This window comes from Stegostoma tigrinum, chromosome 9, assembly GCF_030684315.1.
Source record: "Stegostoma tigrinum isolate sSteTig4 chromosome 9, sSteTig4.hap1, whole genome shotgun sequence".
Classification (NCBI taxonomy): Eukaryota; Metazoa; Chordata; class Chondrichthyes; order Orectolobiformes; family Stegostomatidae; genus Stegostoma; species Stegostoma tigrinum.
The window spans coordinates 68,398,805-68,459,752 of record NC_081362.1 but is presented as its reverse complement, the minus strand read 5'-3'; the positions used below and the strand labels follow the sequence as shown (position 1 = coordinate 68,459,752).

The 60,948-nt window shown below is 43.0% G+C and overlaps 1 protein-coding gene across 1 annotated transcript; it reads right to left on the bottom strand.

The window, feature by feature from the left end:
- Positions 1–1,897: 1,897 nt before the first annotated feature.
- gch2 (GTP cyclohydrolase 2) lies at positions 1,898–52,631 on the bottom strand. The gene is made up of 6 exons (XM_059648608.1): positions 52,296–52,631; positions 31,112–31,221; positions 23,422–23,477; positions 18,096–18,127; positions 12,342–12,426; positions 1,898–9,753 (listed from the first exon to the last, which is right to left on the bottom strand). The coding sequence occupies exons 1-6, from the start codon at positions 52,597–52,599 to the stop codon at positions 9,627–9,629; spliced, it is 714 nt and encodes a 237-aa protein (XP_059504591.1). The 5' UTR covers positions 52,600–52,631; the 3' UTR covers positions 1,898–9,626.
- Between the last annotated feature and the right edge of the window lie 8,317 nt (positions 52,632–60,948).

The window sequence follows — 60,948 nt, the reverse complement described above, 5'->3', positions numbered from 1 at the left end:
GCTTACATAGGATACTATCTGTCCCTCTAATTATAGAATCCCCTATAACAACTACCTGTCTTTTTGCTCCCCCCTCTTGAATGACCTTCTGCGCCACGGTGCTGTGGTCAGCTGGCTCATCCTGTCCACAGTCCTTTTCCTCAACCGTACAGGGAGCAAGAATCTCATACCTGTTGCTCAAGGTCAAGGGCTGAGGCTCCTGCACTCCTGAACTCGGAATCCCCCTACCTGCCTCACTTACAGTCACACCTTGTCCCTGAACACTTTCTGAATTTGAGGTATTTAATCTACTGGGTGGACTGCCTCCTGAAACAAAGTGTTCAGGTAACTCTCCCACTCCCAGATGTGCCGCAGAGTTTGAAGCTCAGATTCTAGATCATTTACTCTGATCCGGAGTTCTTCCAGCAACCAACACTTGCTGTAGATGTGGTCGCTGCCGTTCACAATGGGATCAGCCAGTTCCCACATCATACAGCTACAGTACATCACCTGTTCAGCCATTACTACTTACTTACTACTAACTTTTACAACTTATGTATTAAATGCTTTCTAGTACTTCTCTGGTACTCTTTTTCAATTAAGCAATTAAACTTTTAAAAAATTACACAATACACAAGGATATAAATTGAAAAGCCTTACCTTAACAACACACGAGAGTCCTTCTCGGTTAGAACTCCCGCTCTTTCTGCTGCTGGAACAGGAATGGAGGGCTCCGACAGTCAAGGTAGGTATTTGCTAATCTTTAAAGCAGAGACTCACCCACCTGTAGGCCTCTGATCGACGCTCCCGCTCTTCCTGCTGTGAGTCTGTGGACTTTTAATAAGGTTAGAGGAGGAGGGAGGGAGGCCCTACTGTGTAGGACCTGGGGCTTCGAGGTAAGTGTTTAAATAACGGTCGCTTACCTTCCCAACTGCCTCTCGGCTCTGACTTCACTTCTGCCCGGCTCCTGCCGCTCTCCGCTGAAGAAAAATTAGATCATCCATGGTCCAAAATTAGATAGGTAACAATCTCTACATGGATTATTAGATGACATAGAGAGTTGTAATTCGTAGAGCTTTGTAACAATTAAATAGAAAGGAATTTGTTGTAATACAAAAAGTAGTCTGCAGTTAGTACAGAACTTGCATAACTTGGATTATTGTAAATGCATGGCATATTTCTTGAATATATTCTCATACTAAAATATAAGCTCTTTTATTATATGTTTTGATAGTTCTACAAAAGTTAACTTATTGGCAAAGGAGAATTGATAGTTTTTTTTTCTGTCTTATTCCATTCTCCTAATGATTTTCCTGCCCAGTTGTTTTGCTGGCATTATTCATTTAAGAAAGAGCTAAGTGGTAACTTCTTCACACAGAGGGTGGTGAATGAATGGAATGAGCTGCCAGAAGAGGTGGTAAAGGCTGGTACAATGACGGTGTTTGAAAGGCACTCGGATGTGTATATGAACAGGAAGGGTTTGGAGAGACATGGGCTTAATATTGGCAAATGGGACTAGATCAAATGGGGATGTCTGGTCAATGCAGATGAGTTGGACTGAAGAGTCTGTTCCCATGCTATATGATTCTATGTAGAGACAATGCTGCCATAAGAATTTTGTAGTTCCCCTGTCAATTATAATTTCCAACTGCAGAAAATACACTGTGCAAGGTTATTGTATGAACATTTACTGTGTTTACTTTCTTAAAAAACTCACTTTTTTACAGCAATGTTTAAATGGGTTAATGCTTCTGTCATATTAGAGAAGGAATTTAATCAAATATGCTGTGTCTTTATGATGGTATGTCATGGCGTAATTGCAAGGATTTTTCCATTATGAAATAAGAGGTACAATTTATAAATGAATAATAAAGCCAAATATAACTAAGAAGAATTATAATGCCATCCTAATTGTATTAATCATGAAAAACACTTCTATTAATAGGTGCAACATAAATTTTGGTACATTTTTAAATTTGCATACATACATTAATATTGTATGTAGTTAAATAGTGAGAAATGTTTTCACAAATGTTTATACATCAAATCATCCCCAATTTCTAATTCTTTCATTTTGCACACATTCAAAATACACAATCAAAAGGCACAACACATTTATATAAATATTCAAATCCAGTGCCATTAAAATAAAACCCTTTTTCATTTTACAGTGTCTTGACTATAATGTATATGAAGAAGAACTGCAGTGTATACAAACATGGATAATGAAACAACTGTCGCAGAAAGGCTAGAGACCTTTAGTTCAGCAACATATAAAACGTTTGTCACTTAAACAACAGGCAGAACATTCAGTTGATAGTGCTTGACAGAATCTCTAAATCTTTATTTTATTTCATAAGACATTTTATATAGTACTTGTCATTAAGGTCATGTTGTAGATTATAGTGTTATTTTGAAATAAGAATTAATTGCAAAGCACCATTTTGGTAATATCTTTTAAAATGTTTTGCATTTTCAATAGGTGTCTTAACTCAGTACTGTCATTCTTGCTTTTGAATCAGGAAAATTGTGGTTTCGGATGCCACACAAGTTAATTGATCGCATAACCTAGGCTGATGCTGAGCAAGTCAGAGATGCTGTCTGTTGGGTCTCTCCCATAAAAGAAATACGTTATTCTAGCCAACATTTATCTTTCAATCAACTAACATTTAAAACAGATATCTGGCCACTTATCTCACTGCTGCTTATGGGAGTTGACTGTGTGCAAAGTGGCATTCTGTTTCAATAGACAATAGACAATACGTGCTGGAGTAGGCCATTCTGCCCTTTGAGCCAGCACCACCATTCATTATGATCATGGCTGATCATCCACCATCAGTATCCTGTTCCTGCCTTATCCCCATAACCTTTGATTCCACTATCTTTAAGAGCTCTATCCATCTCTTTCTTGAAAGTAACCAGAGACTTGGCCTCCACTGCCTTCTGGGGCAGAGCATTCCATATATCCATCACTCTCTGGGTGAAGAAGTTTTTCCTCAACTCTGTTCTAAATGGCCTACCCCTTATTTTTAAACTGTGTCCTCTGGTTTGGACTCACCCATCAGCGGAAACATGCTTCCTGCCTCCACAGTGTCCAATCCCTTAATAATCTTACACGTCTCAATCAGATCCCCTCTCATCCTTCTAAACTCCAGCGTATACAAACCCAGTCGCTCCAATCTTTCAACATATGAAAGTCCCGCCATTCCGGGCATTGACCTTGTGAACCCACGCTGCACTCCCTCAATAGCAAGAGGGAGACCAAAACTGCACACAATACTCCAGGTGCGGTCTCACCAGGGCTCTGTACAGCTGCAGAAGGACCTCTTTGCTCCTATACTTAATTCCTTGTTTAAGCTCCCCTTAGCTTTCTTCACTGCCTGCTGTACCTGCATGCTTGCTTTCATTGACTGATGTACAAGAACACCTAGATCTTGTTGTACTTCCCTTTTAGCTAACTTGACTCCATTTAGTTAGTAATCTGCCTTCCCGTTCTTGTCAAAGTGGATAACCACACATTTATCCACATTAAACTGCATCTGCCATGCATCCGTCCACTCATCTAAACTGTCCAAGTCATCCTGTATTCTCATAACATCCTCCTTACATTTCACACTACCACCCAGCTTTGAGTCATCAGCAAATTTGCTAATATAACTTTTAATGCCTTCATCTATATCATTAATGTATATTGTAAACAGCTGCAGTCCCAGCACAGAACCTTGTGGTACCCCACTGGTCACCGCCTGCCATTCTGAAAGGGACCCATTTATCACTACTCTTTGCTTCCTGTCAGCCAGCCAATTTTCAATCCAAGTCAGTATTTTGCCCCCAATACCATGTGCCTAATTTTGCTCACCAATCTCCTATGTGGAACTTTATCAAAGGCTTTCTGAAAGTCCGGGTACACTACATCCACTGGTTCTCCCTTGTCCATCTTCATAGTTACATGCTCAAAAAATTCCAGAAAATTTGTCAAGCACAATTTCCCCTTCGTAAATTCATGCTGACTCTGACCTATCCTGTTACTGCTATCCAAATGAGTCGTAATTTCATCTTTTATAATTGACTCCAGCATCTTTCCCACCACTGATGTCAGGCTAACCAGTCGATAACTCCCTGTTTTCTCTCTCCCTCGTTTCTTGAAAAGTGGGCCAACATTAGCCACCCTCCAATCCGCAGGAACTGATCGTGAATCTATAGAACATTGTAAAATGATTACCAATGCGTCCACGATTTCTAGAGCCACCTCCTTAAGTACCCTGGGATGCAGACCATCAGGCCCCAGGGACTTATCAGCCTTCAGACCTAACAATCTATCCAACACCATTTCCCACCTAATATAAATTCCCTTCAGTTCATCCACTACCCTATATCCTTCAGCCACTATTACATCTGGGAAATTGCTTGTGTCTTCCCTTATGAAGACAGATCCAAAGTACCTATTCAACTCTTCTGCCATTTCTTTGTTCCCCATAATAAATTCACCCATTTCTGTGTTCAAGGGCCCAATTTTAGTCTTAACCATTTTTTTTTTCTTTTCACGTACCTAAAAAAGCTCGTACTATCCTCCTTTATATTTTTGGCCAGTTTTCCTTCATAGCTCATTTTTTCTCTGCATATCGCCTTTTTAGTTATCTTCTGTTGCTCTTTAAAAGCTTCCCAGCCCTCTGGCTCCCCGCTCATCTTTGCTATGTTATACTTTTCTTATCTTTATACAGTCCTTAACTTCCCTCGTCAGCCACAGCTGCTCCTGCCTCCCCGAAGGATCTTTCTTCCTCTTTGGAATGAACTGATCCTGCACCTTCTGCATTATATCCAGAAATACCTGCCATTGTTGTTCTACTGCTATTCCTCCTAGGGTACTGAACCATTGAACTTTGGTCAGCTCCTCTGTCATAGCTCCATAGTTCCCTTTATTCAACTGCAATACTGACACTTCCAATTCTCCCTTCTCCCTCTCAAATTGCAGATTAAAACTTATCACATTATGGTCACTACCTCCTAATGGCTCCTTTACTTCGAGGTCCCTGATCAAATCCGTTTTGTTGCACAACACCAGATCCAGAATTGCCTCCTCCCTGATAGGCTCCAGTACAAGCTATTCTAAGAATCCATCTCAGAGGCACTCCACAAACTCCCTTTCTTGGGGTCCAGTACCATCCTGATTCTCCCAGTCTACCGCATGTTGAAATCTCCCATAACAACTGTAGTAATACCTTTGCGACAGACCAATTTCAACTCCTGATTCAACTTACGCCCTACATCCTGAGCACTGTTTGGGGGCCTGTAGATAACTCCCATTAGGGTCCTTCTACCCTTAGAATTTCTCAGCTCTATCCATACTGACCCTACATCTCCTGATTCTATGTCCCCCCCCCTTACAAGAGACTGAATATCATTGCTGAGTGACAGGGTCACCCCGCCCCCTCTGCCCATCAGTCTGTCCTTTCGATAGCACGTATAGCCTTGAATATTCATTTCCCAGACCCTGTCCACTTGAAGCCACATCTCAGTTAACCCCAAAACATCGTACTTGCCAATTTCCAACTGAGCCTCAAGCTCATCCACCTTATTTCTTATGCTTCGTGCATTCATATATAATATTTTTGATTTGTTATTCCCCTCACCCTTCCTATCAATCCGTATTTCACTTGGCCATACTGTACGATCCCTTCTTGAGTTTTCTGCTCCGCTGATTCTGTTGTTTTTCTCAACTTCCCTTATTCTCATTTTCCCTTTAACCTCATTCTTAAATTTCCAGTTTGTCCCCCCTCCCACTACTTAGTTTAAACACACCTGTGTTGCAGTGCCAAACCTGCCTGCCAGAATGCTGGTCACCCACCTATTAAGGTGCAACCCGTTCCTCTTGTACAATTTATCCTTACCCCAAAACATACCCCAGTGATCTAAGAATTTAAATCCTTGTTTCCTGTACTAGTTCCTCAGCCACACGTTCAGGTCCATTATCTCCCTCTCCCTGCCCTCTCCAGCCCAAGGAGCTGGATGCAATCCGGAGATAACCACCCTGGAAGTCCTGCTTTTCAGCCTTCTTCCGAGTTCCCTACAAACAACAGTGACTACATTTAAATACTTTTCTAGAACTGCAAATTGCTTTATGCATTCTTGAGGTCATGAAAGATGCTCTTATAAATAAGAGTTCTTTTGGTAATTTTGTTGGTGAGACCATGAATTGGTGTTCTTTATACAAATTGTTAATCGTGATAGTCCTGTTTACTCAGAGGTGTATGAGTTACCTCAGGATGATAAATGCCGTGTTAATCTAAAAAGGATAAGGTCTTTTAAATTTACTGAAAGTATCCAAACAGTAAAATAATTTCATCTGTATACTTTTCTGTTCTCTGATTTGTATTGTAATTTATAATGTTAAACCCATGGGATAAAGAAGGCAACAGTGAAAATTGTTGTTGCCAATGTCTTTTTACAAATATTTAGCATGTTTATCTGAAATGGGGAACGCTTGTTGGTCTGTGGGTGTGATTCTTGCTTAGGGGGCTTGTATGTTGTTGAGATGCGAGAGGTTCCTGGGTTCAATTCCCAGACGAGCCCTCATTTCTTGGGTGGCACGATGGCTAGCACTGCTGCCTCTCAGTGCCAGGGACCCAGTTCATTTCCACCTTCAGGCAACTGCCTGTGTGGAGTTTGCACATTCTGTCCATGTCTGTGTGGGTTTCTGTTGAGTGCTCCGGTTTCCTCCCACAGTCTAAAGTTATACAGGTTAGTTGAATTGGCTATGCTAAATTGCTCATAGTGTCCAGGGATGTGTAAGTTAGGTGGATTAGCTATGGGATATACAGGGTTACAGAGAAAGGGAAGGGGGATAGGTCTGGGTGGGATGCTCTTCGGTGTGGTGGTGTGGACTTGTTGGGCTGATTGGCCTGTTTCCACACTGTAGGGATTCTAAAAAGCCTTCTAGTTGTGATGTAATTGGAGGCATTAACCTATTCTAACTAAGCACATTAATATCTTCACTAAAGTGCAGAATTAGAAGAATTGGTAAAAACAAATATGAGGGAAAATTCACAGTAGATGGGAGCACACAACAGGTGTTAGCACAAAATATAGGTGACAGGACCTAACAGACGATAAACATAGCAGCCCATGTGACAATCTCCCCACTTTGCCTTTCCATTGACTTTATGATGAAAGCATGGTTTGGTTGTAAAATAGGCTGGTGATCAACTAGCATCCATCTTGGACTCGGAAAATTTCTCCCTCACTTTTATGTTAACAACATCAGCTGCAATTTCTATATCAAACGGATTCTTTAAAATATATTCCATTCCAGATAAATTACTATTGAAGCTGAATGTACTGTTGATTATATATTAAAAGCAGAGCATTCCCTTTTCTAGTTTTCCCTCCTTTTCTTTCTTGAAGGCACTGTGTCTTACTAAACGACATTCCTGTTAGCAACACGCAACTTCCAAAAATTCATTTGAGCAGCCAGTGTTTGTAGACTGTGGTATTTGTAGGCTAGTCAACTGTGGAGGTGTCCCAGTCAAGGCTAATTCTGATCTCAGTACCTGCAGCTGTGGTCAATGGATATTGACCAGGAGTAAAAAGCTCAGCTAACCTATCCTTTCAGTGGTCTGGAATTACAGAGGACAATTGTGGTGTCCTAATATCAATGTGCTTCCTTGCATCATAAAGATAGAAGCAAATGTTGATGATGATGCTCAATGTTCAGTAACATTTGCACCAAGCAGTTTATGCCTACGCATAAGTGCCTAACAAAATTAAGGCTGGGCTAATAATTGGCAAGTAATCTTTGTCACACAGGTGCCAGGCAATGACCATCTCCAGCAAAAGAGAATCTAAGCACCTCCCCTGACGAAAACATCATTACCATCACTGAATCTACCACCAACAACATCCTGAGGTTAAGACTGAATAGAAACATATTTGTTGTGTTAAGAGCTGGGAATTTTATGCTGAATATTTTAAATGTACACACCCAAATCCCATCCACCATTGACAAGCTAACTTCAAAGAGTGTGATTGAATATTCTTCACTTGTCTGGATGAACACAGCTCCAATAATGAAGTGTAAAAATATTGGCAGCCCAGCCATCATCTAAACATTCACTTCCCCCAAGACGAACAGTGCAAGAACACCTGTCTTCTGTCTCCAAGATGCACTGCAGCAACTCAAAAGCTCCACCAAAAGATCCTTCTAAAGCAACACCTAGAAGAATAGAGCCAACAGGTGCATATGGACATCACTAAATGTATTGTTCTTCATCAAGGCATGCACCATCTTAACTTGGAACAAGCTACCATTCCTTCACTGTTATTCTGTCAAAATCCTGGATCTTCCTTCTTAGCAGCACAATACCCCTCCCCCTTCCACACCCTCTCCCCACCTCCAGAACATATGAATTGTAGTGGTTCAGGAAGGCAGCTGACCACACTCTTCTAACTGGTATTTAGGAATGGGCAATTTGGGCTTGGTAGCAAATCTTATATCCCAGAAGAAATAAAAAATATTACTCCTTCACAGATCTCTGGCTAATTCAGCACAGATCTATTAGTTTTCAGAAGCCAATTCACAACTGTAGATTGCAGCAGGAAAAAAGGGCCTGCAAAACATGTCAATTTTTTAAAAAATCGTGAATAATTTTCACATTTCCCAGAGTAAAACACTTATGGCTGACCATAAAGTGAAGCTGCCTCTACTTGGTCAAAACAAAATATCTCAGCTAAAACTTCAGAAGTGCACTTTTTGCAATTTTTCCAATTACCACATATGCAAGCCTGTGGACAGAGGTAGCTAATCGTACAAACTGAAAGGTTCAATCTATGTTGAGAGTCATGAAGTCAGCAGTGAGAGGAGCATCCATAGTGATTGTAATGAGATCAGCCAGATGGACTTCATAGGGTATGAAAATATCTGTGGAGTTGGAATATTTCATTGTTAATCAGATCCAATCAGGGAGCTTTGGCTGACAGGTAAGAATAGGAGTGTCAGACATCCTGTTCACTCTGAGAGCTGGCTCTGAGGGAGCTGGATCAGTGTCAAGGGCACTCCAGTGTAAGTAAACGTTAACATGGTGACCAGGCTGATTTTTACCTAGGTTCCGAGATATGCAAGGCTGTTGCCTTGTCTAGTTTTGAAATTTGAACATATTAAATAGATGGCTGTATTCAGACTTATTGAGTTGATTAAACATTTCCCACTTTATGATCATGTAAACTTGCTCCCTGGCAAATTAATCAGAGCAGCCTGCCAATAAACATTGGTTTAAGCATTATTAAATACTAGTCCCTAAAAAGTCAGAAACATTTCACAATGTTAAATGACACAGTAGAATCATATATAAATAGATTTATAGTTAACATAAACCTACAATTTCACACTAAGAATAATGCATTTTATCCTACTTAAATATTGCATAACAACACCAAAACACTGTTTTCTCATAGTATCCTGGTAGTTTCTTGGTCCCTGCTTGAATTAAGTGTGCTATTTGGAATATTCAGCATTAATAATGTACACAATTCACCATGGGATTTTTTAAACCTTAAGCCAAACAGAAGTTATTGCTTCAGTATAATCCATTTCTCATGGCAGGTCAGCAGGCTTTCCTAAAGTTTTAACATGGGATAGAACTGGAATGGTCCTTCTATTCCTTTGTCAGTGTAAGAAATTCTTCCCGTGTCTTTTCGTCCTCACGGAAAACTCCAAGCATCGTGCTAGTCATGGTCTTGCTATTAATTTTCTGCACGCCTCGCATTACCATACACATGTGCCTGCAAATCAAATTTTAAGTTAGTTACTAATCAATTTTAAATATACATTTAAAGTTACATTTTTTTTAAATTGACACAATAAACGCTGGGACAGGAATTAACCATTCCTCTTATCATTGATCTAGTTTGCACGCTGCCTCCAGTAGTTATTACCCAATAGTTTTAATGTTTATCCAGGAGCTAAAACCACGTTGTATTGTTGTCTGATTTAGAGTACTATGAAATATGTGTAACTTGAAATATTATTTCAAACCTTTTTTTTGTTTCATTTTACAATTGGGTAGTGGTTTTTCCATTTTATAGATTTATTACTTAGCTGGCAACTGTGTTGAGGTACCAAACCATCAGACTCTAAGGTCCTAGAATTATTTTCTCTGTGGTGTGTTGTCTGATTTGCATTATTCTTGTTGCAGTTAAACGTTGCCCCCAATAATTTTAAACTCAGAAAAGAACCATCAGATAGGTTTTTTGCACCTTTAGATCCCAGCTGGAAAGTCAATGAGGACGGGATTGAACGTGACTGTGATGCCACCCATAGTCAAGCTGGATTAACAATGTGAATCATCAAAAAACTGCAATGTTTAGAAATATTTTATAGGCACTAAACAATGCATATCGGTGAGGTAAGATGTCAGAACTGTTATGACACACTGGGTGACATACAAGTTCAAGATGTTACGAAGTATGCAACGTTACCCAAATTACCTGACTTTCAGGCCAAGATTGATAGGATGTACAGTCAAGGTTTCTGTCCTGGAAAGAATGACCATTTATTTGAAGTAATTAAAATAAGCTGCAGGTAAAGAGTTTTAAACTATTTGTGTGTAATCTAAACTCTGATCCCCTTATAAATGTCCCTGGATTGACGTAAAGTGAGACCAAGATGGTAGAACAGGTTATGGACTAAAGGGAAACTGGGAAGTCTTTGTTCCCTGAATAAGTTATTCAGATGATCTTTATGACTCTTCTGCTGGTCGATGTGTTGCTTTAATCATCTTTCATCCATTTGTTGGTGAGAGACATTATGTGGCTGGCACACTTATAAAATGCTTCTGAAATATCAGCTAGAAGTCACAGCATATTATAACTGTTGAGGCAAAGATAAATTGATTTTCTTTGGGTTTTTAGTGAGCTTTGACAGCAGAAAACAGAAAGACTGCTCCTGAGCAGGGGAAGAACTGAACACTTCCTATTTCTGTAAAATGTTCTTAGCTCCCAACTGTTCAGTGATCTGAGAATCAATCACACAATGGTTGCAAGGCAAAACTATGTCATTGAAAACTGGTCACTTGTCTCTGGCCCATTCAACTACTTGTTGCTGCTTAGTATAGCCTCTTGGCTCCAAATCATCAGTAAGTCTGCACTTACTGCTTGTCATACAATAGTTTACATTGATTCCTGGCATAGTGTGAGATTACATACTTTTCAAAACTATAGCCACTCTTTCCACACTGTCTTTTAATACAAGTCTTTGACTCAATTTGATAATTTCTAACAGCACCAACAGTTTAAGGCAAAACCAGCATTTGACCAATCAAAGTATACTTGCCCAGTTTAAAACTTAAATAAAGCTTGGTAGTTAACTGTTAATCGTCACGGCAACAGCTCTACCAATTCAGAGTGCACTTGGCAACTAATCAGAACTGACCTCTCATATAGTATAAATGTTGGTTTTTCCTTTAAATTGGTATTCTTTTAATTGTCTGGATGTGTGCAAGAAGAAAAGCTTTGAAAGAAGATGGCATTTTTCAGCAGTACTCAAGTGACTAATGTTGATCATGATAACTTATCAGACAGCAGGTTACATTTCAACATGCACATTACAGAATTTACCCTTCACTAGGCTGACAGAAAAGTCCAAAAATTGACAAAGCGTCAAGAGAGTTGGTCTGACAATTTTTGGAGGAGGGTCTCAAACAATGAAGGAGTTTTTTTTGCATGCTTCCCAATTGCTAAGCTCACTTTTAGAAGTCACAGCATGGTTGGTGTATCAAATGGAACTGTTGCAGTGACATGTCTTTTTCTGATGTCAATCCATATGCATATTGAATTGATCGCATGATGACGAAACAGATCAGAAATGAGGAAGCTTTCACACTACCTGTAAATCAGTCTGTCATCTTAAAGAACTGCTTACAAGTGGTGAAGAGTAGTAATAGAGAAATGTTGTAGCTTAAAGTTAAATGGCTACACATTGGGCAGAATTTCTGATAGTTTCATGTACATACCACACTGAGTTTAATGTACTGTACTGACAAAAGTGCAATCTGTTATACTATTGCCATGTAAATGAGGTCTTTGACTAGGAATATTAAAACTCAAAAAGAACAGCTGAAACTAAAAAACACAAACAAATGTTCATAACGTCTTCAGTCATGTAATCATTCTGTAGAATGCACTCCCTTCATGGTAGATAAGTATATATTCTTCATCCGTCCTATTCTTAAATATACCAATGTAAAATTTATTATTTTTTATTATTATAAGATGTACTAAAGTTAATCTTGCTGATCCAAAATGATAAGGTAGTCAGTATTGAGAAGCATAACAAACAAAATTAGGCTGAAGTAAAATAAAAATATTCTTACGTTGCTTCAATGATAACAGCTACTCCAGCTGGTTTCAAAGCCTCTGTAAGTGCCACTGCAATTTGTTTGGTCAGTCGTTCTTGAACTATTGTGGATAAGCACAGGGAATGTTTCAGTGTTTATGTCCATTTAATGAATAGAGTTCTGATGAAAGATCACCAACTTGAATTGTTAACTTTGTTTCTCTCACAGATATATAGCCAGGCCGCTGAGTGTTTCCAACAGTTTCTGTTTCTGATTCAGGTTTCTGATTCTGGTTCAGTTTCTGTTTCTGATTCAGGTTTCCAGCTTTTACAGTATTTCGTTCTGTAAGCTATATATTGCTATTACAAATACATCAATATATGACTTGCAGGTAAGGATTAAGCTAAGGATTTTGATACATTTGAGAGGATGATACAAAGAAGGCATTAGTATTGTCTTTCATATCCAATCAAAAATAAAAGAAGGAAGAGGATGTTAGAAAAGTAAATTATAGCATCAAATTTATATTTTACATTATTTAAGTTTTTTTAACGGTGGTTTGACACATACGTAAGTAGGGCATGGTATAAAACAAATTGATGAGGAGTGTAGGCAATAGCTTTACACCTTCCCATAGTGAAGATTCAGAGTTTGTGAAAACTTGTGTTGATAGAGCCATGAAGTTTGTTCCATGTGGACAATGACTTAAATAGTGACTTGTGAGTTTGCAAAATTCAGGCTTTAGGTCAACACTACAAGCAAGGATTAGCTGTTTTAATTCATTTTCTATGCTCCTGAAGTTAAGATTGTCTAAGATACAGATCAGGAGGTTTCTCAGAATCCTATTTCATTCGACAGGGTGGATAATCACTAGTGCTTCTACTGGATAAGTACCCGCCTTAATTTAAGTTAATGCACATTTGTTTCATATATTACAGGATTAGGTAACACAAAAATGTGATCAATCAGATTTCCATGATTCTATAAAGTTAGATTCCCAACAGGCTTAATGTGTGAAGGATGCTTCCATTTGAAGAACAAGTGGTTGTTTTTAGAAGCTTCCTTGACCATAACAACAAATCCGGGCACTTAATGGGGAACCTCATTGGAATGTTGCCTTTTATGATGTTTTAATGTCTTCACAATGGGAGTACTAACCATGCACTCATCCTATCCCATGTTGTGTTTCTGTTGTCTCCTTTAAGGAAATATAATAACTTATTTCAGAGACAGATGAAAATTGAAGCTGGCCAATATACAGGCAGAAAATCGGATAGATAATTGTACAAAGGATGTTGCAGTTAGTCGGGTGAATTTTTTATTAATTCATTCACAGTATGTGAGCAATTGACAAGACCAGCATGTGTTCCCCTTACCTAATTATCCTTGAGAAGATGCTAGTGAACTGCTTTGTTGAAGTACTGTAGTCTTTGTGGTGGTGTAGGTACACTCACAGTTCTCTTTACGAGGGTGGTTCAGGTTTTTGACTCACTGACAGCAAGGACAGTGATACAATTCCAAGTCAGGATGGTGTGTGATTTGGAGGAAAACCCTGCATGTAGAGGTGTTTCTATATGTTGGCTGTCCTTGTCCTTCTGGGTCATAGAGGTTGTTGTTTTGGAAGGTGCTCCTGAAGAAGCCTTTGCAAGTTTCTGCAGTGCATCTTGCAGATAGTAAAGTTCTGTTGCTGCAGCAATCAAATGGCTTTACAAAGTCAACAAATAGTTTGTATGTCAGCATCCATTAAGGTGGAGAAGAAAATCCCACTGGGGCTTAGAAAGAGCAGAAAGTGGGAATGCTTTTTGGTTCAGTAAATACTCTGAAATGAAAAGTGGACTTTTGTAATCTCTTCCACGAATGTATGGCAAAAGGCTACTGGAGAAATCCTCTTAATATTTCAACTTCTGAAAGATATATTCATGATTTTGATGTTGACCAAATAAAATAGATTTTCTTGTTTGGGCTGAAACCATTATACCACTTGAAGTAAAGGAATACCTATTCCTGCAAAATACCCTACCCATAAGTTAAATCAAATGACACTGAATACTGTTACTGGACTTTGCTTTCTCTTGTTGCAAAAATGATGACCACGAAAAGCTGTTGTTTAGACACAACTATTAGTGCAGAAATTAGGTGAACTACTGTAATAGGGTCTCAAGGAAGACCTAGTTTGGATTTTAAGGGTCAGAAAAGGATAGTATGGTGGCTCAGTGGTTAGCAGTGCTGCCTCACAGCATCAGGGACCTGGGTTCATTTCCACCCTCTGGTGACTGTCTGTGTGAAGTTTGCACATTCTTGCCATGCCTGCTTGGATTTCCTCCCAGTCTGAAGATGTGTAGGTTAGGTGGACTGACCATGCTAAATGGCCTGTAGTGTGCAGGGATCTGTCAGTTAGCTGGATCAGTCATGGGAGATGCAGGGTTAAAGAGAGAGGCTAAGGGGTTAGGAATGGGTGGGATTCTCTTTCGAGGGTTTGTATGGGCTGAATGGCATGTTCTCAGACTGCTGGGATTCTATAAAATATTGCTTCAATGAGGATAGATACAGAAAGCCAGAATTCACTAGCTGCAAGAAGAATGGATTTTTTAAAGTTTTTGAGAAGATTTGTAGCTCGGATTGTGGATGAGGGTGTAGACTTGCCTGCAGAATCGGTGTGTTTGATTGTAGCCATCTTGTCACCCTGCTGGGTAACATCGTCTGTCCACCTCTGGTGAAGCATTAGTCTTCTGTCCCGCTTGTTATTTATAAGCCTCAGTTTGCTGGGGTGGTTGGTATTACTTCTGGTTTTGTTTTTCAGTGGTTTGTACATTGGGTCCAGTTCAATATGTTTGTTGATGGAGTTCCAGTTGGAATGCCAGGCTTCGAGGAAATCCCTGGTATGTCTCTGTTTGGCTCGTGAATTATGGATGTGTTGTCCCTGTCAAATTTGTGTCCTTCTTTGTCTGTGTGTATTGAGACCAGTGAGAATTGGTCATGTTTCTTGTTGGCTAGTTGGTGTTCATGTATCCTTATTGTCAGTTTTCTTCCAGTTTGGCCTATGTAATGTTTCCATAGTCCTTGCACGGTGTTTTGTATGTTACGTTGGTTTTATTGGTTGTGGGTATGGGATCCTTCATGTTCATCAGTAGCTGTCGCAGGGTGGTTGTTGGTTTGTGAGTTACCCTGACACCTAGGGGTCTGAGCAGTCTTGTGGACCACAAGATTATCCAAACTCACCCTCAACAAGGACATGGATAACACACAAACATTGATCAAGAACATCTCAGACTGACCACTTACAGACACTGAGATGACCGTCCTAGTAAGTGGACTGAATTCTAACTACAGAGACACCAAAAATAAACTGACTTTCTGCCTGTACTGAATCAACACTAAAGAACAACGGACTCATGAAGGAAATACAACAGACAATTAGACAGACTATAGTCACAACACTGAGCCGAAAAGCTAAGTGTAACATATTAAACACAGAGAAGAAAGCCCTGGAAAGACTCACAAAAGACAGAAACATTGTAATCTTACTGGCGGACAAAGGGCACATGACAGTAATCCTTAATAGAGCCCAATCCATCGAGATAGTTAATGCACAACTCGCAGATACCGATACCTACCAACAGATGATCTTAGACCCAACATTATAGTTAGAGAACCAGAGAAAATCCCCCCTGAAGAAATTATGCAGCTCAGGAGTTATCAGCAATATAGACTACCAAAAAAATGAGGCAGAGGGATCTAACACACCCCACTTCTATGGACTCCCCAAGGTACACAAGCCAGGGGACCATCTCAGACCCATTATCTCACTACCAGGCACACCAACAAAGAGGCTAGCCAAAGAACTACAACAGAAACTGAAATCCTTCATTGACAACACTACCCACTCCATCCAACATCATCAAGAACACCAGAATAAAGAAGACAAAATAATGATGTCCTTTGATGTAACAGCCTTGTTTACATCCATAAACATTGACCTAGCTAATGAGACAATTGCCACATTGCTGGATGAATCAGGAAGGCAGACACCCCATGACACCAACAGCATCAACAAGGACAGCACCCCGATACTGCTGGATCTGTGCCTCACAACCCACTTCACCTTCAACGACCGTATAGTCAAACACATCAACAGTTCGAATGGACAGTTCTCCCCACTGTCCAACCCAAACTCTGGGTCCGCTATGTAGATGACACCTTTGTAATTATCAAACGCACAAGACTAAAAGAAACCCACCAACATACAAACAATATCCTCACTGGAATGAAATTCACAAACGAAGAAGAGAACAATAACTGACTACCTTTCCTAGACATAGTGGTAGAATGTAAGAACAACAGTAAACTCCAGACTAGTGTATGCAGAAAGACTACAAATAGGGACAGATACTTAATTACTCCAGCAACCAACCCAATACTCATAAACGGAGCTGCATAAGGACATTACTCAAATGGGCCACAACACACTGCAGCAGTGCAGAATTGTGCAAAGCAAATCAGGAGCACCTATGTGGAGTTTTTAAAAGGAATGGATACCCAAAAATCACAATCCACATTACCTCTACGACAGATCACAACAAGAAGACACAGCTCGGCCGGACACATTAGTTACCCTACTGTACATCAGAGACATATCAGAGATGACTACAAGACTACTCAGACCCCTATGTAAGAAAATGGACAATAAGGATACATGAACACCAACTGGCCACCAAGAGACCGAACCAATTCTCACTGTTCTCAATACACACAGACAAAGAAGGACACAAATTCAACATGGCAAGAATAGCACGAACCGAACAGGGCCATGCCAGGGAATTCCTGCAGGCTTGGCATTCCAACCGGAACTCCATCAACAAACGCATTGAACTGGACCTGACATACAAACCACTGAAAAACTGAAAAACACCCCTGCAAACCGAGATATATCAACAATAAGCAGGATAGAATACTATCACCTCATTGGAGGTGCACTGCTGATGTTTCTAGAAGGGTGACAAAACGTTTGTAATATAACCACAAGAATGGATTCTTGAAGCTATGGGCTCAATCTATGTTGATGTAATTGCTGGATTGTGTCAGTCTGGACTCCATCTATTAAACCTTACCTAGCTTGAAGGTTTTTCAACAGGATCCTTTCACTTGCATGACATTGGCAGGAACTAAAACGAATAAGGCCGCATATACACTAGCTGCTGGTAGTCTAGTAGAGGTGGATTGGTTGAGGGCATTGCCGGGTTTCCTTCTCATCTGTCACCCCTCACCACACCAATTCAAACCTCATTAATCAAAAATAAAACAGGATTATGCTGCCTTAGGGACCACATGGAGTCATAGAGATATACACCACAGAAACAGACCCTTCGGCCCAACCTGTCCATGCTGACCAGATATCCTAAATTAATCTAGTTCCGTTTGCCATTATTTGGTCTATATCCCTCTAAAACCATCATATACATCTATAATGGTCTTCATCACTAAAATGCACCCAAATTCTACTGCTCAGTTTGTTAATGCACCTGGTCTTAACAGAAGCATCGTTTAAATGCCAATAGATAGGAAAATTGAGTGGACACAGCAAGGGATCTCCGTATGTAACCAGTACCAAAGTGATGCCTGTCTGTTTGGAAGGGTTGGTATAGATGTTTAACTTAGGCTAGCATGTTGATAAATTAGATCATGGGTTTGTAAGGGAAAAAAAGAAGTATCAAAGGGCAGAAATATATAGAAGCCCTTCTAACACATTTCTTGAGAAAATGGAAATGCAAATTATATTTGAATTAATTGTACCTTGAAGTCTTCTACTGTAGATTTCAACAATCCTGTAAAAAAAAAGACTGGATTACAACCATCTTCGTATTGCAGTTCTACATTGCAGATTTAACTTGCAGGAAAATATTCATAATTCTAATATGAAGATGATTAAGAGGACTATTTCTGAACTTCAAATGTTTGAAAATTACAGCTGTTGTGTATAGGTTCATAAAATATAAACACAGGAATTAGGAGCTGGAGGAGCTATCGAGCCTGACCCATTATTCAGTAGGATCAGTGCTGAACTGATTGTGGGGTCAGCTCTGCCCCCTTATCTTTCCCTAATAAATACTGATTTCCTTGTTATCAAGAATCAATCTACTCCTGCCTTAAAAAAGCTTTTACAACCCAACCTCCACTGCTCTCTGGGGAAAGGAGTTCCAAAGATATACACCCCTCAGGGAAAAATTCCTGCTCATCCTGATCTTAAATAAGAGACCAATTATTTTAAACTGTGTCCCCTAGTTCTACTCTCTCCCATAAGGAGAAATGATTACCTTTCACCATCCATCACATCTGGTTTCCTTAGGTTCTTACGTGAATCACTAAGATCTCCTCTCATTCTTCTAAATGTGAATGGATTTGTCTATCATTGCACTCAAGAGGAGAATCACCTCATGGTTGGTGAAGCACAAAAATGTTCGAGCACATTGCTAATATCGTTGAAAGGCATTTCTTGGTTGTTGCCCAAAATATCCATTTTCCTAATAATTTAACTTCCTTTATCGTTTCTTTGTTGTTGTATAAGGTTCCGACTCATTGATCATTCAGTGGTCAATCAATGGAATTTTTGCAGAAATCTACTTAAGCAATTCACAAATATATCTCTATCTTGAATGTGAAAATGCTAGGCCATTACAAATTCCTGGAAGAAAGATAGGAAATGCTGGAAAACTGAGCCTAGCACCATCTGTGGCATGGGAAGCAGAATCAATAGATTGGCAAAAAAAAAGAAAAACATCAAGGTGTTCAATTTTGCTGAGATTTATGGCAGACAATCCATCGTGGCAAGGTAAGGTTTTCAAGGGCAATTGTTTTGCCTGAAATTGTGTAGCAGGAAGGACTGGGGCTCCACACTGCTGGGACCATGTGATATTCACATCACTGGTAGCATGTTTAAACCCCAGCTGCAGATCATTTCAGTCTCGGCAAGCCAGGATTGCCCTTCACTGTGGGCCTGCATTGTTGTCCTGAATGACCTGGCTCAGAAAGGTAATTTAGCTCCTCGATTTGCAGCAGGGACCTGGAACTGTTCGTGCATAAGGTGATCAAAATAGGTGCAGTGTTTTCTTTTCCCTCTGGATTACCCAAGGAGGGAAGTCACCAGACAAAGCCAGTCTTGTCAGAGATAGCATGCGGGTCAGTGCAGTGTCCAGGTTAAAAGAAATGCCCAACAGTGCTGAAAGAAGATTACTGACATGTGTCAATGGTCAGGAAAACTTTCAAACAGGAAGTGACTTAACAAGAGGAGATGGTGAGGGGGCTGACTACTCTGCCCTCATGACCAAGGATACATTTCCCTCCCCACCCTATCAGACTTTCGCAGGGACCACTCTCTCCATGACTCTCTTGTCTGCTCCACACTCCCCACTAGCCCCACCACACCGGCACTTTTCCCTGCATCCGCAGAAAGTGCTACACCTGCCCCTACACTTTCCCTCTCACCCCCATCCCAGGCCCCAAGAAAACGTTCCACATTAGTAAATGTGCAGGTGAACACCTGCTAATGTGGCATATTGTATCCGCTGTTCCCGATGTGGCCTCCTCTACATTGGGGAAACCAACCGGAGGCTTGGAGACTGCTGTGTGGAACACCTATGCTCGGTTTGTGACAAACGACTGTACTCCCAGTCGCGAATCACTTCAACTCCCTCTCCCACTCCTTGGAAGACATGTCCATTCTCGGCCTCCTGCAGTGCCACACGATGCCACCCCAAGCTTGCAGGAACAACACCTCATATTTCGCTTGGAAATGCCGCAGCCCAGTGGTCTCAATGTGGATTTTACAAGCTTCAAAATCTCCCCACCCCTGACCTCATCCCAAAACCAGCCCAGCTCATCCCTGCCTCCTTGACTTGTCCGTCTTTTCTCCCACCTATCCGCTCCTCCCACCTCACTGACCAACCCCCACCCCCACCTCCTTGACCTGTCCGTCTTCCCTCAATTGACCAATCCTCTTCCCAAATCCCTGTCTACGCTCACCTTTACTGGTTCCCTGCCTCCTTGACCTATCCGTTTCTCTCCACCTATCTGCTCCTTTACCCACCTTCCATCATCACCTCCCCCCCCCAATTTATTCCAGAATCCCCCTTCCACTCACCCATTTCTGAAGAAGGGTCCAGACCCGAAATGTCAGCTTTCCTGCTCCTCTGTTGCTGCTTGGCCTGCTGTGTTCATCCAGCCCTACACCTTGTTATCTCAGATTCTCCAGCATCAGCAGTTCCTACTATGTCTGAGCTCCTTAAATAGCCTTTGTTTCCTATGGATCTGTCATTTTGTCATTACTGTTACAATGTGTTCCAAAATGCAAATAGATTCTTTTGTGAGTTTGCACTTCATGTTTAGGAGGAGCCCTTCAGCCTGTACATGTTCAAAAACTATGTGCAAGCTCCAGTCATGTTTCTCAACTATTTCACAGTGTGTTCAGCAATATGGCATGTGGCACATGACAACTTATAACCCTTGTAAGATGTTGGACAAAGATGTTGGAAAATCTCCAGAGCCCAAATGATAGTTTGTTGAAGCCAAAGCTCCAAAATGGAGTTTAAAGTGTGGTTAGCAAATTTGACTGCCTAACCATTTGCCAGAATGCACTATTTCCATTAAGCTTCATTAAGACTGTATTTTTGAATATTTCAGCTAAGGTTTCGTTTAATGTAGACATAGGGTAGCCATTATTGTTTTGAGCTTCGTGCGGTCAGCACAAATTCAGATATACCATTTCATTTGGGTGTAGTAACCATTCCTGAGTACTACTCATTTGGTTTCAACACCAAAGAACTGATGCCATTCTGGACATCTCAAGTTGTATCAGAACTTCCTTCATTGAAAGACCTGGGATCTTCCTGGGTGTGTATCATCATAATAGCTTAGCATCTATCTCAGTGTTTGTTTATTCAGTACTTAATTCCCATGAATCCTATAAACACATTGGGGTAAGGTTCTGAGGCAATACAAGAGTGCTCAAGAGTGAAAATTCTTGATTGTGAAGTACATAAACGTGCTTTGCTGTCTGAAATTCCCAGGATTGCAAAGTTGCTTTCAGCCTAACTTCACCGATTCCCCATACCTCCTGCATCATCTTGTTGCATTATTGGAGCCTGTAAATGGTGTTTCTTCAACAATGATGCAATATAAAGCATTATAATGAATCTAGCCCTTGTACTGAGCTTTAAATTAGTGAGGTGACCATTGCCATAAATATCTTCTTGGTAAAAGAATACTTCCATGCAAACTATTTTCACTAGAAATACCTTAGGTTTTTATTGTAACCTGTTCTATCTCATGAAGTTTGATGTGTGAGTCGCTCTTCGATTTCTTGCTGCTTTGTGACTGTTCGTCTTTAGCATATTTCCGACAACTAACCCTGTGTTTTACAGTTACTGCACTTTATTTAAATGACTGGGCATTGCTTGTACTTGCTCTAGCTTCACAGTGCTGATACTGACTTTTATTATCAGGTGTCTGTCATACTCTCTGAACTGTTGGCATTGATTTTCTGTTTTTTAGATCTACATTTCTGAAGTTCGTTGACCTGAATAAGTTTGCTAACTGTGCAAAAATATATTTGGCTTGTGATTTGTGTTACATTTTGCAACATGCACTGACTATATCTGTAGATAGTTTGCAACAGTTTGGAAAGTGGGATTATTATATTGCAATTCTTATTGTCCTATATCATGGTGATCCAGCTTGTAAGCCCATCAATTGGTAGCACCAAGGTGGTAGGAGGGAGGTAAGATTCCTCTGTTCAATTTCACTGTGAGCAGACAGATCAGAAATCAAGTCATCCCTAAACAATGAAAGAAACATCAGATGGAGCAATTGGTCCTGACATTGGACTTGACATAATCGAAGATCTGGGTTCAGGCTACCTGGCTAACCATTAATGCTAATCCATTCAAATCACAGACTCCATTTCTTTCTTTAGCTATCTGTGACCCTTTTGCCCCTGGCAAAATATCTATGGAGCAAAATTCTTTTTCACTGTCCACCACAGCCCAACACTGCTGCATTGTTCCAGGACTGAATCACTGTCATGTACTTTAAGCAGAACCTACCAATCAGACAAAAATTGTCATACCACCCTCGAATATTTACTTGCAGTATGGGGCAAACAGTTCTATCCTGCAGCAAAGCGACAGGTTTAGGTACATATTGCAACTGGGACTATCTTAAGAATGTATGATTGTGCATAAAAGTGATGAGTTTGCACTTTCCTGCCCTTTCTCTGTCAAGCAGCAGCTTCCACCAAAGTAACAGATGATGTTGGAATCACAAAGTGTTTACAGACGTTCTATTTCACCACATCTCTGAATTTTTACATTTTTGTCTTTAAATAATGAGGAAAGAGTCAGCAGAATAATAAAACCAAATGGATCTTCAAACCTGTTCAGTTCACAGACTGTGTACATTTAATATAATCAAAGACTCTTCCCGTTTATTGCTCACAAAAGCAGATGAAGAGATCACTTGCATATTCATGCCCACTGATATATGTGAAAGCATTTTCTCTAAAATTAGCAATCTAAAGGAGATTTGAACATATAAAATAATGATTATATGTGAGTACAAATTTTCTGCACCACTCAAAAAATGTATATTAAATACGTTATTTAGAAAATAAATCAGAGAAGCACGGCTTTGAGTTTGAACATGACCCTCAAACCAATCTCACAAATCACAGGATCAGACCAGATCTTACAGTTTTAATGAAGAGCAAGTCATTAGCGTTTGCTGTCATTACTCTGTGAAAGTGACTTCAACACATTGCAAGTACATTTAAAACAGAAAAGCAGAATGACCATGGTTTTAAAAAAAACTATAGTTGCTACATTAATCTACAATATTTGGCCCAAAAGCACTCAGCAAGTGACCTGGACTTCCACTGTACATTAAAACAGCATCCTTCGTAACATACATTTTTCACCTTTCCTTGTGAAATGTACATCACATTACATTTATTTCCTGACAGCCTGATTGCACTCTGATAGCTATAATCTTTTCCTCAACTAACTTTATGCCTGTTATAACATGCATACACATATCAACACATGGAAAAAATGTCTGACACTTTACCAACCTTGCCAGTTTGCTTAGTCCAACCACCCTCTTATTCGGTAGGTAACCTATGTGTACCTGCAAGTGAGAAATAAAATGATAAGAAAGAAAAGGGCCCATGTGCTCTCAACTGACATAAAACACATTTTTGATGGAGGCTTTAGTCTTGTGAAAGTTTTAATGTTGGATTTGCGGACAGGATGAAATGAAATGTGGAAACTTCCACTGAATGCAAAACGTGATGGTAGAAACAGCTGATCAATAGTGACTTTTGATGGGCAGACGTTCATAGTAAAAGCACTGATGTTGTTATCACAACCCCCATGTTGCAGTTCAGGAAATTATAATTTCAGTGAACAGATTGTCAGATGCTCCTAATAACACCTGCCATTTTCTGCCCTTCTCATTTTGTACCTCTAGGCCTGTTGAGATCCATATACTATTGAAAGTTGTTCAGGGCACAACATACCTGAAACACAAAAAGCAAAGCACTGCAGATGCTGTAAGTCTGAAACAGAAACAGAAGATGATGGAAATGCATAACAAGTCAGCAGCATATACACAAAGAGGTAAGGTTGACTTTTAACTCATTGACCTTTCATCTGATCCAAGCAAGTAAACAGTTGAGAAGCAAACAAGGGTTGACATCGATTTAGTATACAGCAGCATTTCAGACCAACGTTGCCTTGCTGAGATTCCTTTTTTGCACTAACAATATCCTTTGCCTCAATTTTCTCTGGATCCCAGGCTCCACAGCAAAGAGACACAGCTGGATGCTGTAAGGGTGTCTCTAGCACATACTTTTCAAAGCATTCGGAAATGGTGATTGTATAAATGTGTGATGAAGTTCTGAACAGAGCAATTGTCAATTATGAAAATCAAAACATGTGAACCACCAGGGGGTTCTCAAATCCTCTTGCAGTATTGGGGCAGGCTAACCGTATGGTCAGGAATCTGCAAGTTCAATGAGCACATGTTTCATTGGCTCTTCCATTAAGCTTCACACTTCTGGTTTTCTCTGGTTGTACTGAGTGGGCATGATCACAACCTCCACCTGCTAATTGAAGCTTCACTGTTTAAGGAAATCCTGGTTAGTGACAGAATTCAATGACTAACAAGTGAGAGGCAGCAACTCAAACAATGGAGTCAAAGTGAAGGAAGGGTTCTGCAGTTCTTTAAGCATCCCTGAATTTCACACTGCAGCCAACATAGGCCCACAGAATCATTTTTTGTTCCCCATTGTGGACAGAAGGAAGACGCCTGCCTTGAAATGGAGCAGATATGGCTGTAAGAGGATGAGGAGCTGAGCAGCAGGAGGGTGGTATCTTGCACATGGATACAGAGTTGCAACCAGATAGAAAACTCATCAGGACAACAAAGGCAAGTGGCATGACACATTGATGGGGTTGGCACTTCAATCTGATTCTCCCAACTTTTTCATGCATGGTATTTCTTGTATCAGTACACCTCATCCAATAATTGCAGTTGAAGCCACTCATCATATGCCAATCTGATCATCCACCACTGAAATTCACCCTCATCTTATTGTCATCCCATTTCAATCATTCATGGTCACCCTCCAGAAATGTTCCCATTTCCAATCTCTCAGTAGATTCTGCTCCTCACATTCATAATTCTTTTCTTTTTCTTCTTTGAGGAAGCAGAAGTTCAGAACACCAAGAACAGGCAGAGAAGCAAGGGTACCCTCCAGTCATAGCCAATCTGCCCGCTTTTGAAGAAGATGCACTGGAGGTAAGCAGAGCCAGGGTATGCAATGGAGACAGTGGAACCTCTGAACTACCTGGTGGCAGAATTAGATATGTGGCAGCATGGCACAACAGACTCACACATATTCACTGTTGAGAGCAGACTAGGAGAAGCAATAATTTACACAATTCAACCTTTGACTATTTTCAGCTGTCAGTTCTAATTCATTCTTTAGTTATGCCTTACTGGGGTGCCACACAGGATATCAAGCCATGCTATTCCTAGAGTCATCAAAAAGTTAAAAATTCCCCTATTTCTGTCTTTTAGTCTCAGGCTGATAGAAAGCAAGGGCCAGGTTTCTGTACTGAGCAAATTACTACTTTTTTTTATTCATTCACGGGATGTGGGCATCAATGACCAGGCGGCATTTATTGCCCATCACTAATTGCCCAGAGGGCAGTTAAGAGTCAATCAAATTGCTGTGGGTCTAGCGTCATATGTAGGCCAGACCAGGTAAGGACGGCAGTTTCCTTCCCTAAAGTACATTAGTGAACCAGATGGGTTTTTCCGACAATCGGCAATGGGTTCGTGGTCATTATTAGATTGTTAATTCCAGATATTTTATTGAATTCAAATTCCACCATCTGCTGTGGTGGGATTTAAACCTGGGTCCCCAGAATGTTATCTGAGTCTCTGGATTAACAGTCCAACAAAATTACCACTAGGCCATCGCAATATATTGCAAACCAATAGGTAAACAATCATAAACTGTTGATGTAGAACTCTCAGCCCCATTAAAAACACCCCTTACACAAAACCTCTACAGTGAGGAAGCAGGCCATTCAGCCCATCAAGTTGACACCATCCCTCTGAACAGCATCCCACCCAAACCAACTGCTGTACCTACCTGTAATCCTGCATTTTCCATGGCCAATACGCCTAACCTGCACGTCTTTGGACTGTGGGAGAAAACTGGGGCAAAATCAAAGGGGTATTATGGATGGAGGAATAAATTGGAAAGGCAGTTCAATGTTCCCTGTCCACATGATTCACTGGCATGATCCTTTTAGCTCGTTAGGCCGTGATGCTCGTCAATCTGCTATCTTCAGGTAGCTCCATTTTGTTTAGCAAGCACATAGTGACTGGTTCACACCTGTGATTTATTAGTTAAAAGCCACAGCCTACAGTAACTGATGAGAGAGAATAAACTGGCTCTCCTCAGGCTTGAGAGATGGAGAAAACAACAGTTTCTTCATTCTTGTCAGTCTTCTGATGGTTCCTGAACAAACATTCACACCCACAAGCTGTTCAACTACCTGATAGCCAATCAAATAGATGCTGGCAGGCAGAAGGCCTTTGTCTTCAACAGCCCCACAGACCAATAAGCTACTTGTTGCTGGCTGAACTCACCTTATACACAACATCTGATTCCAGCTCATCCGTTGTAACTTCCCCATTGCTGGAACAAACAGCTGTCTAAACGGCACCTAAAATGAGTATTGGTAACCTGCTTTATAAACAAGTGCTGTAATTCTTTCCACAAACCTTGATTATTTTAAAGCAGTCCTGTTTCCATTTCAGTCCAAAATCAGAAATACAGAAAAATAAAAAAATGTATATGATCTTTACACTTACTTCTCTAACAGGACTTGTGAGTGCCACACCACTACTTATGTCAGGGAATTATGAAGATGAATTAAAACAGGAGATGAATTAACAGCACAAATCATCTTAAATGATTATGATGTGGTAGGCATCACAGAGACATGGTTGCAGGGAGTTCAGGACTGGCAGTTAAACATCCAAGGATTTACAACTTGTCGAAAAGACAGGGAGGTGGGCAGAGGGGGCGGGGTTGCCTTGGTAGTTAAGAATGAAGTTAAATCTACGGCACTGAACGACATAGGGTCAGAGGACGTGGAGTCTGTGTGGGTGGAATTGAGGAACCACAAAGGTGAAAAAACCATAATGGGTGTTATGTACAGACCTCCTAACAGTGATCAGGACCAGGGGCACAAGATACATTGGGAAATAGATAGGGCATGTCAGAAAGGCAAGGTCATGGTGATCGTGGGGGATTTCAATATGCCGGTGGACTGGGTGAATAATGTTGCCGGTGGATCTAAAGAAAGGGAATTCATGGAATGTTTACAGGGTGGCTTTTGGAACAGCTTGTGATGGAGCCCACAAGGAAGCAGGCTATTCTGGACTTAGTGCTCTGTAATGAGCCAGACTTTATAAAAGATCTTAAAGTAAGTTAGGAGGCAACAATCATAATATGGTAGAGTTCAGTCCGCAGTTTGAAAGAGAGAAGGCAAAATCAGATGTAATGGTGTTACAGTTAAATAAAGGTAATTACAGGGGCATGAGAGAGGAATTGACGAAAATCGACTGGAAGCAGAGCCTAGCGGGGAAGACAGTAGACCAACAATGGCAGGAGTTTCTGGGTGTAATTGAGGACACAGTACAGATGTTCATCCCAAAGAAAAGAAAGATTATCCGGGCTGGGATTAGACAGCCATGGCTGACAAAGGAAGTCAGGAAATATATCAAAGAAAAAGAGACAGCCTATAAAATATCCAAGAGCACTGGGAAATCAGAAGATTGGGAAGGCTACAAAAACAAACAGAGGATAGCAAAGAGAGAAATAAGGAAGGAGAGGATCAAATATGAAGGTAGGCTAGCTAGTAATATTAGAAATGATAGTAGAAGTTTCTTTCAATACATAAGAAACAAACGAGAGGCAAAAGTAGACATTGGGCTGCTCCAAATTGATGCTGGAAGGCTAGTGATGGGAAATAAGGAAATAGCTGAAGAACTTAATAAGTACTTTGCGTCAGTCTTCACAGTGGAAGACATGAGTAGTATGCCAACAATTAGGGAGAGCCAGGGGGCAGAGTTGAGTATGGTAGGCATTACAAAAGAGAAAGTGCTAGAAAAGCTAAAGTGTCTAAAAATTGATAAACCTCCTGGCCCTGATGGGCTACATCCTAGAGTTTTGAGGGAGGTGGCTGAGGAAATAGCGGAAGCTTTGGTTGCGATCTTTCAAAAGTCACTGGAGTCTGGGAAAGTTCCAGATGATTGGAAAATTGCTGTTGTAACTCCCTTGTTTAAGGAAGGATCAAGACAAAAGATGGAAAATTATAGGCCGATTAGCCTAACCTCAGTTCTTGGTAAAATTCTAGAATCCATTGTTAAGGATGAGATTTCTAAATTCTTGGAAGTGCAGGGTCAGATTAGAACAAGTCAGCATGGATTTAGTAAGGGGAGGTCGTGCCTGAAAAACTTGTTAGAATTCTTTGAAGAGGTGACAAGTAGGTTAGACCGGGGAAACCCAGTGGATGTTATCTATCTAGACTTCCAAAAGGCCTTTGATACAGTGCCTCACAGGAGGTTGCTGAGTAAGGTGAGGGCCCATGGTGTTCGAGGTGAACTACTGGCTTGGATTGAGGATTGGCTGTCTGACAGAAGGCAGAGAGTTGGGATAAAAGGCTCTTTTTCAGAATGGCAACCAGTGACAAGTGGTGTCCGGCAGGGTTCAGTGTTTTGGCTGCAACTGTTCACTTTATACGTTAATGATCTGGATGAAGGGACTGGGGGCATTCTAGAGAAGTTTGCCAATGATACGAAGTTAGGTGGACAGGCAGGTATTACTGAGGAGGTGGGGAAGCTGCAGTAAGATTTAGACAGTTTAGAAGAGTGGTCCAGGAAAGGGCTGATGAAATTCAACGTGAGCAAATGCGAGGTTTTGCACTTTGGAAAAAAGAATACAGGCATGGACTATTTTCTAAACGGTGAGAAAATTCGTAAAGCAGAAGTACAAAGGGATCTGGGAGTGTTGGTCCAGGATTCTCTAAAGGTTAACTTGCAGGTAGAGTCCGTCATTAAGAAAGCAAATGTAATGTTGTTGTTTATCTCAAGAGGGTTGGAATATAAAAGCAGTGATGTGCTTCTGAGACTTTATAAAGCTCTAGTTAGGCCCCATTTAGAATACTGTGTCGAATTTGAGGCCCCACACCCAGGAAGGACATACTGGCGCTGGAGCGTGTCCAGTGGAGATTCACACGGGTGATCCCTGGAATGGTAGGTTTAACGTACGATGAACGGCTGAGGTTCCTGGGATTGTATTCATTAGAGTTTAGAAGGTTGAGGGGAGATCTAATAGAAACTTACAAGATAATGTATGGCTTAGAAAGGGTGGACGCTGGGAAGTTGTTTCCGTTAGGCAGGGAGACTAGGACCCGTGGGCACAGCCTTAGAATTAGAGGGGGTAAATTTAAAATGGAAATGAGGAGACATTTCTTCAGCCAGAGAGTGGTAGCCCTGTGGAATTCATTGCCATGGAGTGCAGTGGAGGCCGGGACATTAAATGTCTTCAAGGCAGAGATTGATAAATTCTTGATCTCACAAGGAATCAAGGTCTACGGGGAGTGTGCAGGGAAGTGGAGTTGAAATGCCCATCAGCCATGATTAAATGGTGGAGTGGACTCAATGGGCAGAATGGCCTCACTTCCACTCCAATGTCTTATGGTCTTATGGCCTAAGACTCCAGAGGAGGCACTGTCACACAACTCAGGCAGAAACACCTGACTACTGTCGAGCAACAAAAGATTTGCCTGAGGTTCATTGGCATTTCCAGAGTCATTGCACAGGATTGGAAAGAAATTGGAAGAGTCCATTTCCAGCAGGAGTCTCATGAAGCCTCAGAATTTTCTGCTGGTGTCCATCTAATTCTTTATCAGAAGTCCAAGGTAGAGATGGATTAGCTTGATTAAAACTCCAACAAATCACCAGTGATCTCCAAAGTCTTGGAAATCCCTCCACAGCAGTGAAAGCACACTTTTTAAACCAATCCTTTGAGCTAAATCCTTTCACTTCGGCAACAAAGCAGCTGTCATACTGAAAGGCTAGCTGCCTGTCAGTTGCTCAGCAGCCTTCTGTCCTCTTCCTTGTTAAACCTGACAAGTTCCAGGGACCCCAGGAAACATGGGTGCTGGCAGTTGAAGACAGAATTCAGACTAAAGGTGCAATCAATGGGCTTTTAGCAAATATTAATTTTAGATCCACCTGTCCCTCTGGGGTTTCCCACATATTCATTTGAGATCCTCAAGTTAAATGCGGATGTCAATAGCTTCCTGCTGACTTTTTGCTGACCACATTTTTTTGATGTTTTAACCCTTCACACGCACTGAAACCTGACCAGTGAAAACTCCACCAAGGTCACATTATCAGTCACTTTTGTCATCTTGATAGACTCTGTTCTACAGCAATACACAGTGGTTGCTATTTGTAATCTTTTGCTGCACAGCAGGATGCAAATAGAATGTTTTTTGTCACCTTTCTTTAGGAAGAAGGCAAGCCTCTTGAGGAGGTATAATTCTTAGAGATTCACTGAGGTGTATCAGAGATGAGAAGCCTTGGATTCTGAAGGAACAACATTCACACTGGAACTCTACATTCAAACAGAGAAGCACAAGACAAAATTGATAGGAGGTAACAAGGTGTGGAGCTGGATGAACACAGCAGGCCAAGCAGCATCTTAGGAGCAGTTGCTTGGCCTGTTGTGTTCATCCAGCTCCACACCTTGTTATCTCTGATTCTCCAGCATCTGCAGTTCTTATTATCTGTGACAAAATTGATAGGGTTGTTCAAAATTAAGTTAAATAAGTAAATATTATTTTTATTTATTGGGACAATAATCTACGGGTATAAATTTAGGAAAGACCAAAGTATTCCTGTGATAATTTGGAGGTTTATTAGGATATTGAATGATTACTCCATCAGAATCAGTAGTGGCATCAGAATGCATAACAGTTTCTACGGGGAAAGTGCATAAATATTTGAGAAAGAAAAGAATGCTGGGAGAGGCAAACAATTGGGCAAAATAGATTTTGCTTTCTGAGAGGCAGACTGGAGCAGTGAGTCAAATGTCTTCTTTTAGAGCTGCTGAAGAATATTATTCTGTGAATTACATTGTACATACATACTTTATGTCATATACTAACCTTGCCAAAAAATGGAACTAAATGATGTTCGCAAAGTGAGAACATATCAATATCTTTCACAATGACTACTTCATCGTGGTCCTCATCAAAGATGGCATCATTCAGAATGTCTGAAAATGACAGAAAGAAAGTGGGTTTGTTCAGAATAGGTGTTAAAGCTAAACTAATGTAATCATTTATTTCTATTTTATTCATGCCTAGCAAACATTCTATGCTATCTACTAGAAGGTAAATCAACGTCAAATATGCAATGACATTGCATATTATATGTAAACACAAATATAAAACTATATGATTTAATTCAAATGAAAATCAAAAATACTGCAGATGCTGAAAATATGAAATAAAAAGAGAAACTGCTGGAGAAATTCAGCAAGTCTGGCAGCATCTATGGAGAGAGAAAAATAATTATTCAAATCTGACATGATTCTTCTTCAGAACAGAACAGAAGGTCTGTCTCGGACTCTGAAGTGTTAACTCTGTTTCTTTCTCTGCATACTCTACCAGACCTGCTGAGTTTTTCCAACATGTTCTCTTTTTATATATTCTACTGTTCAGAGTCTAATAATTTTGTTAAATATTTCTCAACAGTGGACTCTATGAGGTCGTACTCAGGACAAGATTAGGAATTGTAAACAAACATTAACAGTTTAATAATCTGCAAGCACAGACAGTCTATGTTATAGATACCAAGCCAAATCATTAAGAAAAAAAATTGTAAACAGGATTTTTAAGAGTATGAAAATTATGATGCTAAGTTTTTTTCTCAAGGATTGTACTGGTGGTAGTGCAATGATACAGGTTACAAGCAACATCTCAGAAACAGTGATAATTCAAGAAATAGAAGGAAGGGAGGAACTCAGCAAAATCACAATCACCGAAGAAGTGATACTGAGTAAGATATTGGAGCTTCAGCATGGCAGGTGACTTTGCCCTGATGGACTTCATCCTGTAAGACATAGAAACAGAATTAGGCCTTTCAGCCCATCAAGTCTGCCTCGCTACTGAGTCTGCCTCACCATTTTATCATGGCTGATATGTTTCTCAACCCCATTCTGCTGCCCTTCTCCCAATAACCCTTGATTCTAGGGTCTTAAAAGGACATGGCTAGTAATGCATTGATTTTAATTTTCCAAAACATTTTTGATTTGAGAGCAGTCCCATTTACTTAAAAGATAGAAAATACAACTCCTTTATTTATAAAGAGAGACAGAATGCAGGAAACTACAGGCCAGTTAGTTTAATGCAGCATCATAGAGAAATTGTTAGATGCAATTAGAGACAACAAGATACTTGGAATAAAAGTAATCAGGCAGAGTCAACATGGTTTGAGAAAGGGAAGTCAAATTTGGTTAATCTACAATAGTTCACTGAGGAGGGAAGACATGCTGTGGATAAAGGAGAACCAGTGGATGTACTGTATTTAGATTTGCAAAAGGCATTTGATTAAAGTGCCACCAAATCAATAGTTATTGCAGAAAATAAATACTAGCGGTGTTTGGGGTAACACATTGACATTGATAGAAAGTTGGATGGTGAACTGGAAGCAGATAGTAGCTCGAAATGGGTCTTTTCCTCGCAAGATGTAACAAATGGTATGCCCCTGAGAACTTAACTGCCAGCAATTTATATGAATAACTCAGATTAAAAGAAGGGAGATATGTTTGTCAAATCTACTGATGCCACAATATAGGCAAGAAAACAAATTGTGGGGACACCAGGGGATAAATAATATATTGATAAGTTAGGAGTGGGCAAAGATGTGGCAAATGGAGTATAATGCGGAAAAATGTGAAATTGTCCATTTTGACACGTAGAATAAAAAGGAAGCATATTATCATGATGGTGAGAGATTGCAGAGCTCTGAGATGCAGAGGGAACTGGGTGTCCTCATATATAAATTTCAAATGGCTAGCACTCAGGTACAGCAAGTACAGAAAGTTAATTGCATGTTATCGTTTACTGCAAAAGGAATTGAATAAAAAATGTAGGGAAATTATGCTTATTTATATGGGACATTGGTAAGGCCACATCTGGAGTAACTGTGCACAGTATTGATCTTCTTATTTCAAGAAGGATGCAAGTGTGTTTGAGGCATTTTGGAGCTTCACTAGAATAATACCTGAAATGTGCAGGTTATTTTATGAGGAAAGATTTGACAGGCTAGGTTTGTATTCACTGGAGTAAGAGGTGGCTTGATTGAAACATATAAAATTCTGAAAGGTCTTAACAGGGTATATATGCAAGGATGTTTCCTCTTAGGGGAGAACCTACAGCTAGGAGACACTTAAAAATCAGGTCGCCCATTAAAATAAAGATAAGGGAAAAGATAATTCTTAGAGGGTCACAAGTCTTTGTAGCACCCTGAAAGGTGGTAGAAGCAAAGTCCTTGCATATTTTTAAGGCAGAGATAGAGAGATTCTGGTTAAGCAAGCAAGGTGAAAGGTAATTGGGGTAGGTGGCAATGTAGGTTTGAGGTTACAATCAAATCAGATGAGAATTTAGGAGGCATAGTTAGTAAGTTTGTGGATAACACCAAAATTGGTGGCAGAGTCAGCACTGAAGAAGGTTATCTAAGATTAGAAAGGGATCTTGGATTAATTGGGCCAGTGGGCGGAGGAGTGGCAGATAGAGTTTAATTCAAATAAATGCAAGGTATGGCATTTTGGTAAAACAAACAAGGGCAAGACTTATACGGTTAATGATAGGGCCCTAGGCAGCGCTGTCAAACAGAGAGACCTAGGGGTTCAGCTACATCGTTCTTTGAAAGTGGCATTAAGAAGGCATTTAGCACACTTGCCTTCATTGCTCGGACAACTACGTAAAGTAGTTGGGTTATCTTGTTGAAGTTGTACAGAATGTTAGTGAGGCCACTTTTGGAGTACTGTGCACAATTCTGCTTACCTGACTATAGGAAGGATGTTATTAAATTGGAGAGGGTGTAGAAAAGATTTACCTGGATGTTGCTGGGTCTGGAGGGTAGAGTTGTAAGGAGAGGCTGGATAGGCTGGGACTCTTTTCACTGGAGCAAAGGAGAATGAGGGGTGACCTTTCAGACATTCATAAAATTATGAAGGGCATGGATAGGGGGAATAACCAATGTCTCTTACCAAGTTCTAAGGAAGGGTCACCGGAACATTAACTCTGTTTTCTCCTCCACAGATGCTGCCAGACCTGCTGACCTTATCCAGCAACTTTGTTTTTGTTCCTGTCTTTTACCTACACTGGGGAGTCCAAAACCAGAGGGCATAGGTTTAAGGTGAGTGGAGAAAGATTTAAAAAGGACCTTGGGGTAACCTTTTCACAAAGAGTATGGTGTGTTTATGGAATGAGCTTCCAGAGGAAGTGATGGAGGAGGGTACAACTACAACATTTTAAAGGCATCTGGATGGGTGTATGTATATGAATAGAGGGATATGGACCAAACACAGGCAGTGGGGCTAGTTTAGTTTGGGAAACTCGGTTGGCATGGACAAGTTGGAGAGTTCATTTTGTGCTGTCCGACTCAATGACCTTATTAAATGGCTGAGCAGGCTCAGGGGGCTGAATGGCCTACTCCTGCTCTGATCAATAGGTTTGTATGTCTTTCAGACTTAAAGATAATTAGCCTATGCCCGAAATTAAACAGGTCATGTGTTTTATTAAAAATAAACAGCATGTGTTCACACAGTATTATCAGTTCAACAAGATGTTAGGAAAGACATACCATACCAAAGTTTCACTGCACTGGAACTTCTTGATCAACATTAGCCGATTAGTGCTGCATGCTTACAGCTGTTCTACAGGAATCCTCATCTGAGTAATTGGTTATGTTGTGAATTCCTCTTCACTGTATGCAATGTTTACAGATTGTGTAATATAAATAAAAGTGGATGTTGTACCATTTCTACTCCTTTTTCAAAGGAATCCAAATATAGATTATACTGCAAAATCCCAATGTATATTAAATACAACAGAACTTGCATTTATATGGTACCTTTTATAGCTCAGGGCATTTCAAATGTTTTTTAGCTAAATAAAATACTTTTGAAGTGTAGTTACTGCTCCAGTATAGGAAGTGCAGCCGTTCCCTCAAAATGGCATTGTGACAATCACCAGATAATTTGTTTTCAGTGATCTTCATTGTGGAATAAGTATCACCTCTGACACCAGGGACAACCTTCCTGCTCTGCTTTGAACGAATGCCTTGGGGTCTTTTTTGCCAAATGAGAAACCAGATGGGACATTGGCTTAATGTTGCATCTCAAAGACAGCACCTCTAACATTGCAACACTAGTTTATACTACACTGCATCACAGCCTAGATTTTTAGAGTTAAGTCTCAGAAATGGATCGCAAACTCACAACTTATGCAAACAAAGATAAGGATGCCATCAACTGAATTATGGTTTTCACAGGTTCAACCTTTTACTGGAGAACAGGCTTAATGTTAACACCCTAGATTGTGGTTCTACACCTTATACATTGATTGGTTGAGAAAATGGTTGGCGACGGGAAATTTGGGATTTAGAAAAGGTGTGAGGACCTTGAAAGAGAGACTTTGAGAGAGAGCAATGGAGATTTACCAGATCTGTGACCATACCAGCCAAATAATTTAAGTCTGAGCACAGTGTCCACAGAGCTATCATCACTCCCATATTCTGGAAATACTCATAGATGCTTGCATCTTTCAGTTATCCTTGGCATGCACGGGGCTGGTTGTTCAGTGACAAGGGTTACTCCATTGAGACCTGGCTGATGACAACTTGCTACAGACTGAAACTGAATAGAGGTTCAACGCTGTAAATCATTCCACAAGGGCCCTTGTCTGGAGATCACAGGCCTCCTGAAAATGCAATTCAGATCTGGATGAGTCAATGTAGTACACCAAAGACTAACTGTACCCCCATTTGTGAAGCAGGAGCACACTGAAGTGAACACAAACCTAGCCTTTGCATAACTGCCCATGGCCAGCTGCTTAGGAAGTAAAGCGGAATTATTGGCCACTGCCTCAAGCAAAGAGGAGCAAGAATAAGGAGCAATCAGCCTGCAGAATGCTGCCCAGTTCTTGCTGAAGTCAATAGTTGCATTCTTCATTCACTATCCCTACAATCCTGCAGAATATTAGGATTCTGTAGCCATATATTAGCCGAACATCCTTCCACTACTGTGGTCTGCACTTCCTCTGGCAGCTCATTTCATGCATGCACCACCCTCTGCGTGAAAAAGTTGCCTCATAGGTCCCTTTCCATACTTTCCCCTCACACCTTAATCTTCTGCCCTCTAGTTTTGGACTTGCTTACCCCAAGGAAAAGACCTAGTTTATTCACCCTATCCACGCCCCTCATGATTTTATAAACCTCTGTAAAGGTTTAGATTTTCTCCATCAGATAAATCCTCTATGCTTACCTAAGAAATGAAACTTTATTAAAGTCCCTGCGCTTTTGTGTAAGAGCATGTACGGCCATGTGAAGTATGATCAAGCAAAAGGTAAACATAGCTCATTTACGGCTGTCTCACATTCTCCTGATAACAGAGTCAAATCTGCTGCCTCAAAAATCTAGTTTACAGTGTCCATTATTTGCCCCAGTTGCATTTTTGCCAGATTTTTGTGCATTGCGGTGTAAGAAAAGAAATTTTTCATTTAGTGGATTTAATTGCTTATTTGTATTGCAACTGCTGATATATAAAAACAAGTGTCACTTTAAGTAGATTTATATAATCACCAAGTTAGGAACCTGTTCAAGCTTAAAGGTATTGTCGTCAAACATAAGCTGTTGAAATCATCTGTTGAGCACATATTCACTTTATCTACCTGTGATAACCCCTACAAGGCCCATGGGGAAATCACTAATTAACCTCCCTGCAGAGCACAAGTTCCCTTGGTAACAGCTAGTGGCCTGCCTGGCTGCAGTTCTTCATCAATGAGCCCTTTAAAGAGCAGATCCAGATGTGGCGCCGTGGCTTAATCAGTTAAAATGCTTGCTTTGTCAACAGGTGCCCCTGAATCCAAATCTTGGTGTTGCCTTACAATGAAGCTGACAGTGGAAAGTAGCCCTGCTCAATTTAAAGCAACAATGTGCTTTTCTGCTTGTGGGCCGAAGTAGGCAAGACCCTCATTATGTAAAGGCAAGGAGTTTTCATAATAAAAAAGCAGATCCGCAATAAAACAAAAGCAAATTCGGAGAGCTCTTATGGTATAGCAATGGAGACACTACCACTGATCCAAGACACACAAGTTCAACTCCAACCTGCTTTATAGGTGTTCTGATAGGCCAAAGAAGTGTCAAATTGGACTTGAAGTGTCACTCTTTTTCTATCCATGGATGATATCAGACTTGCTAAGTTTCTCCAACATTTCCGTTCTAATTTCAGATCTCCAGCATCTGCAGTACCTTGTTTTCATGTGCTGATAGGCCGATATTGTTTCTGATCTAGTACATATGCTTTAGATTCAGAAGCACAAGGCAAGTTGGCCAAATTTGCAGATGAAACAAACTGAGGGAAACAGTGATATCTGATAACATGGTCATCATTCCCAGAAACATTCCCAAAACTTCAGTGTACAGAGGTTCAAACTTTTAAACTCTGAGAGAATAAAGCTCATGACATATTCATTTCACAAATGGTATTAGTTTGTTTAGTGAGAAGGTAACGAGATTTAGAAATAATAGGCTTAATGCCGAAAATGTCTCGTCAATACAAAATGTAGAAGGATGAAGGGTAGACGGATACTGCCACTATCCTATGTTTGTTGACTGAGTATACTCTAAGGGTATATTCAATTTACAGTGGTAGAGGAACACCCAATAGCGAGTCAACAAAAAGAGGCTCTTGTCTTAACAAGATATAGTTTATTATGCAATAGTAATTATGTTCAAATTATATTAGCTAGTCGGATATTGCTACTTAGATTATTGGGAGATATAGATGATACATCGTTCACTTCAAGATCCAGAGCTGTTGTCCCGAGTTGTCTTCCTGAGGCTCTACCGCGTCAACAGATGGGTGGCCATTAATGTATTGATGATTACTAACAATTTCCTAACAATTTCTAAACAATTATCTGATAGAACAGCAATTAATAGAGCATAAAACAATCTTTTGTTATATCACAAGATCTACAGGATCACAGATAACAAGGTGTAAATTTCAGAAAATTTCTGAAGAAGGGTCTAGGCCCGAAACGTCAACCTTCCTACTCCTCTGATGCTGCTCGGCCGGCTGTGTTCGTCCAGCCCTACATCTTGTTATCTCTGATTCTCCAGCATCTGTAGTTCTTACTATCTATAGGATTGTGTGCTTTTTCTAGATTGCACTAAGTACATGCATTCAGATCTGATCATTATGGCACAACTGAGACATGTCATCTCTGCTTTTTAGAAAGAAAAGCTCAGGGCAGTCTGTAAATATGTCAAAAATTAAGTCAAAAGAATTTCAGTTACTGCAACCTGTCTGACTGTTCTCCCTCTGAGAATCAAGGCATGAATTAGTCAAGGTGCTGCAGTGGTTTGTCGATTGCCTTGTGCAGGATGGCTGACTTGGAGACTGTCTGCTTGTACTATATGCCATCAAGGATATTAGGAGGATTTACAGGCCGAATATCAACCTGTTTGATTACATTATGAACGCACCTTCCATGGCCAACAAATGCAGGAATGGGACTCCAGCCCAGAGGTAGGACTGCTACCAGTGTGCCACAAAATCTTAAATAATGAGCACGCACTGTACAATACTGATATGGAAAAGGTTAAAGAGGGGTGTATTTTGTACATTTTTATCAAATAGTCACTGTGATTCTCAGTGAGAGTGTGATGCACAAATAATAGCTCGTGTAACACCTAGAATAAACAAACGTCACATTAGAGCTGAAGTCAGTGTGTTCCTTGGAAAAAATTAAGAGAGAACAAACCAAAGAGATTACAAGATAAAGTAAAAGGGTGAACTGGAATGGAACATTTCAAGAAATATGCCAAGGAAGAGCTTTCAAGGAAATCCAGGTAATGGTATAAATTCATTTTTTGATGTTAATCAAACCAGAATAGAGCAACGGAAGCCAATGTGATTCAGCACAAAGGTAAAGAATGGAACCAGTCATAAAACACGTGACGTTTAAAATTTGAGAGGATTCTGGTGGTTATGAAGTGCGTTATAACCAGAGGTCAGTCTTAGCAGCCACAGAGTGAAAGAGAGCCAACCTGAGGGTGAACAATGGCAGCAGGATAAATACCTGAGAAGTGGGGTCAGCCAGACCAAACCTGGGGCTAAGCAGAAGGATAAATACCTGAGGAGCAGGGTCAGTCAGAGCAAATGGAATCAAGCTGAATCAAGAGGCAGAAGCTCCAGAGGTGATGTTACAACTCAATAAGTGACCTAGGCTTGGCTGCTCAGGAACCAGGTTTGCAGACTGAGTTACTAAGTGTCTGAAGATAGATAAAGTGCTTACTTTTTGTAGTTTTGGTCCTAGGAATAGAGAACAGTAGTGAGATACCGGAGTTTGGTGACTAGTGGATTACGTTGTGTAATTCACTCCTGGATTGTTGCCCGAAGACAGTAAGGTTGATTTAGTCAGTAACATTGACAATGACAGGAACACGAAACCCCGTGGAATGCTGCTCCTGCAAAATGTGGGAAATCAAGGACACTTCCAGTCTCCTTGCTGACTACATGTACAGGAAGGAGTGTTCAGCAAGGAGACTGATTTGCCAAATGGAACGCCACGTGGAGCTGTGAGTGGATTCACTATGGGGCAGCCAAGAGGCTGAGAACGTTGTTGTTAGCGCACTTATTAAGCAGATCAATAAAGGCCACACTGAACGAGAAGAATTGAGTGGCTACCAGAAAGACAAGTAAGCGTGGGCAGGCACTGCAGGAGTCCCCTGTGGCCATTCCCTGCTCAAACAGGTATACCAGTGGGGGTGGGGGTGGCCTCTCAGGAGGATGCAGCAGCAGCTGCCAGGTTATGGCACCATGACTGGCACTGTTGTACAGCAGGGAGGCTCAAAGTGCAGGTAAGCAGTAATGATAGAGGACTCTGTATTTAGGGACACAGATAGGTGTAACTGTGGCTGCAAAAGAGACTCCAGAAAGGTGTTCTGCCTCCCTGGTGTCAGGGTCAAGATGTCTCTAAGTGGGCACTGGATATTCTACAACCCGCTTTCAGCCAGCAGGTAATAGAGAAACCGATATAGATCATAGATCATAGAACCCCTACAGTGTGGAAACAGGCCCTTCGGCCCAACAAGTCCACACCGACCCTTTGAGCATTCCACCCATACCCATTCCCCTATAACCCACTTAAGCTACACATCCCTGAACACAATGGGCAATCTAGCATGGTCAATTCACCTAGCATGCTCATTTTTGGACTGAGAGAGGAAACCGGAGCACCTATGTGGGCAGATTATGAAAAAATGTAAAAGTAACAGTGCATTGTTGTGATGGGTGATTTTAACTTCCCCTGTATTGACTGGGACTCGCTTAGTCCCAGGTGCTTGGATGGCGAGAATTTATTAGGTGTGACTAGGACAGTTTTTTGTTTGAAACAGTGCACACATTGTGCAACTGGAGAAGGGGCATTTCACACCCACTATTGGGAAGTGACCTCTGCCAGGTGATTGAAGTTTCAGTGGGGGAGCATTTTGGGAACAGTGACCACAATTCTGTAAGTTTTAAGTTACTTATTGATAAAGTTAACAGTGGTCCTCAGTTGAAAGTACGAAAGTGGGCAAAGGCTAACTGCCACTATATTAGGCAGGAACTGGAAATTGTAGATTGGGGAAGTTATTTGAGGGTAAATCCACATCTGGCATCTGGGAATCTTTTAGAGGCCAGTTGATTACAGTTCAGGGCCAACATGTATCTATGAAAATGAAGGTTAAGGATGGCAACATTTAAGACTGTGGATCACTAGAGAAACTGAGTGCTTAGTCAAAAAGAAATTGGAGACATATATACGGTTCAGTAACCTAAAGACAGGCAGACTGGAAGAATACAAAGATAGCAGGAAATAACTCAAAGAAGGAATTAGGAAGGCTAAGAGGAGCCTTAAATGTCTTTGGCAAAATGGGTTAAGGAAGATCTCAAGGTATTTTATACATATATAAGGAGCAAGAAAGTAGTTACGGAATCGATATATCCACACAAAGACATAGGAGGGAATTTATGCATGGAGCTGGAGGAATTGGGGAGGTCCTTAATGAATACTTTGCATTTGTGTTCAAAAAGGAGAAGGAAATGTCGTATGGTGAGTCTCGGGAGGGGTATGTTGATATTCTGGGGCTTGTCAATATAAAGTAGATACTGAGTGTTTTAAAAACATGAAGATCAACAAGTCACCAGAACCTGATGGAATCTATCCAGAATGCTGAGGGAGGTGATTGATGAGGGCAGAACAGTGGAAATTGTCTAGATGGACTTTAGCAAGACCTTTGACAAGGTCCCTCATGGCAGACTGATACAAAGGGAGAAGTGACATGGAATCTGCAGTGAACTGATAAAATAGATAGAGAAGTTAGTCATAGAAGACAGAGAATAGCAGTTGAAGGGTGTTTTTCTGACTGGAGGTCTGTGATCAGAGGTATTCCAGAGGGTTCAGTGCTGGACTGCTGTTATTAGAAATATATAAATTATTCAGAGGAGAATGTAGGCAGCCTGATTCATAGTTTTATGGAAGACACAAAGATTGGGGTAGTCATGGATAGTGAGGAGGCTTGCCAGAGGATGCAACAGGATACACATAGGCTGGAGACTTGGTCAGAGAAATGGTAGGTGGAGTTTCATCCAGGCAAATGCGAAGTGATGCATATTGGAAAACCTAATGCAGGAAGGAAGTGTACCATCAATGGAAGAACCCTTCGCAGCATCAACATACAGTGGGATCTAGGCGTACAGGTCCACAGTTCCCTGAAAACGGCAATACAAGTGGGTAAGGTGGGCAAGGAGGCATATAGTATGCTTACCTTCATGAGTCAAGGCATAAAGTATAAAAATTGGCAAGCCATGTTGCAGCTATACAGGACTTTAGCTAAGCTCTGTTTAATATTCATAGAATCCCTGCAGTGTAGAAGTGGCTATTTGCCCCATTGAGTCCATACTGCCCTTTTGAAGAGCATCCCACCAAGACCCACTCCCATCCTGGCAACCCTGAATTTCCCATGGCCAATCCACCTAGACTGCACATGTTTGGACTTTGGGAGGTAACTGGAGCACTTGAGGGAAATCCACACAGACACGGGAGGAATGTGCAAACTCTACACCAACAGTTGCACGAGGGTGGAAGCAAACCTGGATCTCTGGTGCTGGGAGGCAGCAGTGCTAACCACAGAGTCACCGTGCCTCTCCTTGTGTACAGTTCTGGTTGCATAACTACCAGATGGACTTGGAATCTTTGGAGACTGTACAGAAACAGTTTATCAGGATGTTGCCTGGTTACTCGCTATGAGGAGAGATTGGACAAACTTTACTTGATTTCACTTGAATCTCAAAGGATGAGGGGTGACTCAATAGAAGTTTACAAAATTATGAGAGGTATAGATAGAATGGATATTCTGAGTCTTTTCTCCGGGGTAGAAATAACCATTTGAATGTTTTGCTACCTCATGGCACCTGATAAATGCTAGTCGTCATTGCTATAGGTTAATGGGAACAGTGACAACCAAAGGTTCTGTTCCAATTTTGTAAGTTGAAGCGTAATTCAGGCAAGTAGTAAAATGTTAGTCAAATATATGTCGGGGAAGGTATTGTTGTAAATCATCTATGAAGGTAGAGGGTATTGCTGTCATATAGAAGGTTTAAGGCAAAAGGGGCAAAATTTAAAGGACATGTAAGAAACAAGTTTTTTTACGCAGAGGGTGATTAGCATCTGGAATATACTGTCATGGGAGGAGATGGGGATGGATACAACAGCAATGTCAAAGCAGCATCATGACAGATATCTGAATTGGCAGAGGCAGAAAAGGTTTTTAGTTGAGAAAGGCATCATGCATCTGTGCAGCCTTGGTGGGCTGAAAGGCCTGTTCCTGTGCTGTTCTCTTTTACTTTGTTGATAAATGCAGAAAGAAGCAAATGAAAATAAAGGTAATAAAATTTCACAAGAAACATTAATAGCATGAGCAAAAACAAAGCTGCTGAAAAAGCTCAGCAGGTCTGGCAGCATCTGTGAAGGAAAAAACAGTTAACATTTTGGGTCCAGTTCCCCTTCCTCAGAACTGATGGTGGCTGGGAAGACACAGTCTGAAGCTGGATGAACACAGCAGGCCAGGTTCATCCAGTTAACACTGTGTTATCTCAGATTCTGCAGCATCAGCAGTTCCTGCTATCCCTGTGGCTGGGAAGATGTCAGTTTATATGCAGAAAATAGGGGAGGGGGATGGAGTAGGGAGTAAGCGATAGGGTAGAGCCTAAATAGAAAGAAGAACAGTTGGACAGACAACGAGTTGATAACGATCAGGCTGGGAGGGTGAACAGTTGTTAGTGGGGACTATTAGTGACTAATAACAGGTGGGTATGTAATGATAGGCTATGTAGTAACAAGGCCTGGTGTGTGGGGTAGGGGGCTGGGACATGGGAGAGTTTAGGCCCTAAAATGATTGAACTCGATATTGAGTCCGGAGAGCTGCAGGGTTACCAAGCGGAAAATGAGGTGTTGTTCTTCAAGCTTGCATTGAGCTTCACTGGAACACTGCAGCAGGCCAGAGACAGACATGTTGATCAGGGAACAGGTGGTTCAGGGTCTTTTCTGTGAGCAGAACATAGATGTTCTATGAAGTGGTCACTAAGTCTACGCTTTATTTCCTCAATAGGGAGGAGACCACATTGTGAGCAGCGAATGCAATAGACTAGATTGTGGGAAGTGCAGGTGAAGTGTTGCTTCACCTTGAAGGTATGTTTGGGTCTTTGGATACTGGGGAGGGAGGAGGTAAATGGGCAGGTGTTGCATCTTTGCTGGTTAAAGGGAAGGTGCCGTAGGGCTGTGGGTGGGGGAGGTGATGGGGGTGAAGGAAGTGTGTACCGTGATGTCCCGGAGGGAACAGTCCCTGCAGAAGGCAGACAAGGGAGGGGAGGGGAATATGTGTCTGGTGGTGACATCTTGCTGGTGATGGCAGTAATGGGTTCTGCTGATCTCCTGGATGTGGATGCTGGTAGGATGGTAGGTAAGGACATGGGGAACCCTATCGCTGTTGCGGGAGGGAAGAGGAAGGGGTGAGGGTGGAAGTCCAGGAGGTAGGCCAGGCCTAGTTGAGGGGCCTGTCAACAACAGAGCTGGGGAATCCTCGCTTGAGGAGGAATGTGGACATTTTGGAGGCTCTCTTGTCGAAGTTGGCTTCATGTGAACATATGCAACGGAGATGGAGGAACTGAGAGAATGGGACAGAGTCTTTACAGGAAGTGGGGTGTGAGGATGTATAGTCCGGGTAGCTGTGGGAGTCAGTGGTTTGTAATGGATGTTAGTGGCCAGTTTATCCCCAGAAATGTCGAGGAAGGGAAGGGAGGAGTCAGAGATAGACCGGGTAAAAGTGAGGGCAGGGTGGAAATTGGAGGTGAAATTGATGAAGTTTTCCAATTCCAGATGAGAAAGGGAAGCATCACTGATGATATCATTGATGTATCGGAGGAAGAGTCGTGGGTGGGGGCTTGAATAGGACTGGAAAGAGGAATGGTCCATGTACCCCATGAAGAAACAGGCATAACTAGGGCTCATGCAGGTACCCCTCTTACCCAAAGAAAATGAGAGGAGTTAAAAGAAAAGTTGAGGGTGAGGATGAGCTCGGCCAAGCGGAGGAGAGTGGTGGTGGGTGGGGATGCTTCAGGTCTTTGCTCCAGGAAGAAGCAGAGAGTCCTGAGACCCTCTTGGTGGGGAATGGATGTGTAAAGAGATTGCACATGATAAAGCTGAGGCGGCTGGAACTGGCAAACTGGATGTTTTGAAACTAGTGTAAGGTGTCAGAGGAACCATGGATGTACATGTGCAGGGATTGGACCAGCAGAGAGAAGGCTTTCTGCAGCATTCCAGTGAAGCCCAACACAAGCTCGAAGAACAACACCTCATTTTCCTCTTGGAACCCTGCAGCTCTCTGGACTCAATATCGAGTTCAATAATTTTAGGGCCTGAACTCTCCCATGTCCCAGACCCCTACCCCACACACAGACTTTGTTACCACATAGCCTGCCATTACACACCATTTGTTGTTAGTCACTAATAGTCCTCATTAACAACTATTCACCCTCCCAGCCTGATCGTTATCAACTCTTTGTCTGACCAACTGCTCTTCTTTCTCTTTAGGCTGTATCCTATCGTTTACTCCCTACCACATTCCCCTCCCCTTTTTTCTGCATATAAACTGACGTTTTCCCAGCCACTATCCGTTCTGAGGAAGGGTCACCAGACCCGGACCACTAACTTTTTTCCTTCAATAATAGCGTGAGTACTGAAAACATCTCTAGAACTACCCATTGACTCAGCATAATAGCCAAAGAAAGCAAATACCAGTTTGCATGTTCGTAATAGATGTTCTTGGGATTCATGCAGTTTATTGCAGGCCAGACAACCCAGAGTGAGTGTTACTTACAGTTAATGTAGACCTGTACAAGCCATGGTAATGAAATAAGGGGATGTTTCACTTTTTCACCTCATTTTCTATGCCTGCTAGTGGTCCCAGAAGAAGACCTTTTGCAATGGTCTTCTCTTGAGCCCCTACCCACTGGAGAGTCAGGGATAAACCAAACCCTCCACAGTAGGCTCAGTTTTACAAGTTTGAACTTCCTCCCCAACACAAAGAGCATGGATTTATTTGACACCTTTCGTGATCCCAGGAGAATCAAAAGTACTGAAAAGCCAAAAGAATTAATATTGAAATAACAGTGTCGACCTTAATTCAACATAGAGAATCGCAAAAACTAAATTGCACATTGTAAGATCCCACAGATAGGAACACCATAAATGACCAACACAAGTATTTCAGCAGTATTTTGAGTGATAAATGTTGGTCAAGCCGCACATGGGGTATATTAGTTCTGTTGAGAAAGAGCAGAAGCTTGCTCAAAAAGACAGGTTTTGGGATTGCCTTAAAGGAGGAGAATAAGGAAGGCGCAGAAGTGTAAGGAAAGAATTCCTAAGCTTGTGCCCTAGTCAACAGAATGCACAGTTATCAATTGTGGAACACTAAAAGTTGGAGGTGACCCCAGACATCCAACATCATTGACATCTAAGAGGGGTTGGAAAATTTTGACTGAATCTTCTGCAGTTTTGACTGTTACTTCCCTCAGCAATCTAGGATATGTCCCATCCAAACCAGGTGATTTTGTTCGAGTTTGAGCACTGCTAACCTTGGTAGTCCCTCCTCTTTACTTTTATCCATTTTAATTCGTCTAGTCACTTACAATGAAGCAGGTGGCATTTCGTAAAGATTGATGATTGGCACATATTTAATATGACAGCAATACCCTTTGCCTCCACAGACGATTTACATCAGTATGTTCCCCTGCCATATATTTGCCTAACATTTTACTACTTGTATGAATTATGCTTTAATTTACAACAAGGTTACAGAACCCTTGGTCGTCATTGTTACCATTAACCTATAGCAACGACAATGAGCATTTATCGAGTGCCCTTAGGTAGCAAAACATTCCAATGGATTTTTCAGTAATATTAATAAATGGAATTTAACATCAAATTAAATAATGGAAAATACAGACTGTTAAACAAAAAAAGTTTAGTCAAAGAGGTAACAAATGAAATGCACTACATGGGACTTCATCAGCCACAACTTTATAGAGATGAGGAAAGTATATAGTGTTACAATTCAGTGTGAAGCAAGTCGCAAATGCAGAGACATTTGCCATTGGAGCCCTATGGACATTGTCAAATGTATTCATCGTGGTTTTCAGATATTAGTAGCCTTGATGGAGCTGACCCTCAATAAAGGCAAAAGAATATATATTTTTAACATTACTTTCATCTTTAACAAAAATATGGCAGTGAAATGGACTGAGCTGATTTAGGTTGCGCCCTCTTAAAGCCAGTCTTCAACCTCATTGCTGCTGATAATATTGCAGAAGGATGAATTTCTAAACTGAGAGCATTGCACTGTAAAGATGGGTACATAAAAGAAGCAAATAAGGTTAATAAGAATGAATTGTAGAACTGATAAATTGAAAGATATCACCTCCAACAATGGAATAATCCCTAGGTACTGTATTGGTTGATATTATTGATATAGAGTAAGAATTTTACCAGACTAGCATTGGAGGGGAGAGAACCAGAATGGGTACAGAGTGAAGAAGGGGAACAGTCCCTTTCTCCAAACATCGCCTCCTACTGAACCTCCCCTCTCCCCCCAGCTCTCCACCCAGCCCCACCCTAGGACCTGACCCTATCCCTATTCCCCTGCCTGGTTTCAATTCAATACCACCCCCCTACCTTTTCCCAACCTCAATCTCCTCCCTCCTCCAGATCTCAATTCCATAGACCCTGTTCCAATTTCCCCTCCTCTATCTCCTGGCTGTGTCCCCAAAACTGTTTCAATGAGCATGTGCTGTTTGAAGTAGCACATGGCACACATTCACTGGTGCCAGCAAACACAGCCTTTAAAATTAAAGGTTGGCCTTTTTTTGTTTCTGAGGGTTGTCTGATTGTGGACTACAAAAGGTTGACAAACAAACAGCTAAGGGATAAATGAAAGAAAACAACAAAACTATCCAGCTTACTTAAATGTCCTTCAACATGTGTTGTTCACAAGCATAAATGTGGATTCCTTGGCTGTTTTTTCTGAAACATCGAGCAGCATCAACTTCTCAGTTTGCCCTGACAAAGGCAATACCACTTTCAAACTGAGTTTTCCTCTCTTTGGGTTTCCGGGAGCTGATATATAGGATAAGAGCTTTCAAATCTTTGTGTTGTCTCAGCAGCATTCCGGAACCATTTCTCAGAAAACTTGATTTAAAAGAAAATGATTTCAATCTGGTTCCACTGATAGACTGATTGACTCTCCCGGAGGCTTCTGTCACCATTCAACTATTGCCATTTACTGAATGTGGGGTCTCCTTCAACTTTATGTTAATAGTCAACTTCTGCTATCGAGTTAAATGCAATGCTTTTCCCTCAGATCTCAATGTGTCTGTTAGTACCTTTTAATCAAGGCTCAGCCTGCAATTAACCAGCAGGCCAGGACTCACAAACAAACAAAGCTTGCTTGGCATCTTCTTTTTAAATCCAAGCTGTCCGAAAGTCCACCTACCATTTCCAGCTCATAATTCAAAACTGATAAAAGGATAAATCAAAAACAATGAAAAATCATTGAGAGTTCTAGGAGTGGAAAGATTCTTGTTAGGCGGGGTGGTCTGGGTAATCAGGGATAGATGGGACTATGGAAATTGAAACCCAGGCAGATCAGCCATGATCTTTTTGACTGTTAGAACAACTGTGAGGGTCTGAATAGTCTACCTCTGCCCTTATTTTACATGTTTGTATATACACATATAGCCTTATAGCCTCAGTAGCCTGATGAGTAAGGCACAGGTGGCCTAAGCCAGTGCTTGTGGGTTCAAATGCTGTCTGCAGTACTGTGAGCTTTGCTAGGGTGGCATGGTAGCTCAGTGGTTAGCACTGCTGCTTCACAGTTCCAGGGACCTGGGTTCAATTCCACCTTTGGGTGACTGCCTGCCTGTATGGAGTTTGCATATTCTCTTCTGTCTGTGTGGAGTTCCTCCAGTGTTCTGCTTTGCTCCCACAATCCAAACATATGCAGAGTAGGTGGATTAGCCATTTTAACTTGTCTGTAGTGTTCTGGGATGTGTAGGTTAGGTGAATTGTAGGGGAATGGATCTGGGTGGGATGCTCTGAGGGTTGGTGTGGAGTGGTTGCGTCAAAGGGCCTGTTTCTACACTGTAGGGATTCTGTGATGATCAATGATCTGTGATACATGTTTATATCTCAAACAGTACAGAAGCAAACAATCCCCCCTTGAAGTTCAATGGCATTATTATCATTGAAGCCCCATCATTAACTTACCATCAACTAGGAAGTGACCAGGACCAGTGATATAAATACTGTGGATACAGGAGTAGGTCTTGAACATCAGCAGGGCTTCAATGGAAAGTAACTCACATATTTCTTGAATTCCTATCCACCAATTACAAAGCACAATAGGATACCTTCCACTTGCTCCGATTAGTGCTGCTCAGTACCACCAAAGCGTGACACTGTCAGAACAAAGCAGCCTGCTTGATTTGCATTTGATGAACCACCTTCAGCATTCACTGTCTCGACCAGTAAAGCACAGAGACAGCAGGTTATACCATTTACATGGTGCACAGTAGCAACTGAAAATCCTGGTTAGACAGCACTTTCCAAATCCACTACCCCCACCACGTAGAAAGACAAGGGTTGTGGATACAGGGAGCGCCACCATCTCAAAGTCTCCTTTCAAGCAACATACCATCCTGAGTTGCTGCTCTTTCACTGTCACTGAGTCAAGATCTTGATGACACTGTGGGCATACAGCATTCTGATCAGCACAATGGTCTTCTTTGCAAACTATGTAGACAGAAACCACTGAACTATTTTCCTAGGCTTTCTCTCCACACAAAGTATTCATTTGTTTTCTGTCTGTTTGTATGTGTCTGTACATGGGGTGTTTATAAATTAAAGTTTTAACTGGTAGGGATATTTGCCAGTGGTTCATTTTTGTTTAGTTGTAGGTTGAGTCTAATTATTTGTAATAGATCGTGTCCGCATTCTGTCAAGCTAGGTCTCAATGATAGTTCAGTTGGGATATTCTGCATACCTTTTAAAATCTAAGCTTTATGACAACGCTGGGGGTAGCAGGCATTGATTTCAAGTGCTCTGGCTCTAGAGGCATAATAATAATCAATTTCCTTGAAATATCCTGAACTCACCATCAACCATTTTACATTATTTTTATTCATGGTTCCCTGTAGTTCAAGGTATTACCAAACATTATTGTCATGTACTTTTACTGCTTTCCCTGAGTTGTGGCTTTTGTTAGAAACTGGTCCAATACTGGATTAATACTTAATTGACTGCAGGAGGCAGCACCTCCCAGTGGTAATGTCGTGATGACTAATGAAAGAGTAAGGTAGGACCTTAGGTGACAGATTTGCGCCTAGGTCTTTCTAACAATCTTTGTAGTACTAAAGAGCCTATTCTTGGGTTAAGTTTTAAAGCTACTATAAACTACTATAAACAATGTCATAAACTGCTATCCCCATTCCCACCTCCCATGTCCTGACTCTCCACCACTGAATCCTGTTTTGAAAGTGCACAGACTTCAATGCACATGCACAGTGCAAAGCTTATGTATGACAGCATTCTACATGAAGACAATGTCTGGTATCATGCACATGTGTGCTGCTGCATTACCATGCTGTATGGTTGCCTGCAAGTGCTGGTGTCAGCAAACCTGTTAATTTTAAGGCAGTTCCCTCTATTTTTGGACTGATCCAGGAAAGGAAACATCCTTTCCACATCTACCTTGAAAAGACCTTTCAAACATTTCAATCAAATCAATCCAAATGCTTCTTAACTCCAATAGAAATAAACCCCTTCTGTCCACTTATTTTCATAAAATAACCCACATATTCTTGATACCAATCTAGTAAATCTCCTCCAAACTAGTCCGAATGCATTTATATCCCTCATAAGTAGGGGAGCCAAAACTGCAAACAATATTTGAGATGAGATCTCACCAATGACTTGTGTAAGTAGAGATGATCATCACCTGCTGCTGGTGTAATGTGTATTTTACTTGCTACTTAGGAACCAATACCTATATGTTGCCCAGGTCCTGCTGCATTCAGATATTGGCTATTTCAGCATCTGAGAAAGTGTAAATGGTGCTAAATGTTATGCAATTACCAGTGAACATCCAACTTCCCACCTTGTGATGAAGAGAAAGTCACTGAAGAAGAAGATGATGTTTGGGAGGAGAACCTTGGAACTCCAGCTGAGATATCCTGGAGCTGCCATGACTGAATTCAAGTCTCTGTGCTCCAGCCTCTGGAGTGAGAGTCAGATCCACAACTTTTTGAGTTACACCTAACACTAGTAGCTGGCGCAACAAGACGGTGCATTGTATCAGTGATAATGGGAACTGCAGATGCTGGAGAATCCAATATAACAAAGTGTGGAGCTGGATGAACACAGCAGGCCAAGCAGCATCTCAAGAGCACAAAAGCTGATGTTTCGGGCCTGGACCCTTCATCAGAGAGGGGGATGGGGTGAGGGTTCTGGAATAAATAGGGAGAGAGGGGGAGGCAGACTGAAGATGGAGAGAAAAGAAGATAGGTGGAGCGTATAGGTCAGTCCAGGGAAGACGGACAGGTCAAGGAGGTGGGATGAGGTTAGTAGGTAGGAGATGGAGGTGCGGCTTGGGGTGGGAGGAAGGGATGGGTGAGAGGAAGAACAGGTTAGGGAGGCAGAGACAGGTTGGACTGGTTTTGGGATGCAATGGGTGGAGGGGAAGAGCTGGGCTGGTTGTGTGGTGCAGTGGGGGGAAGGGGACGAACTGGGCTGGTTTTGGGATGCGGTGGGGGAAGGGGAGATTTTGAAGCTGAAGTCCACATTGATACCATTGGGCTGCAGGGTTCCCAAGCGGAATATGAGTTGCTGTTCTTGCAACCTTCGGGTGGCATCATTGTGGCACTGCAGGGGGCCCATGATGGACATGTCGTCTGAGGAATGGGAGGGGGAGTTAAAATGGTTCGCGACTGGGAGGTGCAGATGTTGTTGCGAACCGTGCATTTTGATCCCTCCCACCCGGTGGCAATCAGTGTTTAACAAGAAACCCCGCTGAGCAGGCAGCTGTGACCGAGGCGGTGTTGGGTGATTGGAACATGACACAACCTGTAACTCAGTGACTGAATCATTCCAACCTCACAGGGTCTTGGGCTCGCACTAACATTGGGCGGTCAATCAGAACCAATGGAGCATCACTCGATCCTATCAATCTCCATCCAAGCTGTTTTCTGCCGGTAACTTAAGTTTTTCATTGATAGTGGACTGAATGACGATTTTTACTTCTGCGCGTCAATCTTGAATAAGTTGACAGCTAACGGACTGTTATAAATGCTAAATGTGATATAAACTTCTAACTGTGCCTGGCAATTCCTGACCGAAAGACAAGGGAAAACAAGGGACAAGCAAAATCAGCTCCCCATTGGAATAAGTGTAGAGCAAACTTTACCGGGAACGTTTTCTTGGTAACCTTTGGTGAAGAACTGCATTGCTGTAGCGGCTCTCCTGGGGGTCTTTAGCAGTCCCTGCCTCCCTGGGTCCTCCCCTAACCCCCTCAGGATGCTGGTGTAGGCTTCCTCCAGATCAGCCAGGACATCTTCTCCTCCTCGCTTCTTCTCGTCCTTCCACTGCACTGTGGCTTTCCTGGAGTCTGCAGTGAAGTCGTTGTAGCCCTCAAAGCAGCTGGCCATGAACTTCTTCGCGCAGCAGACCCCCTTAGTTTCCGCAGCGACTATCTGCTTGGCGTATTCCATGCTGCCGAGGCTGCAGTACTGCGATGTGTCCAGCGGCGCTGTGCTGACACTGCTCGTTCCCAACTTGCGCCTCTATTTATACCTCAAGAGATTACAGGAGACCCATCTCTGCGTTGCTCACACGTCAGAGCTTGTGCCGGTACAGTCGAGCCCTACATTAAAAGAGCCTGGCCCCCGGGGGGCAGGGTAATGCTGGAGAGAAAGGTAATTGTCTCCGGATAGATAAGGATGTTTCCAAGGCGCGCACAGTCAGGGCGCAGGGCAGCAGCGCTGCTATTAAAGCCAGTGACTAATTTTAAACTCTGTGGAAAGCAGCAAGTGGACCTTATCGCACCCGGCCATAAAGTATCCAGCCAGCTAACCATAAATGCGAGGACGGACGTCATAGACAAATATATGATCTGGCAATGTTCGAAGTAGATTTCATGGTAGCACTTTGTGTGTGTTCCTGAGAAAAAAAGGAACGGTGAACAATGATAAAGCTGCCTGAAACGACTGCTTTGAAAACTGGAAATAAGACTTGTCAATATTTATTTGTGTGACTAAGGAATGAAGATTTAGAAATGTCAAGAACATGGATCTTAATGAATGTAACAATAATAAGGTGTCAGGCTTTGATGACTCAACGTGCTTCACGGGGACTATTGTAAAACGATTTTTGACACTGAAAATATGTTATATGAAATATATGGAAATAAATGTTGACGTATGGAAATATGCGGTATCAAATGGGTAGACAGTTAGTGGGACTATTCTAACAGGATTTACACCAGGGCAACATGAGAAACCCCTAGCGCAGCGGAATCCAAGGGAATTACTCAACAACTTGAAACTTCCGATGGCCAATTTCCTTACATTTAGAATCCTCCAAAACAAAAGCTTAAAATTCGGCCTGAGGAATAGAACTAGCTGGGTTGCTGTTTGGGGAGCCCGTACAGTCATAATGGGTTGAATGGCCTCATTTCAGTAATGCAAATTGTATAATTCTGGGTTGTTGAGAGGGTTATCATGGGGGACTTCAACTTTCCTTTATTGACTGGGAACACTATAGTTCGAGTACTATAGACGGGTCAGTTTTTGTCCAGTGTGTGCAGGAGGGCGTCCTGACACAGTATGTAGATAGGCCAACAAGGGGCGAAGCCACATTAGATTTGGTACTGGGTAATGAGCCTGGCCAGGTGTTAGATTTGGAAGTAGGTGAGCACTTTGGTGATAGCGATCACAATTCTGTTATGTTTACTTTAGTGATGGAAAGGGATAGGTGCATACCACTGGGCAAGAGTTATAGCTGGGGGAAAGGCAATTACAATGAGATTAGGCAAGATTTAGGGAGCATAGGATGGGGAAGGAAACTGCAGGGGATGGGCACATTAAAAATGTGGAGCTTATTCAAGGAAAAGCTCCTGTGTGTCCTAGATAAATATGTACCTGTCAGGCAGGGAGGAAGCTGTAGAGTGCAGGAGCCGTGGTTTATGAAGGAGGTGGAATCTCTGGTCAAGAGGAAGAAGAAGGCTTATGTTAGGATGAGATGTGAAGGCTCAGTTAGGGCACTTGAAGGCTACGAGGTAGCCAGGAAAGACCGAAAGAGAGAGCTCAGAAGAGCCAGGAGGAGATATGAGAAGCTGTTGGCGGATAGGATCAGGGTAAACCCTAAGGCTTTCTATAGGTATTTAAGGAATAAAAGAATGACGAAAGTAAGATTAGGACCAATCAAGGATAGTAGTGGGAAGTTGTGTGTGGAGTCAGATGAGATAGGGGAAGCGCTAAATGAATATTTTTCAACAGTATTCACTCTAGAAAACGACAATGTTGTCGAGGAGAATACTGTAATACAGGCTACTAGACTGGGTGGGATTGAGGTTCACAGGAAGAGGTATTAGAAATCCTACAGAGGGTGAAGATAGATAAGTCCCCTGGGCCGGATGGGATTTATCCTAGGATCCTCTGGGAAGCCAGGGAGGAGATTGCTGAGCCTTTGGCATTGATCTTTAACTCGTCATTGTCTACAGGAATAGTGCCAGATGACTGGAGGATAGCAAATGTGGTTCCCCTGTTCAAGAAGGGGAGTAGAGACAACCCTGGTAATTATAGACCAGAGAGCCTTACCTCAGTTGTTGGTAAAGTGTTGGAAAATGTTATAAGGGATAGGATTTATAATCATCTAGAAAAGAATAAATTGATTAGGGATAGTCAGCACGGTTTTGTGAAGGGAAGGTCGTGCCTCACAAACCTTATTGAGTTCTTTGAGAACGTGACCAAACAGGTAGATGAGAGTAAACTGGTTGATGTGGTGTATATGGATTTCAGCAAGGCGTTCGATAACGTTCCCCACAATAGGCTATTGTACAAAATGCGAAGGAATGGAATTGTGGGAGATATAGCAGTTTGGATCGGAAATTGGCTTGCTGAAAGAAGACAGAGGGTGGTAGTTGATGGGAAATGTTCATCCTGGAGACCAGTTACTAGTGGTGTGCCGCAGGGGTCGGTGTTTGGTCCACTGCTGTTTGTCATTTTTATCAATGACCTGGATGAGGGCGTAGAAGGATGGGTTAGTAAATTTGCAGACGACACTAAGGTCGGTGGAGTTGTGGATATTGACGAAGGATGCTGTAGGTTGCAGAGAGACATAGATAAGCTGCAGAGCTGGGCTGAGAGGTGGCAAATGGAGTTTAATGCGGACAAGTGTGAGGTGATGCACTTTGGTAGAAGTAACCAGAAGGCAAAATACAGGGCTACTGGTAAGATTCTTGGTAGTGTAGATGAGCAGAGAGATCTTGGTGTCCATGTACACAGATCCTTGAAAGTTGCCACCCAGGTTGACAGGGCTGTTAAGAAGGCATACAGTGTTTTAGCTTTGATTAATAGAGGGATCGAGTTCCGGAACCAAGAGGTTATGGTGAAGCTGTACAAAACTCTGGTGCGGCCGCACTTGGAGTATTGTGTACAGTTCTGGTCACCGCATTATAAGAAGGATGTGGAAGCTTTGGAAAGGGTGCAGAGGAGATTTACCAGGATGTTGCCTGGTAGGGAGGAAAGGTCTTATGAGGAAAGGCTGAGGGACTTGAGGCTGTTTTCATTAAAGAGAAGGTTGAGAGGTGACTTAATTGAAACATATAAAATAATCAGAGGGTTGGATAGGGTGAGCCTTTTTCCTAGGATGGTGATGGCGAGCACGAGGAGGCATAGCTTTAAATTGAGGGGTGAAAGATATAGGACAGATGTCAGAGGTGGTTTCTTTACTCAGAGTAGTAAGGGAATGGAACGCTTTGCCTGCTAGATTCGCCAACTTTAGATACATTTAAGTCATCATTGGATAAGCATATGGACGTACATGGAATAGTGTAGGTTAGATGGGCTTGAGATCGGTATGACGGGTCGGCACAACATCAAGAGCCGAAGGGCCTGTACTGTGCTGTAATGTTCTATGTTCTATGACAGAAGTAGGCAGGGGTGAGTGTACTGAGGTAGCCAAACACAAGGATAACAATTTTAAAATCAATGTTGCTTGACTGAGCTCCAACATAGGCAAACAAGAAAAGCAGAGAATGGTGAAAGGGAAATTGTGTGAGGTAAGACACAGGCTCTAGATGAAACTGCATGGGCTGTGAGCCCCAGAGCAGCGTGACAAACAAGCCGGTACAGTGTGAGGTTCAAATCGGTACGATGTGAGGTATGAGCTGGTATGGTGTGAGGTAGGAGCCGGGACGGTGTGAGGTAGGAGCCGGGACGGTGTGAGGTAGGAGCCGGGACGGTGTGAGGTAGGAGCCGGGACGGTGTGAGGTAGGAGCCGGGACGGTGTGAGGTAGGAGCCGGGACGGTGTGAGGATCGAGCCAGGATGGTGTGAGGATCGAGCCGGGACGGTGTGAGTTGAGAGCCAGGATTGGGTGAGGAACGAACCAGGATGGGGTGAGGTTCAAATTGGAACGGTATGAGGATCGAGCTGGTACGGTGTGAGGTAAGAGCGGGGACGGTGTGAGGTAAGAGCCGGTACAGTGTGAGGAATGAGGCGGGACGGTGTGAGGAATGAGGCGGGACGGTGTGAGGAATGAGGCGGGACGGTGTGAGGAATGAGCCGGGACGGTGTGAGGAATGAGCCGGGACGGTGTGAGGTAAGAGCCGGGACGGTGTGAGGTTCGAATTGGTATGATGTGAGGTATGAGCCGGGACGGTGTGAGGATCGAGCTGGGACGGTGTGAGGTAAGAGCCGGTACAGTGTGAGGTTCAAATTGGAATGCTATGAGGATCGAGCAGGTACGGTGTGAGGTAAGAGCCGGGACGTTGTGAGGATCGCGCTGTGTCGGTGCGAGGTATGAGCTGGGACGGTGTGAGGTTCGAATCGGTACAATGTGAGGTATGAGCCAGGATGGTGTGAGGATCGAGCTGTGTCAGTGTGAGGCATAAGCCGGGACGGTGTGAGGATCGAGCCAGGACAGTGTGAGGAATGAGCCGGGATGGTGTGAGGTACGAGCCGGGTTGGCATGAGGTACGAGCTGGGACAGTGTGAGGATCGAGCCGGGACGGTGTGAGGATCGAGCCGGGAAGGTGTGAGCTAAGAGCCGGGACGGTGTGAGGTTCGAATCGGTATGATGTGAGGTATGAGCCGGAACGGTGTGAGGATTGAGTTGGGACGGTGTGAGGTAAGAGCTGGGACGGTGTGAGGATTGAGCTGTGTCGGTGTGAGGTAAGAGCCGGGACGGTATGAGGAATGAGCCGGTATGGTGTGAGGTAAGAGCCGGGATGGTGTGAGGATCGAGCTGGGACGGTGTGAGGAATGAGGCGGGACGGTGTGAGGAATGAGGCGGGACGGTGTGAGGAACGAGGCGGGACGGTGTGAGGTAAGACCCGGGACGGTGTGAGATTCGAATTGGTATGATGTGAGGTATGAGCCGGGACGGTGTGAGGATCGAGCTGGGACGGTATGAGGTAAGAGCCGGTACAGTGTGAGGTTCAAATTGGAATGCTATGAGGATCGAGCTTGTACGGTGTGAGGTAAGAGCCGGGACGGTGTGAGGTTCGAATCGATATGATATGAGGTATGAGCCGGGACGGTGTGAGGATCGAGCTGTGTCGGTGCGAGGTATGAGCCGGGACAGTGTGAGGTTTGAATCGGTACGATGTGAGGTATTAGCCAGGACGGTGTGAGGATCGAGCTGTGTCAGTGTGAGGATCGAGCCGGGACAGTGTGAGGAACGAGCCGGGACAGTGTGAGGAACAAGCCGGGACGGTGTGAGGTACGAGCCGGGTTGGCGTGAGGTAAGAGCCGGGACAGTGTGAGGATCAAGCTGTGTCGGTGTGAAGTATGATCCGGGACGGTGTGAGATAAGTGCCGGGACAGTGTGAGGATCGAGCTGGGACAGTGTAAGGATCGAACTTGGATGGTGTGAGGTACGAGCGGGGACGGTGTGAGGATCGAGCGGGGACGGTGTGAGGATCGAGCAGGGACGGTGTGAGGATCGAGCCGGGACGGTGTGAGGTAAGAGCCGGGACGGTGTGAGGTAAGAGCCGGGACGGTGTGAGGTAAGAGCCGGGACGGTGTGAGGTTCGAATCGGTATGATGTGAGGTATGAGCCGGGACGGTGTGAGGATTGAGTTGGGATGGTGTGAGGTAAGAGCTGGGACGGTGTGAGGATTGAGCTGTGTCGGTGTGAGGTAAGAGCCGGGACGGTATGAGGAATGAGCCGGTATGGTGTGAGGTAAGAGCCGGGATGGTGTGAGGATCGAGCTGGGATAGTGTGAGGATCGTTCTGGTACGGTGTGAGGTAAGAGCGGGGACGGTGTGAGGAATGAGCCGGGACGGTGTGAGTTAAGAGCCAGGACTGGGTGAGGAATGAGGCGGGACGGTGTGAGGAACGAGCCGGGATGATGTGAGGTTCGAATTGGCATGATGTGAGGTAAGAGCCAGGACAGTGTGAGGATCGAGCCGGGACGGTGTGAGGATCGAGCCGGGACGGTGTGAGGTAAGAGCCGGGACGGTGTGAGGAATGAGGCGGGAAGGTGTGAGGAACGAAGCGGGACGGTGTGAGGTAAGAGCCGGGACGGTGTGAGGTTCGAATTGGTATGATGTGAGGTATGAGCCGGGACGGTGTGAGGATCGAGCTGGGACGGTGTGAGGATCGAGCTGGGACGGTGTGAGGATCGAGCTGGGACGGTGTGAGGTAAGAGCCGGGACGGTGTGAAGTAAGAGCCGGGACGGTGTGAAGTAAGAGCCGGGACGGTGTGAGGTAAGAGCCGGGACGGTGTGAGGTTCGAATCGGTATGATGTGAGGTATGAGCCGGGACGGTGTGAGGATTGAGTTGGGATGGTGTGAGGTAAGAGCTGGGACGGTGTGAGGATTGAGCTGTGTCGGTGTGAGGTAAGAGCCGGGACGGTATGAGGAATGAGCCGGTATGGTGTGAGGTAAGAGCCGGGATGGTGTGAGGATCGAGCTGGGATAGTGTGAGGATCGTTCTGGTACGGTGTGAGGAATGAGCCGGTACGGTGTGAGTTAAGAGCCAGGACTGGGTGAGGAATGAGGCGGGACGGTGTGAGGAACGAGCCGGGATGATGTGAGGTTCGAATTGGCATGATGTGAGGTAAGAGCCAGGACAGTGTGAGGATCGAGCCGGGACGGTGTGAGGATCGAGCCGGGACGGTGTGAGGTAAGAGCCGGGACGGTGTGAGGAATGAGGCGGGAAGGTGTGAGGAACGAAGCGGGACGGTGTGAGGTAAGAGCCGGGACGGTGTGAGGTTCGAATTGGTATGATGTGAGGTATGAGCCGGGACGGTGTGAGGATCGAGCTGGGACGGTGTGAGGATCGAGCTGGGACGGTGTGAGGTAAGAGCCGGTACAGTGTGAGGTTCAAATTGGAACGCTATGAGGATCGAGCTGGTACGGTGTGAGGTAAGAGCCGGGATGGTGTGAGGATCGAGCTGTGTCGGTGCGAGGTATGAGCCGGGACGGTGTGAGGTTCGAATCGGTACGATGTGAGGCATGAGCCGGGACGGTGTGAGGATTGAGCCGGGACAGTGTGAGGAACGAGCCAGGACAGTGTGAGGAACGAGCCGGGACGGTGTGAGGAACGAGCCGGGACGGTGTGAGGAACGAGCCGGGACGGTGTGAGGAACGAGCCGGGACGGTGTGAGGAACGAGCCGGGTTGGTGTGAGGTACGAGCCGGGACGGTGTGAAGTACGAGCTGGGACGGTGTGAGGATTGAGCCGGGACGGCGTAAGGTAAGAGCCGGGACGGCGTAAGGTAAGAGCTGGGACGGTGTAAGGATCGAACTTGGAAGATGTGAGGTACGAGCCGGGACAATGTGAGGATCGAGCTGGGACGGTGTACGGATCGAGCTGGGACGGTGTGATGTAAGAGCCGGGACGGTGTGAGTAATGAGCCGGGACGGTGTGAGGTACGAGCCGGGACGGTGTGAGGTACGAGCCGGGTTGGCGTGAGGTAAGAGCCGGGACAGTGTGAGGATCAAGCTGTGTCGGTGTGAAGTATGATCCGGGACGGTGTGAGATAAGTGCCGGGACAGTGTGAGGATCGAGCTGGGACAGTGTAAGGATCGAACTTGGATGGTGTGAGGTACGAGCGGGGACGGTGTGAGGATCGAGCGGGGACGGTGTGAGGATCGAGCGGGGACGGTGTGAGGATCGAGCCGAGACGGTGTGAAGTAAGAGCCGGGACGGTGTGAGGTAAGAGCCGGGACGGTGTGAGGTAAGAGCCGGGACGGTGTGAGGTTCGAATCGGTATGATGTGAGGTATGAGCCGGGACGGTGTGAGGATTGAGCTGTGTCGGTGTGAGGTAAGAGCCGGGACGGTATGAGGAATGAGCCGGTATGGTGTGAGGTAAGAGCCGGGATGGTGTGAGGATCGAGCTGGGATAGTGTGAGGATCGTTCTGGTACGGTGTGAGGTAAGAGCGGGGACGGTGTGAGGAATGAGCCGGTACGGTGTGAGTTAAGAGCCAGGACTGGGTGAGGAATGAGGCGGGACGGTGTGAGGAACGAGCCGGGATGATGTGAGGTTCGAATTGGCATGATGTGAGGTAAGAGCCAGGACAGTGTGAGGATCGAGCCGGGACGGTGTGAGGATCGAGCCGGGACGGTGTGAGGTAAGAGCCGGGACGGTGTGAGGAATGAGGCGGGAAGGTGTGAGGAACGAAGCGGGACGGTGTGAGGTAAGAGCCGGGACGGTGTGAGGTTCGAATTGGTATGATGTGAGGTATGAGCCGGGACGGTGTGAGGTTCAAATTGGAACGCTATGAGGATCGAGCTGGTACGGTGTGAGGTAAGAGCCGGGATGGTGTGAGGATCGAGCTGTGTCGGTGCGAGGTATGAGCCGGGACGGTGTGAGGTTCGAATCGGTACG

Excerpts from the sequence above, each read along its gene's own strand:
- gch2 (XM_059648608.1), bottom strand. The coding sequence starts at position 52,599 with ATGGAATACGCCAAGCAGATAGTCGCTGCGGAAACTAAGGGGGTCTGC. Across the intron at positions 23,478-31,111 it reads TAGTTCCATTTTTTGGCAAG|GTACACATAGGTTACCTACC; the intron begins GTTAGTATATGA and ends TCTCACTTGCAG. Across the intron at positions 18,128-23,421 it reads GGACTAAGCAAACTGGCAAG|GATTGTTGAAATCTACAGTA; the intron begins GTTGGTAAAGTG and ends TTTTTTTTACAG.